The sequence below is a fragment of the Formica exsecta genome, unplaced genomic scaffold (assembly GCF_003651465.1).
Source record: "Formica exsecta isolate Colony F162 unplaced genomic scaffold, ASM365146v1 scaffold11, whole genome shotgun sequence".
NCBI lineage: Eukaryota > Metazoa > Arthropoda > Insecta > Hymenoptera > Formicidae > Formica > Formica exsecta.
In genome coordinates, this window is record NW_021848439.1 from 677,329 (window position 1) to 749,417 (window position 72,089).

Below are 72,089 nucleotides of genomic sequence, written 5' to 3' on the forward strand. Positions count from 1 at the left end.
TTATGTGTCACGATTGGCTATAATAAACAATAATTAAATTTCCGACACATGCTTCATACGAAGCTTTTAAAATGCTTAAAAGGGAGAAGAATATAAAGAAGAATGGTATGAAGAGTGCCTCTCTTTTTCCATTTGTTTTTTTCTTTTCTACGACAAGTGTATGAGAAAGCGTGCATACAGAGTTCAATGATCTCGACCGATCGCGCGACACAATCCAGCGATGTCTGCGCGCTTGTGTCGTAAATATATCTAAAAAAAAAAATCCTACACGCTGTCGCGAGACTTACCTCGCGTGATAGCGGACGCGATATGAATAGCGAGGTTAGAATTTTCGAAGCGTGGCGGCCAGAATTCGCGAGATCGCGGAGAGACCGTTAAAGCGCGATTAACGGGAATCGCTGGCGAGGGACTTACGAGACACGTGTCCTCAACCATTAAACCTATGCAGTATATGTGTACTTGCAACGTGTATCGCACCGAGAGAGAGAGAGAGATAGTTTCAAGATATTCCGCTCTCTTTCTCTCTCTCTCTCGGCATGAAACATATAGAATGATATTATGTGTCACGATTGGCTATAATAAACAATAATTAAATTTCCGACACATGCTTCATACGAAGCTTTTAAAATGCTTAAAAGGGAGAAGAATATAAAGAAGAATGGTATGAAGAGTGCCTCTCTTTTTCCATTTGTTTTTTTCTTTTCTACGACAAGTGTATGAGAAAGCGTGCATACAGAGTTCAATGATCTCGACCGATCGCGCGACACAATCCAGCGATGTCTGCGCGCTTGTGTCGTAAATATATCTAAAAAAAAAAATCCTACACGCTGTCGCGAGACTTACCTCGCGTGATAGCGGACGCGATATGAATAGCGAGGTTAGAATTTTCGAAGCGTGGCGGCCAGAATTCGCGAGATCGCGGAGAGACCGTTAAAGCGCGATTAACGGGAATCGCTGGCGAGGGACTTACATCATCGTGCAAGCGCGTAACCTTGGCTTTCATGGGGATCTCTTGTACGCGCCGGGTGCATTCTCTTCATTGCGCATTCCGCCGTTGTTGCTTCGAAGCCTATAAATCCACCAGGAACACTCACACTCGCGAATCGCAACCTGACGACGATTAGATAGGACACATTCGACGAGATACAAAGAATGGCGGTTGTCAAAACTTGCGAAAGATCGCGAAGATACGCGAGAGGGTTAAAGATCAACGTGTAACGTTGACGTTTGAGGTTAGAATCGACAGGTAGCAGTAGCGAGTAGTGTGGTGTGGCACGCGGCGCGCATGCGCCCCGCGCTCGGCAAAATTAGATGCGCGCAGTAGCGGATATATCACGTGCTCTCTCTCGCATCGGTTCAAATGCATTTTATAAATAGATTCGCATTAGTTATACGTATTTCAAATATCCTGAGAGAGAGAGAGAGAGTGAGAGAGATGTGAGATTATTTTCTTGCTTTGTCTGACGCAGATAGAAATCTGGATAATTTTGTTAATAGAAGACAGCGATTGCTTGACAGGCGAAAGACTTATAGGTTTCATTTCCGGTCTAGTGAAAATTCACAGAGAACGAAGAGTTTGAATGAAAATACTAAAAACTAATAAGAGTGAAATTGAAAAACTAGAATCCGCTTTAAGTAGAATTGTAAAACCTGATAAAAACGATGGATATTTAAAAAGAAAAAAATTTTTTATCCGACATACAAATCACAGAAGTGCACTATTATAAAAAAAAAAAAGGATAAAGCGATCAAATATTTATCTTTCTCTCGTCTGCTTCTCTCTCTCGTAACCCAACGTGTGCTTTAAAAAATTGTACAGACATCTAATAGGACTTAATAAACATAATAATCGTTCATTTATTTAAAAAATAAAATTAATTTTAAAGAGAGAATACATGAGGAGGGAGAAACGTTAGGATCAATAGCCCATGTACACGCGCTAACAAGGTACATAACTTATATGAAACACGTGAGAGAGAGAAAGAGAAAGAGAGAGCTGGTGAAAGATCGAATATAAATGAAAGTCCAAGTTATCAATGACACGCTGAATTCCAAAGAGCGCACTATACTTTTCGCCAATATCATCGTTATTCGAATTTCCAAACGTCAACCTGTCTACCTCCCTTCCCCCTCCCCCACCCCACCCCCCCACATTCCAGCGGATATCAAGGACAGTTTTAAACGCGCGATCGATCGATTCCATCGATGCTTCCTTGATTTCTTCGGATACATATGATAGGCTGTCGTCAACTCGCGAAACATCACCACGACCTATTTCTCGCAGTCCTATTTTTCGTGCGATCAAATTAACACCAGAATGGAGGAGGAATCGACCGGCATCGTCTCGGCAACCGAGATATTTCTAGTTTTTCTTTTAGTAAAGATACGTTATACATACGAGAAATTCTGAATGCAAATTATATATAAGAATATTTCGTGTTAAAAAATGCGTTGGAAATAAAAAATTTCTCTCTGTTTCTTTGCCTCTGAAATGTCGCTTGCATAAACTTGACTCGTGTTACATAACATTAACACTACAAAACGACTACAAACGAATGTATTATATAGAATTCGTAAACACAATCTTTCACGAAGGGCTTCGCGCAAAATTCTCGGCAAAATACTCCGCGGGAATCTACAGCGGGAATGAAGAGGAAAAAAAGATTGGTACGTCCTTGAGCCTCTTGTATTTAATTCTTTTGCCGCCTTCGTTAACGCTTTCGCTCTACTTCACCTTTCTGCCACACACACACACACACACCGATGTATATAAATATTTATCATCCGCGTTCCTAATCAACAGCAACAACTGTATATAGTTCGTCGATATTTTTCGTGCATTACGATTGTCCTCAGATTTTCGAACATCGCGCGAGGAACGTAAGCAAAATGATTATCTAATTATTGACTCGCTTCGTTATACGAGTGCGCACTTACTTTAAGATATGAAAAATCAATAATTAAAAACAGATAACTATTCAGAAATATTTCGAACAAGTATTGGGGTAAAATCTTGATGTCATAGTTCTGTCGTGTTTTATTAAAGTAAATATTAACTTTTAATAAAAATTCAGTTAAATTAATAATAAATTTTAGAAGTTTTATATTAAATTGCTTTCGATATAACTTTGATATAAGTTTAAAATTATATTTTTCTCAAAGTAAAGTTCACTTTTTATCTTCGACCCCGAAATAATTTTATATAATTACATTTTTATCTAATTCTGTTTTACAGAAAAGTCGACATTTTAAGTCTGCGCCTATATCAGTTAAATCATGTGAACTTTATCAGCTTCTTTCGTAATATTTATCACCGTTCGTAAATCGTGTATACGTGTTGGTTAGTATTTTAGATTAAATAAAACCTGCGCGCAAAAACAAGAGAAACAATTCGTCGTAAAGTTTGAACATTTTAGCGATCGTTCTTTAAGTTCTATCTCATTAATCATTTCTTTCGCTAAAAAAGAATACAGAACATCGAATATCAATTTGTGCGCAAACTGTCTCGTTTAAACATACATATTTTGCACGTGTATGTTTTACGCGATGGCGCCTCTTTTTCCCAGGACACCGTTTTCAATTTATTTACGAGACATCGAGTCGTATAGCTGCGCATAGGCGGACGTCATAAATGTATGCTGTGTAATTTAAGGGCAAACTATTCACAAGAGATCGAGAGTTTTAAGTATCAACATTATCCTGTATCGTGAAATATATTGCATTTGTTGTAAAAGAAAATGCAAGTGCCTTTTATTCTCGCATTCAAGAAAGTATTCTCCGAGAAGAAAATAAGATAAAAGCATCAATATTATCCGTTAAAAAAAAAGTTAATCGTATTTTTACATATATATAATATATATTTTAAATATTCGAAATTTAATCTCACAAGTTTTCGATGCAATTAATTTTAATCATAATTCGTTATCTTATAAAAAATCTGACGAAAAATAACGCTATCAATTGAATTTTTTTTCCATCGATATTTCTCTCGTCTGCTTCTCTCTCTCGTAACCCAACGTGTGCTTTAAAAAATTGTACAGACATCTAATAGGACTTAATAAACATAATAATCGTTCATTTATTTAAAAAATAAAATTAATTTTAAATTTTAAATTAAAGAATAGAAAAATCGAATATCTTTTTCTCGCTTCTTTCCTCCCGTAATTCAATGTGTGTTATAAGAAAATGTACAGCATCTATAATAATAGGCTTCAATAAATATAATAATATACTGTTTGTCTATTTGAGAGAAATTAAATTAATTTAAAAAGTTTTTTAAATTAAAGTGTTTTGAAAAAAAATTGTTTTAAAAATGTTCAGATGCTGGAAGGTCAATTTTGCAGATCGACCTTGATTCGTCACTGATTACGTATTACGATCCGTCTCGCGTCTCATTTCGAGATCGTATCTCGTGCGAGCGTCAAGTCATGCTTGTCCTACGAAATATGCAATCGAGTTGGGGAACCGGGTTCAACGAGAATCCACGACACGGCGGAATGAACGCGTCAGAAGAAGCATCCGTGTATCACGGGAGAGGAATCTCACTATCGAAGCGTTTAATTAAGTTTTACAAAAACAATCGTTGAATAGATCGCAAAGTGTTATCAACAAGTTTTCCTCGAATTTTCATATGTTCTTGAAAATATTTTCTGTGCAAGACGTGCATTCACTTTGAAATTTTCCTCTTTTTCTACACACGTCGTAGATTTTAAAAGATAGATCGTGGAAGAAGGTAGGTAAACGTGGACTAGGGGCGTCTGTATTTATGCGACGGCTTTAATAGTTTGGAATAGAGGTAGCGTAGTTTTAAAGACTTTGTACTTTTGAGGCACCTGTCGAGTTTTCAAAGTAGCCTCGAGGACATAGATGGATAAATTTAGCTCGCAAAGATATTAAAAATTTTTATCTCTTTGATACGCTTGAGACATATATATATATATCTTAAAACTAATCCACGTACAAATATGTTAAATTTTCTTGTTCATGTATATAACATATCGATATAATATTTCTTTTTTAAATTAACAAAGAAAATGACAATTAAAAGGTACAATTGTTTTAAAATGTCGATCTTTGCGCGGTAGTTTTGCATTCTAGGTAAATAATATTTCATTAAAAATATATCGCCATTGTTTGAGGAAAAGTGAATTCAAATTGATCAAAAAGTATGTAATGAATAATCAATACGGTACTGATCGAACATTCTGCATACCAAGAAACATGTGTCATACATATGGTAATATCGCTTCTTTATATAACGCGAATAATTTTTTAAGAAATATTCCTCAGCATTTTTTCTGATCATTATATCTAATTGATACGTACATAAGAATGCATATGAATCATTCAGTTAAGAGGATTATCGATAAATTGATTCTTTTTAGTTTTATAAAGTGCGATATACGGGGAGATCTAGTTTTTAAAAAACAGAGTTCGTATAAAATCAATACAGCGCATTTATATGCGTGTTATTTAAAAAAATTCAGAATACTGCAAAAACAAGGAAAAAATAAAATATATTCAATTCTAAAAAAAATAATTTTGTAACGCATTTCTGTTTATGTAATAAATATCTCTAAGCGCGCGCAATTATTTTTTTTCTTCCGAGAAATGTTTCTAATTAATAAAGGCAAACAAGTTATATCAGTTCTTTGATTTCTGACTGATGCAAACTCTGTTTAAGTATTATATGTATAACAGGGTATCTACTAAAATCATGTTAAAAAAAATTCCCTGAAAATTGTCTGATCTTCCAAGTAATTTTGTTCAAAATTCCAGATAAAAAGAATATTTCAAAAATTTTTTAGTGCCTTTATAAAATAAATTTTTTTATTGCATGCGTTTTCTAATATTTCTCACTCATACCAAAGAAAAACACAGTCTCTCAAGTTTCAAGTGCAATATTTGCATATGTAGTGAAAAAAAAAAATTGAATAGCTTTCTTAAGATAAACATTTTTCACTTGCATAAAATTTTCATTTTTTTATCACTAAAAATTACAATAAAGAATATGTACTACATATTCCACATTTTGTTGAGACATGTAATATATAAACAAAGATAAATATATATAATACACTTTAAACATGTAATTCACTTGGCTTGCCGACTGTTTACAATATGACAGTAAAATTATTAAAGAGAATTTTTTTTTTTTAATTTCCACGAGAATTCCCTAATTTTTTTAAGTACAAAAAAATCCGTGATAATTCTAGTTTTTCCATGTTTTTTCAGGAAATAGACCTGTATAATCTTATCAAAATTAATAATAGCATTGCGCACACGTTACAATAAAAGCAAAAGACAAAGAGGGAGAATGTGTGTGTGTGTGTGTGTGTAATTTTCTACTTTGTCCTTTTTGTAATTCTGTATTGTACAGTTACGAATTTTCCGGCGTTGCTGCATTCTTCGCTATATAATAGGCTTAAAATACAATGCAAATGGAGCCAAGAGGCTCGCGGTTCGTATACATAAAGTGTATTCTAAGCCGCGTCATCTTATATAACCCTCACGAAGCTAGAACTTCGCGCAGATTGCGTTGTCTCAGGCAAAAATATCTCGCATCTTTCCCGCTGGTCTATCTACAACCGTCATACACGATAAAATATATCTCGATATTTTACCTCGATAAATATATCGACAAATGCAAATACAAAAAAATCCGTGCTAATGAAATTCAGCCAATTCTATCTCGATTAAAAATAAACGTCACGATTTCTAACGCGCGTTTCAAATATAACAGTATTGATGATAATACATGTAGAAATGTGATATTTATTTTTATGAATATAAATAATGACCCACACTCTAAATAAATTTTAAGTATTGATTATCCCATAAAAAAATACATCCACGCAAACTGCCATAAAGATTTAAAAAAAAGCGTCATTTATCATCGAATAGTTGATGTGCGAATGTCCTGTTTCTAATTAACGTTTTTTTTTTCTCGGAGATATGATCTAGCACGACGCGTCAACTACAAATGCCAATAATACATAGCGACACATTTACGTAGAGACATTTTATATCTGGAGGAAAAAAATGTGGCAGTCACGTTCTCTCTTGTTCTCAAAGCATCCGTTCGCCGTTTGCACGTCTTTGTACGATGCAAGATACCGTGTAGAAAGGTCGTAATGATCCCATATCTTTATTCATATAAACATTCGAGCACTCGCGAGCGTAACGAGCATAAGACAAAAGTAACGCAAATTTCTGATATATGGTATATGAAATTATCGAAGAAAATTATTCCTCCGTTTTGTAAAACAAAATTTGTGAAAAGATCTAATATTTCGAACGAGTAAAAGATACGAAAATTATATCTCACGTCGATTTCTGATCGCGCTTTTTAACTTCAATTGCAAGACTCGTCGATAGTAAATTGATAAAACGATCATCGAAGTAAAAGCTCCTATTAAGCCGTACGGTTATATAATAAGAAGCTTTATTTCAAACTGAAACTTATATAAGTATAAAAAGCTTATATATATATTTGTAATATTCTTTGATCATAGAATAGTATTTCGATACTTTTATCAAACGAATGGAACTCCGGGAATTTGGATATGCCAAATTTTCAAGTAAAATTCGAATTATGTATTTGAATCGTTTTTATCGTTATTGCCGGAAAAAATATGCATCAACTGTGAAACCTCTTCGTGTAGAAAATATAGCAATTCTGCAAATCGAATCAATGCACACAACTGTATGACATAATTTCGTGTAAGATGGCTTCGTAAACTCGCGTATAAAATTTTTTACGGAAATCTTAACGGAATCATGACTACGAGGGACACGCAATCGAGAAAGACGCATTTCGAAATAAGTTAACGCAGAGGAACGATCGATTTATACCACCGTCATAACAAAACGTATTTACACCGTTCAAGAAACGTTTCTATCATTGTATTATGTGACTTTACTATTTAATTTTTTAAAGTGTAAAATAAAAAAAAACATTACGAATCATATTACGCTCGATTACTTGTAATTAAGAGAGAACTTATTATTTTAAAAAGCCTGTTCTTTCTTTAATTGCGATTAAAAAACGTAAAACGGATTCTTCTGTTTTCGCAATATTTTTGAGATTGCAATAATACAAAATATTTCACGAATAAATCTATTGATATTTTTCGCCGCATTTAAAGCTGATGCCAGATTATACGCGTATTCGCGATTTGTACAAAATTTATGATATTCGAATTTTCGTCACCGTAGCGGTTTTTTAACCAAATTAAAGAACGCGAATTCCCACAAATCAATTCATTCGCGTCGATTCGTGTATATTATTACGTCCAGATTTTGACCCACACTGAATTAATTTGAATATTCAGAAGCTTCAGAAGAAGATAATCACGCAAATAATCGCCGAAGCATTAAAACGAATCGCGCAGTGTGAAAAATTCACGCTAAATGACGAATTTCTGCGAATCGTCATTCGCATAGTTTGGCGCCCAGACTTTAAGAGTCTGAATAATTGTCGATTTTTCAACGTAGTAGATAACTCCCGACTAAAAGAGATGCAATTAAAACCGCGACGATGTGCATTTCGAGATAACTAGCGGCGCAATAAGCAATGGCTATATAAAGCCTATGATGTCTTGCTTCTTGTACGCTGTAACAGACTTCTGTAATCGGAAGCTCGCGAAACGCGTCTTTATTCTTGTATTGCGACTTTGAAATGAAGAAAACGCAGATGTGTGTATTTGTGTATGTGTGCATCCTGCATGAGCAGCAATAAATTTACGAATAAACGCCTCGTCTCGACAGAGCCCGGATACGTATAATATCCCCATATGATCGTGTGATCTGATCGGGGAATTACTATCTTCACCAAGAGATATTCGCACCAGATCCAGATCTTCGTCAGAACGAACGTTTGAAAAAAAGGGAATATTTTTCAGTCCCGTTCTCGAAGACATGCCATCTCGCATGGATATCTGCCTGGCACCTGCACGGTAAACGTTCCTGCACGCGTCCCTTCCCCATTTTTCTCGTTCTAACCATCCCCGATGTCAGACCTCGCTCGTGAACTTTCCTTCTTAACATACATATGCCGCGCTGTCGGTCGTATCGGCTTTCAATTCGAGTTCTCTATTCACCGTATATAATGCGACTCGTTTTCAGAATTTCGATAGAATCAAGAGAATGTACTCTCTAACGGGTGTATATATTTCTAAAAAAATTTTTGTTAAAACAAACTTTACGAAAAGAGAAAAGAACGCAAGATAAGTAAAAACAGCTCCTTGATATAAAATCGTAAGAAAATATTAATTAGAAAATAATATTATTATTTATTATTTATCTATTATTTATTATTATTATTAATATTAGATAAATAATATAATTAATATAATTAGAGAAAAATCAAAGAATACAATTGTAAAGGCATAATTGTTTATAAGTAGTTTTTTATCAAAAGAGCAAGAGCGCGTAAGACGTTTTGATTCACCTCGGTGGCCCTCTTCGATGAACCGGAAAATATTTCTCAGACGTTATCGCGCAATCTTTAACTATTTCTATTTTCGCGTTCGTGAAATATTTTATACTCGCGTGATTAAGAGACGCCGAGAACGGCGATTCTAATGATTAATATATGATACAATAGTAAAGACTTACCTATGCAGCTGTACAGGAGTGGACCTCGCAGGTAAGTGCTGATTATGCGAGACGGGTGGTTGGGCTTGACCCCTACCGGGGTTCGACGTCGCGCCGACGAGCGAGTGGCCGTGGGATCCATGGGGATGACCGTGGGGGTGGGGATGCGGGTGCGGAGGATGGGCGTGCGGGTGAGGGTGATGATGATGATGCAAATCTCCCCCAACTGGGCCCACAGGGCCCACCGGACCCCCCAGTCCGCTCACTACCTGAACTTGCTTGCCCACTGTCTCCATCACCCCTAGCGCATTGTGAACTGAAACAGACAGAAATCGGAGCTGTAGAATATAAATATTATCATTTTGAATCGCGAGATTACTCGACAATCGGAGGGAGGGCGGGCATTTTACGATTACGATAAATTAAAAACGTACGAAAAAATAAAGTTACAGAAAATCATGCTCGAACCTGTAAAATGAATATGAACGATGAACTGGGTGAAAAATTAATAAAATGAAAATTCACGGAGAAAATTTTTCATGCATTTTAACATAAATTTCACTAGTTTTCCTGCGTTTTTAATCATCTTGGGGAGCAACTTGGCGTCTATGTAAATATTATAGATAGCTATGTGGTAAAATTTTCATACATTTCCTTATAAATATAGACTGTACTTTTTTAACATTATCAATGAACAATTGAAAATATTGTTTTTATAAAATCTATACAGTATATATTATATTTTTATTACTACCTTGCATGTCCTTTATTAAAAAGAAATAAAACTTTTTCTCTTTAATGTTTTTTAAAATTAATATTAATTATCAATAAATTATTAAAATTTTAGATATACAAGATACTTTAATAAAATTTAACCAAATGCGTTTAATATTTTATTATAGTACATCTTAATAAATACAAGAATTTATATGAAATATTTTAAAATACTATATTGTTCCACGATTACCATGATTTTTAGGATAAATTTTAAGAGAAGATTCTCTGTGTTGTTAAAAAAGTTAGAAAATTTATAAAACGAAAATTATGAAAATTGTAGAGACTAATGGAAATTATGAATCCACATTTGCAAAACTTATTTTCCGATAATATGTACACTTGTGTGTACACTTACAGCTTTAATTACTATTCAAATGAAAATCGAGAATTTTGCAATAAAAGCCATTTGTAAAAAAATTCCTTCACATATTGCGTATTTTAAATACGATACTTGAATCAATCGAGAGTTGCCTTTTAACATCACAATCGCAGGAAGATTTGAATTAATCGGTAGACCATTATGACCACTATGACCATCAATAGCGGATCAATTATGACGATATATACACACACGTCACTAATATCGCTCAATTATCACCGACATAGTTTTTCATACATCCACTCGGCGTGAATAGATTGAATGCATCAATAGAGGGACCAGTCGTGACACTGCGGAAACGCACGCGGTCTGTTTACCGTACCTTTCCTTTCGCAATGGCACGGTGTATCAATCGTACAGGTACGGAGATTAAACGTACGCGTATCGCGCGTAAGTGTGCAATTACAGTTACATCTGAAACGGGAAGTTGATCGAATTTCTTGTCGATTCACTTCGTGTCTTTGTAACGGCAAAGTGTGCTTTATAAGGTGAAGAATTGAAGATAGTTTTAGAAAAATAATTAAGTATAAAGAAATATAGGATACATCCACATATTTCAAGCTTTATCGCGAAATACGAGAGACACGAAGATTTATAATCGTTGTAAATTGTGAAATTGAAAAGTTACGACGAAAATTCGTGAAAATTTAATTATCCCGACACACGCGTGCAAGTTTCATCGTGTGAAGACTTTTAAGTTGCCGAAGAGATCGATTTACATCGTTGTTACAGACATCGCGAGACACCTCGTATAACGCCGGCATGAGTTGCACATTTATAGAAATTCTTACACGGCTAGCATAAATAAACTTAGGGGTACATGGTAATACATATATTCATGTCGGACGGCAGGAGATATGGTGGACGAATAAGTGCTGCATACAGATAAAGCGTAATACAACACAAACGTGTGCAGTTTCCACGCGATGCATGAATTTATGCGCATGTTTCCGTCAAAATGTATCGAGTAATATAATATTCGCAGAACAATGCTTTTCAAATCCCGCAAGAGAATCTTTTCTCTATTATCAATTATTTGAATGTGTGTGTGTGTGTGTGTGTGTGTGTGTGTGTGTGTGTGGAGAGAAAGAGAGAGAGAGAAAGAGAGAGAGAGAGAGAGAGAGAGAGAGCGCGCGCAAGCTTGCAAATTTAGAATATTTAATATATTTAACAAATTAAACCTTATTTTTTTGCTAATAGAATTATGTACCTGATAATACGCCAATACATTCTTATGAATATTTAATATTCTTCTTCCTTTGCTTTTATGGCCACATCCGATCTAATAAGATTGATATATTCCGGCCAAAGACTGGTTAAGAGTAACAAATAGAAAAAATTCCTCTATAGGAGAGGAAGAAATTCAAAAATAAAGTCCAAAGGATACACGCATAACGTGTCTAAATACGTCTGTTCCCGTCCGTGGACGGCAACGAACTGAATATTTAATATAAATATAAATATATAATATAATTGAGCAAAGCACTGGCTCAGTATTTATTTGCCGTGTTTATATATGTATATATAAACACAGACGCGATCCACTTAATACGTATATCCCAAATGTTTTTCGTTTCTTATACTTCTACAAAACATGACAAAATCGCGCTACTCAAAACACTTTGAAATATTTGCGGGGCCAATTGAGTTTATATTTTTTGTATTGAATATATAAACAACGACACACGCACGCACACACAGATATATATTTATATTATATTTAAAAAAAATTCCTCGAGTCCTAATAAAATTCCACGAGGGAGAATTTCCTGATCTTTTCAGGTACTAAAGAAATCTCTGAGAATTTCAGGTTTTCTATGTTTTTTTCCAGGGAATATATAGACCCCCTGTAGAAATAAAGTTGTAGACTTTAGTAGGATAGTTTATAGATCGTAGTGCGCTCGTTTCATAGCCGACAGCAAGATCATCGTCACGCGAACCCGCCGCAATTCCGCAAAGAAAGGAAAAGTCCGCGACGCGCGCGATGTGCAATAAACGTCGCGTTATAACGGCACTCTAATAATAATCGATGTGCGAGCGGGAGAAATGCAAGCGAGAGAAGGAATCGGGAGCAAATGAAATTCACGGGTGACGTAAGTTTCGCACGGACGGAAGCGAAATCGAGGTAAATGCAGACGTTCGAATCGAGCAACACGTTTTAAACACGCTAGACTCCTTCCTCGCTGTATTACGAGTGAAATTATGAGAAATACATTCGATCAGTCGGGGAAACTTAATCGTTTTATCATCGAGCTAAATTTAGGGTAATGTCGTTTGTATTTGTACGCAACTTGTATTGCGCTGCGAGAGAACTTTTTATTCGTAATATTTGTCATTCATTTAAAAAACGCGGAGAATTTCTTTTAATTTTCTTGGGAATTCTGGAGAATGTACTTCAAAGTTCTCTCTTAAAGTATTACGATTTAATTTATAAAATTCTTGTTTAAAATGAAAAAGATTATATCAATTTTACGTCTATAGTAAAGAGAGAGAGAGAGAGAGAGAGAGAGAGAATCTATTTAAGCAAAGTACGTCGAGAGACGTTCTCAAATGAACACTAAGCTTAAGCGGCAGAATTTCTTTCTTAAATATAAGAAATTAAACATAGAACTTCTAGAATTCTTTGGAGAAAAGAGAAAGTCGGAGTTCTATCAATTATACTGAAATTCTGAAAATGGAACAGGCTAGCAATACAAAAGCAATTACTCTTAAATATTAATTGCAAGCGCAAAATAAATATTGCGATAATAATAATTAAGAAAAAGAAGGAGAGAAGAGTGAGCGCGTAATAAAAATTCCAGAGAATATATCCTCTAGATTCGAGATCTTATTCGCAGCAAGCGTAAACGAGTCGGATGTGTGCGGATGACAAGTAATCTCTCTCCGGGAGAACATTATTACGTCACATCCACCGCGGTACAATCAGAACGCTCGCACATGATGAACCTTACGAATGACGTATATGTATGCGTATATATATATATATATATATATATGTGTGTGTGTGTGTGTGTGTGTGTGTGTGTGTGTTGGGTATGTTATGCATCTGCTTTCTGTGCAAAATTAAAAATAATGTCCGAACAATATTCCGCTATTAAAGCTGAACTGCTCGAGGTGCCGCGAGCAGAGCGATTCTTCAGTCACGCGACTCTTTATCTTTGAATCAACGTGTTATCGGTCGATAGATTGTAATTGCTCATTTGCGAAATGTCATCTATAAATCCACGTTCATTTGAAAAATCAATAGTACGGCTATGATATTTTCGACATCTGCATAAGTTTATCGCGCTCCTCGATCCTACAGTTATTCGGACAATGTGATTTGTGTCGTAAAGAATAAAAAAATTTCAGCGTGACAAATGTGAAAATGTAAAATGACAAATGTATGTGTGCACGTCGGCGACTTTCCACGGGTCACCGACAGATCTCTTCCGTCTTCGTTCCATATATTCCCATTTCGCTTTCTCTTTTTCTCCGCATCTTTTTCTCTCGCACGCATCCCTCTCCGTTTCCCCTATTTTGTTTCCACACTTTCCCCGCCGGTATCGTTCCATTCTAACTCGTCGCTTCTCATTCTTCTTGTCTCGGATCTCTCCGGTTGTCGCGACGCTTTTTATATTGGAATATGCGGGATCGATATCGGAGTCATATATAATACGCATCTAAAAAATGGGATAGATATGTGCGCGAAAAATAAGAGAGACATCTCCGTTAACCTGACACCCTTACCAAAAAAAAAAAAAAAAAAAAATCAAATTCGAACGTAATTATGAATGATAATTTTTATATCGTGTTAATCTGCCAGTGTAATCTTGAATTTATTGCTCCCACCAATTAACAGAAAATTGATATTAAAGATGAAACTGACTTACATTACGCTAGCATTATCGAAAAACAAATTATGAATAATAAACCAAAATTATGAATAATATACCAAAATTAATTACTAATTAATTGCTCCAAGATACTGCAAATAGATTTCAAAAATATTGTACGGCAAACTAGAATATCACCATATTTTTCGATTGTTTATTTTTTTTTTTTTTAAGTCAAACAATGAGCAATCATTTTAACATATCTCGAGCAAATAACTCGCAAATATTTTAAACTCAAAGAAAAACAATTAATTGCATTAAGTTGAAACATTTACGATTATTTTATAAAATTTATTTCGGAATTGTGATTTATTGTTTGCGAAATTTTAGATTAGAACAATAAATTAACACTTACGCCATACATCTGAATCTAATTTCTCTGGAGGTACCAGATTAAAGAACTTGTAGTACGTGATCTAACACTAAACATACATGCTAGTTATAGACAGATCGTCTAAAGATAGTTTATCATTGGCCGGCTCTAAACTCTTATGTCTCAAAATAATGCAAAGCGGATTAAATTGCCGAGTTATATTACGCAAGTTTATATTACCGTGCAAATATAAATAACCAAGTTTAATATATACAAATACCAAGTAATGTAAATTAATAAAATTATAAATTAGATGCATAACAAAAATATTTATTATGCATCTAATTAAAAATTATCCAAATTATGTTGTGTTTGGTATCATTTTAACCACAAAAATCTCATTAAACCGTTGAAATTGTTTTCAAAAGGATAAAATAAAAAATAAAAGGATTAGTTTTTAGTTTATAGAATGTTTACATTTGTGAATTGTGAATGGATAGAGGTATAGAGAGAGAGAGGAAGCAGATTATAAGAGACTTCTTTTTAATATGATAGTAGAGATATTAAAAGACCATATAAAATATTATAAAATAAAAATATTTAAAAAAAAACGAGGTTTGTTTTTTCGCAAAAAACCGTCTTTTATGAAAATAGAAAAACAATTTTTTTTTTATCTCTATTTGCTGCTCTTCTATGGTACTCACATGCGACACTTACCCGCAAAAACATGGTTAATTACACCCGCACATTAATCATCAAAATACGATTGCATTTTAGCGCATTTTATTTTACATTGCAAAATGAAAATTACCATTGTACAAAGCTATGATCTGCTCGACAAATCGCACGATCGAATTTACAAAATGCTATCTCGTTAACAACAATTATATATACACGCAAATTATATATATATATATATATGAAAATTGTATTGCTTATTTACAATTAATTGTAATTGTAACGATCGTAAGAAATGATTACGATCGTATTTTGATGGATAATACGATTCACGGGAGCTCTCTGTTCGCGTTGTTAAAGGAGTAACAACTTGTTACTCCTTTCGTTTGAGCCTCGCGAGAATGTCAACAAAGCGACCGCGTATAAACAATCGTGCTCTATATGCTGCAAAATTTCGGCACTGTCGTTTATACTCGCTCGCCTTGTTGTTATTCTTGCGACGAGACTCGAGCGGGAAAGTAAGCGCCGAATATATGTCGTGTATATATTTTTCATATTTTTTAAAAAAAGATGGATTATTACAACTAATTATAATAAGAAACAATAAAAAATTATCATATATATAAAGTACATGTGTATATACTATTCGTTTGCGTGTAACCGAAATTTTCGCCTTCTCCCGTCGCGATATAAAATAAAATTGTGTGTGAATAACGTTGGTAATGTTGTGGAAAGTGCCGTACGATCATCGTATTATCGTGATCAATGCGTGATAGTAATTAAACGTGTTTTCGCAAGTGAGTCTCGTGTGAGTGAAGGAGCAAGAAAAAGAAGATCCGGGAGAGACATCGGCTGATGATTGGTGAGCAATATATGTATATAATTTTCTTAATGTATTATCCGTAAACTTAATTGCTCACTTAGCTTCACGGAAAGCACTGTAATCACTTTACATATCATTTTGAGACATTAGAGTTTAGAATTGGCCAACCATTATAGACTACATTAGACGGTCGCTTGTCTGTGACTCACACATACGATAATATTAGAGATCGCACACTTTGAAATTTCCGTTAACCTGACACTTCCATCAAGAGAAATCAAATTCGGAGGTACGGCATAATTAAGTGCAAATTTATTTTGCTTTGATCTCAAATTTTGCGAGCGGTATATTATTAATAAATTAGAAGCTAGGATATTTCAGTAATCATTTCGGGAAATAATAATTTAGTATCAAGTTGATATTGCAAACTATTCAGTTTTTATATCGTTATATAAGATTCCGTGTCGGGACACAAAAAATAAATCTTTTTGAAATCTATTTATAATATCTTAAAGCGAGTAATTAAGAATTAATTCTGATACATCTGTTTTTTTCGCTATAAATGCTTTTCAAAAATGGAGTGATTAAGTCAGCACCCTTATCTTTATCAATTTTTTGCTAATTAGTAAAAGCAAAAAATTAACTAACATTAATTAGCGTTAATTTGATTATGTCATATATTCAAATTTGATCCGGATTGACGAAGGTGAGGAAGACATGCAATTTCGAGGATATCCGCGCAGCCACGACAGACTCGCGCGGAAACGAGGGAAAATAAATTAATTAAGGGCGCGACATCGCACTTATCGACACCGGATGCAAAATTATATCCAACGCAGCGAAGAGAAAGCCGTGAATGTGACGCACGACTGCGAAACTTCATTCGAGTACAAGGTGAAGAAAAAAAGAGCTCTGCTCTTGCCTCAGCAAAACTGTCGCTGCGAGAAAACGATCGAACTTCGCAACTGTATCTAAGCATCGAGGTAAAATTTATTCTATCAAATAAAAAGATCATAAAGCACAAAGATCAGATCTAAAATTAAAATTTAGTGTAATGTAGTCATTTTAATAATATGCTGTCTTTAATCGATTTTATAAAATCATATCATTTCTAAAATTCTAAAGTTTAAATTTAATTTAATTATTCCAATTAACACGTTAATTCTTCGCATTAATTAAATATAAATTTGAAATATGAAATGTAATACGTGGATGCCGCATTATGACTCAAACTTCTTAATCTCTAATTTTACAAAATTTATAATCGTCGTTCCAATATAGGCTTTCAATGACTGAAAGCTAACTCAAAATTCTAAAAATCGTCAACGATATTTTCATCTTACATATTCTAAAAATTACTGCCCGGCAATAGGCATATGTCCTTCGTTATATCCCCTGGTGCATTCTAACTTCTCGCTTCGACTTTCTCTAAAACCGTCCTGTCGGTCGGCCTGCCAGTCAGCGTCTGCGTCTCGTCTAACTGCACGAAGAAAGAGATGAAAAGAGAGAAAGAGAGAAAGAGAGAGAGAGACGAGCAAACTATGCGGTTTGTACACACAGGCGGCCATCTTTCCTCACGCTCGGAAAAGAAGAAGGACGGACTCGCCTGACGAAGTAGCTAACACAGTGCGGAGAATTTAAGCACACATATTCCAAGAACGCAACACAGGCCAACCGACAGGTCGTTACCTGAAAAGGATCAGACACACGTCCGGTTTCGCGCGCGCGGCCAAAAGTTTAAAGTTAGCGGGATATATTGCTCGTAGAAAAAAAATAAATAAATAAATAAATTTCTCCTCAATTTTACCACTGTTTCTTTCTTCAATTTTGGAAAGAAACTCTTTGCGAATAATTTAACGTTACTTCGTTAATACCATTATCAAGTGATATTTTAATCTTTTTTAGAGAACCGACGTTCATTAGTGTCCCAAATCGGCGAGAAACATGTATCGCTCGCGATAATTGTAGATAATTGAAAACAACGGTGCTCCTATTCTAGGTCATATTTCTTAATCTTCTACACGCACACACATTGTGATAAATATCGTTAAAGTACGGTATAAAATAACTGTAGAATAAATTACAAGATGTCTACTTAAATCGTGTAAAATAATTCCCCGAAAATTTCTTTAGATACTTTTGTACAAAATTCCAGGTAACAAAAATTTTGTTAAAGATTTTTTGGATGCAACTTTCTAAAATAAATTTCTTTATTGTGTGTACTATCTAATGCTTTCCACCATACAAAAGAAAAATAAAGCGCCATTTGTTTAAAATGCTAAATCTGAAAATATATTGAAAAAAAAAAGAATTTTTTTAATATTTCCCGAATCCCAATAAAAAAAATTCCATGAGAAATCCCTGATTTTTCCAAAATCACGAAAGAAATATGTGAATATTCCAGTTTTTTTCAATGGTAGAACCCTAAATGGTATTACTAATGACAGCTACTGATGTCGCCGAGGGCTGTAGACGTATTTATTTTTCAACATTTTCATATGTTAAACTGATCGAGCTGCAACTAAATTACTGTAATTACGGACTTTCTCGCCGACGCGTGTACACGTCACGCGTGTATTTCGCACGCACGCTACGCCCCCGACGGCGTTGCAGTCATTAATACCATGCTAGGCGAGCAAGTCGTCAAGAAACGAATTATATTCATCGCAATGTATAACGATCAATTAATTAATTTATTGCCAAATTCCCTCTGCCGTGTTTATCGAGATTTGTGGAAAAAGACGCGAAAAATTGTAAGATAAATATTTTGCGTGACATTTTCATTTCTTTATCATTTTTCATCACACAAAATTACAATAAATAATATATACTGCATATATAGAGATATAGATATATTTATTATATTATATATTATATGTAATACCATGCTAGGCGAGCAAGTCGTCAAGAAACGAATTATATTCATCGCAATGTATAACGATCAATTAATTAATTCATTGCCAAATTCCCTCTGCCGTGTTTATCGAGATTTGTGGAAAAACACGCGAAAAATTGCTATCATTATATATATATCTCATTCTTTTATTAAACCTCAATTGAAAAGTGCGTTTACGCCAGAAACCGACATAAATAAATCCCCAATGTCAAAAAATAAAAATAATTTTTTTTATACGGCAATATATTTTTGCAAGCAACTTTTATTATCTACGACGCGTCCCAAACCCGTAACATTACTTTTCACAACCCATACTTAAGATTCTAGATTCGACTCAAACTTCTAGATTACTCCAAAATTTCAAAGTTTAACCAAACTCTGACAGATTACAGATGTAATACATGCGCTTAATTGTGGTATTTTAGTGCAAATATACCGATGAAATAATTAAATTTATATTTGGATACCAAAAGTAGGCGAGAATGCACAGGTGATACTTATAATTTTATTCGCGACGATATAAAACGAGATGTTTATTTATAATATATTTTAAATATTTAATTTACAACTTTGGTTTATCAATGGAGAGATGGCCGATACTTACAATATAAGAACAAAATTATTAAAAAAAAAAAAAAAAAAAATTTAATTCTCAATAAAATTCTATGCATGAGAATTTCAGATTTTCCATGTTTTTCCAAAGAGTAGACACCCTGTTTCCGAGCAAACGCAAAGTACAAGCAATCCCGCGTTCGGTCACGCTGGTCGCCGGCGAGAGGAAAAATAAATTAAGAGAATAAGGAAAAGAAAACGACTCACCGGTAATGACGTCAGCCGTGGAAAGCGAACCGGATCCAAAGTTTCCCGCGGCAGGTCGATCCGCCGGCGCGGACGCGGCGATTCACCGGCCCGGCCTGGCCGGGCGTGAACGACGTCGACGACGATTCCTTCGTGCGGCAGTCACGACGCACACGCGCGCGCCCTGACACATATGTACGCACACGCGGGAACGCCGGCGGTGGCGCGTATCCTATTTAGAGAATTCAATCGACCGGTCGATCCGTAAGACGACTCGCACCACGTCACACCGCAGCATAATTCGCGTCTCGTGCGCGCGCGCGCGCGCGGAGGACACTCGTCGTCCCCTTGGCCCGCTTTCTTTCTCTTCCTCCTGCGCGTCTCCGTCTCGCACTTGCGTGTATTTACTTCACCCTTCGTCGTCTTCTTCTTTTCTTCGCCCCCTCCTCCCCTTCTCTTCTTTCCCTTTACCTTGCCTGTCGCACCCGCGCACTGTCACGCGTGCACGTGCACCGTCACGCGGCACCACACACGCGCGTAGACACCGCCCGGAGAAGAATCGCCCAAACTCACGTCTCTTCTTTCTCTTCCTTCTCCGTCTGTTCTTCGCGTCGCCGCTTCCGCTGCGATCTCTGTGAAAAGGATGGGATTTTGTGGAAAATGTGTCGAATTAACGCACTCGCAGAATCGGCAACGAACGCGCGCGGCTCTCTGGAACGCGAGGAGAACGCACGCAACTTCGCGCCTCGCGAGGCGCATGCGCGCGCGATAAAGCGCGGATAACTTTACTGAGGTGCGATCGAGCGCGAGAAACGATTCGACGTGACCGATTCGAAAAGCGAAGGAATCTTTTTGTGAACTTTTTTTCGCTCTTGTTTTATAAAATATTTTTTTAAGCACATTTGCTCTCTCTTATAAAATTTTATATTTATTTATCGTTTTTTTTTTCGCAAGATTTATTCAATTTAGATTAATTATACAAGTAATGCATATTCACGCGTATTTGTCTCATTTGCATCTCATTCCTATAATCCATCATGCCCGTATGTTGGCGATATATCTCATCGTTGTTTATCCTATTATATCATGTTTATTTTCATCCGAATAAGTTTGTAAATCGGAAATGGTAAATTTAGATGCTGACCACACGCGGACGCCAAATAATTACGAAGGGTTTCGGTTTCCTAGATTAGTACACCTCGATTACGCAATCTCACCCCGAGTATTTTGAATCACGTCGCGCTATCGTCGTCGGTTTCGTTTTACGGCGAAATAACCGCGACACGCGTTGTTTAATCGAAGAGCATTGCACCGACCCGACAGGCTCGTGTATATGTACGCGTCATTACATAGAAGACACACGCGCTGCACGTGTTCCGCGTGGAATGGAGGTACGATGCTATTAATATCGAAATACGTGCCAATATATGTATCACAAGAAACGATATCTCTTTCTTTCTCTCAATACAAATGTAGCAGATGTTCAGCCTTCGGTAAAGATAAATTACTGATTTTAATTTAGACAATTTAATATCCGAATATATATTAAAAGAACACAAATAGTAGAGACACGCGCGCGCGCAGTGATTTAATATAGGCGCGTTTAATTAAGAACACGATAATAATTGCGAGTTTCTCATGTTGCAATAAACAGTTGTTGGAAAATTTCATATTTATATGAAAAATTTATATGGAATATTTATTCAAATTAAATCGCGCTGTAAAAGTGAAAATCGGGCGTTGATATATTATATTCAAATCGGCAGATGTTTTTATTTCGTATACACCGGGTGTATGTTTTCTTCCTAACACATTCCGAAGATGGACAAAAATAAAGAATCTTACAACATATGGGATTTATTAGGCAAATTCAGAATTTCTCCGATTCCGGCAACCTTTCGATTCGGTCAACCTAGACGTAATCGTAAGACGAGAGACACGCCGTCGCCTTCTCAGTCGGCCGTTTGAGAGCCGACTGAGCCTATATCGGCGGTGACGGACGATTAGAAGAGGCGCGCTGTCCGCTCGACTTCCGGTTCAGCTGTTCGCACAAAGGTCCGCATATTTCTCCGATCCGCGTTTGTCGGCCTCCTCGCACCGTTGGTGCACCGTCGGCGGCGGGTTTTGTTGCGCCCGTCGTTCGTTTTCTCTCGGTACACTTCGTTCCGCTCTCGGTTATCCCTACCATTCCACCACCCTCTCTCTCTCTCTTTCTCTCTCACACACTCCTATATTCGTCCCACTCCGTTCCCCTCTGCTAGTAGCATTCAAGGTAGGCGCACCTCGCGCGCCCGAGAATTTCCTCATTGACCCGCGCACCTCCTGCGCTCTGTATTCCACCTGCGACTCGTCATCGCCGTTATTAATATCGTCCCCGTTGCCGCCGCGCCACGGCGGAGAGCTCGTTATCGTTCCCACGACGGAACCGCGCTATCAACGTTGCCTACGTTTTCATCGCCGGCGATCGAACCCCGCTAATTCCCCCTGACAAATTTGGTATTGGACAAGAGGTACTACCGAAATTAATGTGACTAATAAAATTTCCGAATAATCAGCGATCGGTAATCAATGATCGAGTAATTTATCATCGTCATTAACAAAAGGAATAGCTGGAGCTAAGATAATTGTCGATTTCTTAATCTTATGAAAATATGTATCTTTGTCCTGAGTGGACCGACAAATTAACAAATAGCTATGTTAAAAAAATATAGATATACTAAAAATATTTTTTTACTAAAACTACATTTAGTAAATATAAATGAGACATTTTAAATTAATCGCGTAGAGAAATTAAAATTGTTTTCAATACAATTATATCATTTATTTTACGCGCGATAATTGTATGAAATTACAATCCTATCATTCGATGGGTTTTGCGTCATCTTATGCTTTCTACGCAGAAGGGAAAAGAAAGAGAAAGAGGGAGAGACAAGGGAAACCCCGAAAAACATTCGCGAAAACACACACGTGGAAAATCGTGAAACAGCCAAAAGTCCGAGAAGGAAAACACCCTAGGGTCCCGTGATCGCGTGCTTCCGATAAGATCCCAACGAATAGTGATTCCTTCTCTTCTCCTCTCCTTCATCCGCCTTTTACGCGACTAAACGACGCGCCTCTCTCGATACCCTCTGCGTGCCGCCGCCTCCACGTTTCCTTCTTCTCGCCGTCGTTTCCATCCAAGTTGCCGAGTGTCCGACCTCAGTGGCCGAGAATTTCCTCTCTCCCAACACCAGCAGTAATCCCTCCTCCTGCGGAACAAAGTACGATTTCTCGTTAAGGCGTGTTTCACCGATGCCAATTGACGAAAAATAAATAGCGATTAGCGAGGAAGTAAATACTTCAGGAGATGAAATAGTTGCGATAACGTTAACACAGTCTTCTCGTCTCTCGTTTTAGGTTTAAATTTAAATTTTTATTCGGGAAAAAAGTGCGTTCCTTATAATTATATATTTCGATTTCATAACTTCTAAATTTTTTTCTCTCTCTCTCTCTCTCCCTCTGTTACGAGATCGTAAAAAAAGATGGTGAAATTATTCTAATCAGGAATTTTTTTTATATATTCTATTTTTAAATATATTTGTGGAATGCAAATGAGAAAGGGAGAGAGAAACGTTTAAAAATAAAAATCTTTAGCCTCTTGATACTCTGACGCATATTGTGCGTGAACGCGCGCATTTGCATATAATTAATGCGGAAATTTAGAAAGGTTCGCTGCAATCACGAAATGAATATTACACCAAGATTTCCATTGACTAATCGGTCCGTTTCTTTTCTCTGGAACGGCGAATACTTGCGGAAACTAATTACGTTACAGACTGAGCGGTGCACACGATAGTAACCGGTCACGCGATAACGAAACACTTGTAACTTCACAGAGCATTCTGCGTTTCGGTCTCTCTATTTTCCGCGTAATCGACGGCAATTATGAGCCGTGTATTTCCACGTACGCTAACTATAAATGAAGACGAATTAACATGCAAATGAGTGATCGAACGTGAACCGATGTAGGAGGAAAAAAAAAACAGAGATGCGCGTTGTTGCTACCATCGATTCAGTACCATCATTACATGCTCATTATCTGCAAAGTTGAAAATACGCGATGTGGTAGAAAGAAATTACGATTGCGTCAGGTTTAGGATAAGTGTTCGATAATGGCGGGGTATTGACCCCCCCCTGAACACGTTTTATAGATCCAGACAATGTGTGTGTAGAAATATAAGACGCGTATAAAACACAAATAGGTAGAAATGACATGTACAAAAGTGTAATAATATATTGTCCGTGAACACATGAAGAAAAAAATTTTCTAATTTTACACTGTTGCTGAAAATTTTACACATTTTATATCACCTCCCTTCAAAGAGAGAGATAAATAAACAAGATTGCTTTTGATTTTTCAAGAATAAAAGTACGAGACAGTTGCCAGAAAATTCTCTCCCCTCGATAGAATTATTAATACGTCAAATTTATTTATAGCTATTATCATCAATATTAATTCAATTTCTCTCCCTCTCTCACTCCCCTACGAGACTTAAATCCTTATCCTTGATACTTCAAATTACAGTTTTGGCAAATAGAACGTTCTCGTGAGAAGCTGCTGTAACCAAGATATCGTTAATAATAATTATTCAGAAATTTCGCGCGTGGGGATAAATTAATATTTACAAGTAAAATTTGCAAAAATCTCGGATACAGCGTTCGTTACGTCGTACGCATAAAGAAACGTAAAATATATATTTTGCAGGAAATCCGCAGCAGCCGACAGAGATACGGCAATTATGTCGGGATACGTGTACCAAGCACGCAATGGGGGCGCGATCGATCCTCGCGCAGTGCGGAAAAATACTGCGGGAGAAAGCATCTGACACGCGTTTTGAATTGCGCCGTCGGTGCCGTGTTGAAGGGACCCGGGTCGATTCGTCTCGCGAGCTTGAAATAGGCGACAACAACAAAAATGACAAATATCAGCTGTACGGGAGTAGTCTAGCTCTCTCGCGATCGATCCCCTCGTTACGCGGCGCAAAAATAACGGCATCTACGGTCATCGAAATTTTCCTAATGCCTATTCAAAAAAAAAAAAAATACAGGGTGTCTACTTAAATCTTGTAAAAAAAATTCTCTGAAAGTACCTTGATCTTTCAGATATTTTTGTTCACAATTCCAGGTAAAGAGAATATTTTAAAGATTTTTTCATGCAACTATGTAAAATAATTTTTTTTATTGCATGCATTTTCTAATGTTTTTCACGCATACAAAGGAAACACACAGAGCATATTAAGTTTCAAGTACTAGATCTGCAAATGTACTGAAAAAAAAAACTGGATAACTGTCGTAAGGTAAACATTTTTCACTTGCAAAAAATTTTCACTTTTTTATCACTAAAAATTAAAATAAAAAGTATGTGCACGTTTTGTTAAGATATTGAATATATAAAGAGATAGATATATACATATATTTATAATATATTTTAAACACATAATTCACATAATTTGGTTTATGAACGGATTGCCGACTGCTTACAATATAAGAGAAAAATTATTAAAGAGAAAATCTAAAAAAAATTTTTTTTTTTTTTGAGTCCGCATAAAATTCTATGGTAATTTTCTGATTTTTCTAGGTACAAAAGAAATCTCTGAGAATTTCAGGTTTCCCAGGGAATAGACACCCTGGAATGACTAATCTGCTCTAAAATAAAAATTCTATCGCGTTGAGAATAAAGTAATATCGCGTTTAATAATTCTATTAAAATAAAATTTTTCTAAAGATAAGAAAAAGAATCGACTCGAAATCAAGGAATCTCAAAATGCGTGAAGATATATATAGAAATATTTTGTATGCATGGTATGAAGAATGAACGGTTTTTTTCTCTCTCGATAGCTATCGTTGATCATGTACATGTTGAAAATTTTCTTGAAATCTAATCGTACGGTTCGTATCATTATGACTCGTGCGCTACAAGCTGAGTCATCGTGCACTGTACACATTAATGGTACACTTGGTCGTCCACCTTGAGGATGTTTCCTTTAAGGTACATTACGCATCCAGCTCTCTCACTATCTATTATAATTCAGCAGTAATACATATGTATCTCAAGCTTGTTTATTTAAAGGTTGTGAGGAATAAAAAAAAATTTTGGTTCTCGCTGAGTATTTAATAATATCGAATGCAACTGTCGAACCCTCCCTCCTACTCGATGAAATCTTTGAGAATTTTAATATTTCGGTATCACCTGTTCAATGGCGATTATAAAAAATTTCTCAATTGTGTAATATATTTATAAAACGCAACTTTTTTTTATTTTTTAAAGAATCAGAGAAAATCTTTCGAGACATCTATACATTTTGTTATCTTTTAAGAGAGCATAGAAATATATATATCACAGATACGATATGCTAAAAGAGATTTATATGTATATATTGCTACTAATTTTGCTGCTATCAAAGATAAAAGACGATTGCTAAAACTAGTATCGAAGACGAAGTGCACCTCAATAATAGCGGTTCACATATAAGCAGCTCTTTCTCTCTCTCTCTCTCTCTCTCTCTCTCTCTCTCTTTCTACGTGTATATTACTGAGCGGAAAGCTCTTTCGTAGTGACGCGGCCAGACTGGAGGACATCTTATTGGCCGGCTAACGTAAACACGCGTATGAGCAACACCCCTTGTCTCCTTACATCATGGAGTCCAGATATCTCTTTCGATCCGCGCTCTCCCCCCGTTACCCCGCTGCTCGCAGCCGCCGTACACATCCCCACTCTCGTCTCTAGCTTCACCCATTCACCGTTGGTGCGCAGCGTCTCGCATCTCCTTCCCACCCTGACTGCGACCGCGTTCCCCTCCCTCCCCCACCGACTCCAATCGCTCCCCGAGCCCGGCGAAGACTACTCCACAGCCGCGGCTCTCCTCCCTGCTGCTGCACAAACAACACGCCACACGCATGCGAGTTCCACTTCTCGGCGTTGCTGCACGGAGAGAGAGAGAGAGAGAGAGAGAGAGAGAGAGCTCTCATTCCCTCTGACGAGAAGCGCAGAGGTGGTTACCAGCGGCCGTGTAACCCTTGACTCGCTTGGCGGGTCCATCGTGCTCCGTATATTCTGTGAAAATCTTGGTCTCCTTGATTCAGAACTGAATACATTCGTAGCAGATGTAGTTTACGATATAATTGTCTTTAATTTTTTTATAATTTTTATCGTGTAGATGTACCGAGGATTTATTCTCTCTGATAAGGTCTATGTATCTATCACAAAAATATAAACAAAATATATCGATCTACCAAAGAAATATTGGAATATCGAGGATATCTTTCATCTCTTTTCGAAGCAACAAACGTATTGTATTTAAATACATTTACATCAGAAAAAAAAAACATCTAGTAGTATATAATATTTTTGACAGATATTATCATCAGCACATTTTTAAATAAAAAAAAATATAATAAAGATACAAATTAATAGAATTGATCAAATTTGCATAAAAGATATTTCCAAACAATTCGACATTGACTGTACATGCCATCACATCCTTGACAAAAGCCTTGACTTTTCGGTGAAGCAAAGCGCGCGCGCGCGCATTGGCAGATTTCGTAAGCGAGAGCCATTCGCTCGCTCTCGCCTCCTTTTTCTGATAGCTCTTTTCGCATATCTTTGCTTCATGCGTGCACACTTTCGCTAAATTGTTCCTCTTTTTTCTCCCGCTATCGATTATGGCGCACGCGCGTGGACAGCGCGACGGCGAAAGTAGAGGCTATTTCGTATCGCGAGCTTCGTAACAATCAAACCGTCTCGTTAATCGTGAATTTTCTCTCTTTAATCCTTCAACACACTTATGCTTGTTTTCGCAGATTTTCAATCTGTGGAAGTTTACGCTCATTCGTGTAATAACTCTGATAAATAATTGAAGAAAACGAGATGATTGTCTCTGTAAGGATAAATAATGATGCTCCAAGTGAAAAAAAAAAAAGAAAATGTACAAAAATGTTCCCATGAACAATTCAAATGATTTCATAGCAACAATTATGAATTATTAAAAGAACTTGAAGCGAAAAAAAAACTAATTACTCGATAATTACGTTCTAATGAATTAATTTATACGATAAATTATTAATTATATAATTTGTCTATATTATTATTATGTTATTAAAATAACAGACTTGATAATTATATTATATCGCTTAATTATAAAAATTAATTCAAATTGGACATCTGTAAGGAAATCTTCATAAAAAAATATTAGAATGAAAGAAAAAGAATCGTATAATATTTCGCGATTTTTCAAACATTCTAGTCGCAGGACGTATATATACAATAGAATGTAGCGAGTTGCGGATTGTTGCGCAATATTGCGTTCTGTAAACGCAGGCCCTGGCTTTTCAGGTCGACCATCGCGTCGAGCATCACATGAATCCGGCAAATTATTTTTCGATCTCGAGGAACGATCGCGTCTAAATGTCATTTAAACGCCGGCGATCTACACTGGTGGCTTTCCGCGTGTTCGCTGTATTTTTAAAATCGTTGCGTCATATAAAACAACGCGGCTGCGGAGAGAAAGTTCAAAAACGCCCTGTCAAAGGATATTTTAGGATCGTTATACCGATAGAGAACGCGGTTTACGCTCCGTTTGAAAACGATGACGACAATGACGACGATGACGACGACGACGCCGATCGCGCTCAGTAAGCCTTTTCCGAGCAGAGGAAAAATATGGGAGGGCCCTACCGAGATTCGATCATCCTAGAACTTTTCTCTCAGCGAGTAAACACTCTGCCATCGAGCCTCGTTGTTGCATACTACCTTACTCTCTCTATTCATATTCTTCCTCGACGCCTACAGTAATATCGACTTTCTCAAAGCTCGAGATGAAGGCAAATATCTCGCGGGGAAAGCGAGCGTAGGAAGAGTTAAAATTATCGTATTATCTCGAAGGGCGAGGGCGCGGGAAGATGCGTTCTCGCGCTACTTTAAACCCGGAACGGACGACGATTTTTGCCGTCGTCGTGCGCGTGATAGCCATGCCGTTATCGATTAAAACGCCCCACCTGCTGGAGGTTATAAAAACCGAAAGGGCCGTTCTCTCTCCCGCTTGCGTACTTTACTCGGCATGCATATATGCGCACGTGTGTGTGTGTGTTGGTATGATTCAAACCTCGTAAATCAGCGTCGCGTCCCCGTCCCCCCTCCGGTCGGTCGGTCGGTCGGTTGGTTGGTGACCTCGCGCGACGACTCCGACACACGACCAGCAATTATTCATTCCGCGAGCTTCCGAATCTTGTTACGTCTCGGATATGACAGCGATATTCTACCTTCGCGACTCTCGTATTCCCCACCTTCCCCGTCGGCCGCAGAGAGCCGACTGACATTCAATTTTAACCGGTTATAACCTGACATTCGTAGAATCGCGCACAAGTCTATTTACTCTATTATTAAGCTGTCGTCTAACAGTTTTACGTTCGCGACGAAGATCTTCGATGTTGCATTAGAAAGAGACGTTTTCTCGCGATTTTTCTTTAGAATCTAAAATTTTTCTCAAACACGAAAAGTCTATCGCGCAAAGAAATTCCGCTCCACATTTTCGTTATTTATTTCTCTCTCTCTCTCTCTCTCTCTGTAAAATCAACATCTCGCCGGTTATACGGCCGATAAAACCACCCTGTATACGCATATCCTCGCCGACAAACGGACGACAGACAATGTTCGGCCGACGCTCGGCGCTCGCTGATGCGCCAAGTCAAAATAAACGACGTTCTCTGTCTTCATTACCGCTCCCAGAAGCGGCGGGAACCGCTGTTGCGACGCCCCACCCGCCGCTTCTCCTCGTCTTCTTCGACTCTCGACAGGCATTGTCAAAGTCTAGAGCATAAAGCCCGTTTTAGACGATTTGTAATACGCGACAAAATTCCAGACAAAAATCTATTTATACTTTTATGTACCGTATATTCTCTGTGCATGTGTGTGTGTGTGTGTGTGTATGTATGTATTTCGATTTTTCAAATATTTTCTTTATTGCGCGGGGGGTACATAAAATTAACATCGAGTTGCGCATATGTATATCCGATTTTTTATGTCCAAGTATAATAAGACGAAAGATACAAGGGAGAATATAAAAAAAAAAAAAAAAAAATTAAAATGACGATTAAACTTTATCCTAAAAAAAATATTGACAAACTCAATTTTAAGTTAATTTACAAAAACAATGAAAGTCATAAAGAAACAGCCAGCCAGATAAAATTCTCGACGCCAATTTATAGTCAATATGGATATATCCGTTTCCTTTTTGAACACATTATTACTTTCTCTTTTTCTTACTTTTAATAATGAACAATCTTCCAATTTCTCGACGTATATTTATAGAAATAATAAAATTTTTTCCCGAGAATTGTCAGTTTTGTGAATTTCACAGACAATATTTTTTTCACTTTCTTATCTTAAAAGCAGATTATCTCGATACTGATTCGTCGATATCACATTTAATCATTAGAAGAAAATAGATTGATGCTAAAAATAAATAAAAATATACATCAACGTCTACGCGATTCTTCGACGTGTTTTTTTCCGCGACACTAGTCTACATCCGTTTGCAGATTTTGACGGATAAGGGGACAAGCGAAGGCCATTTTAACGAGCGGCGCATAAAAGAGGGGGAGGAGGGGAAGCCGTGATGCTCTCGGCCAACTTTGTAAACCCGCGTGTTTTTTGCCACGCCACCGCCGTCGCCGTCGCCGCTCGTGAACGGCGATTTTTTCAAAAGTACACGTCGCTCCTCTCTCGCGTCGCCAAATATATTTCAACCGGGTTATTATTATCTCGCGAAACCCAGAACGGTCGATAGCTCCGTCGTGGCCGCCGTGACTCAAAGTCGAAGCGACCCGAGAGCAGTCGAACCGAACCGAACTCGAGAGAACGTACACGCGGGGTCGTGTCATTCTTCCTTCGACGCGTGAAAAAGACGACCCGAGAGATGCATGCCGGGCTGGTCGTGATGAAAAATGTAAAGCCCCTCGCGATCGCGACGTTAAATCGCACGCGACACGAACAGAAGCACAAAGTCGGTCTACGGGCAACTCTTTCAACTTGACGACGCGACGTATTGATTGTGAAAAGCTTAGAATGACACATTTAGAACCTAAGAAAAATTGACCTTGGGATTAATTAAATATACGCGCAACATATGTATATCTAAAAATTGGAAACTATAAGAGAAAAATACCGCCAATGACTTGAAGAAATTATCCGTGTCATATATTTTTTGCTGCAAGGTTTTAATACGCTGTTGGAAAAAAAAAAAAAAAAAAAAAAAAAAAAAAAAAAAAAAAAAAAAAAAAAAAAAAAAAAAAAAAAAAAAAAAAAAAAAAAAAAAAAAAAAAAAAAAAAAAAAAAAAAAAAAAAAAAAAAAAAAAAAAAAAAAAAAAAAAAAAAAAAAAAAAAAAAAAAAAAAAAAAAAAAAAAAAAAAAAAAAAAAAAAAAAAAAAAAAAAAAAAAAAAAAAAAAAAAAAAAAAAAAAAAAAAAAAAAAAAAAAAAAAAAAAAAAAAAAAAAAAAAAAAAAAAAAAAAAAAAAAAAAAAAAAAAAAAAAAAAAAAAAAAAAAAAAAAAAAAAAAAAAAAAAAAAAAAAAAAAAAAAAAAAAAAAAAAAAAAAAAAAAAAAAAAAAAAAAAAAAAAAAAAAAAAAAAAAAAAAAAAAAAAAAAAAAAAAAAAAAAAAAAAAAAAAAAAAAAAAATACACTCTTTTCTCCGCTTATTTTTCGATTTCTTATAAGATACGTCCCGGAGTATGCTTTCGCGAAATCTGGCCATGTTGCGTACAACTTTAGCATTCGTTATCACGGCTATATCACGGCGAGAAATATCGGACGCGATATCGATTTCAGACGACGACGCGATGTCGTCGTCGTAGCGGCTCTGAATAAGTCAACGAACTATAGCCTTCATTCCGCTACGATAGGCTGTCCGTGTTATTTTCGACCAGGCCTACTTCCGGTACATTTTCCGGACCAGTCTGCGGTTTATAGTTTACGTTGCGAAGCAAGATCACTGGGGGAGCGTGATTTAGATATATTCTTGATCTCATTTCGTTTGATTCTCTCATCTATTTCTTTATAAAATCTTTTATAAAATTTTATGAAAGCAACTGGGATCTAAATTCAATCAACTGTCTCAAATCGATTAACATAAGCATGAGTAAGGTACGCAAGAGGCATATGTATATATGTATACATGATATATTACTTCGAGGTCATATTATAGAAGGTTAATTTTGCATGAGTAATACGGGCTGAAATATAACTCCAAGTTAATGAATTCGTCACTAGAGTGGCGATATTAATATAATACGATGTATCTTGTAACTCTAATTAAAAGAACGCGCGAAAGTTATGTTCATTAACGAAATTGTTGTAATATACAGTCAAGAATATTGGAATAGCATGTCGGAGTAAGAATAAATGAAAGAAAAATGCACAATAAAAAATTATGATTCCAATATTTCCAGACTGCAACAACTTGTACTTTATACGATGCGAATGATAGAATTAAGAGATTACAGAACTGGAACAAGAAGAGAACTCATAACAAAGCACGTTGCAATTTCTTTCAAAGTCGTTAATAATATAATAATAATAATAATAATAATAATCTTGTACAGATTTGCAAAAGCCACGAAACAGAAATAACGCTCGTCTAGCAAACTCGAAAGTATATATGTAATAGAATTCTGCACGTATCGTGTAACAAGAAACAAGATTATATGCATGAGAAAGTCTAGAAAGGCCTTATCTTTTTGAGTTACAAGCGATCGAGGATAAATGGATATTCGCGCGACTAAATTTTCACGGACGCATGTAGAAGAGATAAAGGTCGATATTCTTCATATAATTTAATTTCAAGCGTACTCGAATAGAACTTTAATATAACGTTTAATTACTGACAGATTTAATATTGAAACTTAGAGAAAGAAGGCTGTAAGGAAAGATAATGAGATGCAATCGAATTTGCAGAGCTGTATAATCATAATTATGTGATAATATTTAATTATAAGTATGAACCTTTTCATCTTGAGCGTTTATTAATTTTCAGAATTTCTCAGACGTGAAAACCGGCCCTTCCTTCCATCGGCCTCGCAAATGGACTTAACGCGTACGTACATCACCAGATCGATGCCTGCATGCCTGTGACGATGCTATAGGCGGTGCTACAAGTGCGTGCACACGTGTGTGTATACGTCAGCGTGCTTGAACATGGAACGGGGCCAAGCTAGCCGGTCACGTTTAAAGAAAACCCGACGACTCAGGAGGTGATAATCTGTCGGTTGCTAATATTTCGCTTTCTTGTACGAGCGAGATGAGAAAAGCTGGCGTCTCTACATCTCCTTTATCCGATTCCTTTCGTAAAACGCTTTGTCCTACTACCTACTTTTGGCAGAAACTTTGAAACTTTGATTGTCCTAGTCCGTGACACTTCGCGTTGTATTTAAAATTATCGGTACGGTCTCGATAATTGTTGTTGGAAACTAAAGATTCGCGACTTGTGTATTCATCGTCGCGCCTAAATGCCAAATGCAATAATAACATGCGTGTGTGCGTGCGAACGCGTGATAATTTCGCCTCGACTTTGGTTTGAGAAAGCAGCCGGCGTAACGATCCGTAAAATTTTCGCCTGGTCGAGAAAAATAAGAAATAAGACGGAAGAAAAGATCGCGAGCGATTTGATGATTCGTCCTCGTTCGCGATATCCCTTGCGAAAAATTGATAACAATTCGACGAAGAGAGAGCGTTAGAGTTGTCATTATCGCTCCCAATTAACACAGTGTCGATTATTTGCCGAAACAGCGCTCTTATCCACGACGATGCGATGCTTATATAAGTATGTGTGTATGTGTGTTTTTTTTTAAAAAACTTTACCATCTGAGTCACGCATGACGATGCAAAAATCTGATAAACGAGAACGTCATATCTTCCGATATATATATTTTCCTCCGAACACAGGAAACCGCTAATGGCCTGGCTTGGGAATAAAGCAACGTCGCAAAGTAACAGGTCCGATGAGATTGATGCGAAAATCTACGCAAAAGCGGATTTACTACAAGATAGCTTGGAACAGCAGCTTTTATCTCTCTCTCTCTTCGGCAAAATACCAAATTGCATTTCCAAATCTGCGATGTCAGCTTATACAACGAACCAACTAAATCCGTATGACTCATGAACTTGAGAAGTTTCTGATCGTTGCAAATAGTTCAATTATAAAGTTACGTATATATATTATATATAAAAAAAGATATACTATAATATATTTAAAATAATATAAAAATATTTTATATAAAATAATAGGGAATTTTATCACGTTTTCCCCCCTCCTCACATTTTCCTTCTCACATTAGGAAGAATTTCCGCATAAAATTGATTACTCGCCCACCATCAACGCCGAGATTATTAGGATATTATTAAGAATCAATACACACATATTTTCGCATTGAATTGCGGATATATCGCGAAAAATTATGCCGTTGCGTCGACCGCGTCTGAGCGAAACGCCGTTGTAATGCTTTCGGATGTGCGGCATTGCCAAGTATAAAATACTCGCGGCGAACGGAGGGATAGATCTGGCAACGCGAGAAGGAACGTCGCTGGCTGGTCGCGTTCAGTTTTCGTGATACGCGTCTGCTTTAACCCTTTCGAGACTCTCCTGGTACACATCCGGCCAAGGAAATGTATAGTAGAATATTGGTAATTTTTCGTAAAACGCGCGTACTCTTTCGTAATACAATGCGAATTTAATCAATAGTATGTCGAAAAAAAAAAGGTGGTTTGTAATTATAATCCATGTATATATGCTTTTGTATTTATATAACATATTCTTTATATCATAATTCTGCGATGAACAAAAAGCTTTCCAGAGGAAATCCATTGTACAAATAATTTTATTGAAAAAAGTTGCAGTTGTAATATTATTTCGTCGATATATAAATATAAGCGTGTTTTTAAACGAGAGAGAGAGAGAAAAAATGCATTTTGCTTTTTAATTATTGCTCAAAATAAAAATGTCGAAGCGAGGTCTGTTTTGAAAACACAACTTTTGCAAAGTCGACATAAAATATTTCGCGATAAATTAATTTTTTTCGCTGCTTTTAACCACGCGAACAATAGAGCCGTAACAATTTCTGGAGAGGTAAATTTTTACGACCTTATCCGCCACATCGGGATATTGAAGTCACCGAAATTGTAACGGTCCTGTCCGGAAATGCGTGCGCGAACGGAAAGGAAGTTGTTTGTCCTTTCGGAACGGAAAAAAAAAAAGGCGAGCGAGCAGACAGACGCGAACAGACAGAGGCGCGTCACACACGAATTACGTAATCGTCCTCCTATCAAAAGACTGGCCTCGCGACGCAGAGAAAGAGAGGCAAAGATTACACGAAGTTTATATGTATGATAAAAGTGATGCTCACACGCGGTGACTCTCAGCACGCGAAGTCTTGCAAAATATTCTCCAGCTTCTGATAACGTCGCGTATGGTGAACGAAATCGATAATATATTCAACGCAGAGAAGAGAGCCATATATATTTTTTATAACTTTAAACATCAAAACAGTAAATCGTATTTATTTATCTTTATGGGAAGCATGATAAGACCTGAAAGATTTCAAGAAATAATATATCCAAAGTCGACTTTTATATAAAATTATAAGGGATCGTCTATGTTACACATACAAATTATATAAATAATCGGAAACAAGGTAGAAAAAAAAAATTCAAACAGTAAATTGAATGTTATTGAATGCGAAACTGTGTGTGTTTACTGTATTCGAAGTATAATATAGTAAAAAATTTGATAACCCGCTCGCGATATATGGACAACCTTTCGTACTGAAAAAGTTTTGAAACGAGTCGATTCACCAAGCACACGACATTTTCACGTAAATCGACAGCCGTGCACATTCTCGATCAAAGTACTCGGCAGATAACCGATAAGATACTCGTCGATCGTCGCACAGACTTACGTAACGGTGGGCGTGTGCTCGAAATTAAATGCTCGGAGTATTCTCGAGAACGATCGGTCATAAATTCTTTTCTATTTATCTCTTTCTAGATGGAAAATATGTATATTTTTTGTAACGTAAGATAATCAGACTAATTGGAGATACACATTAAAAAAAGCACATTATATGAGAATTGTTACAGATATATCGAACATTACTTTTTGTCTAACGATAAGAGAAAAATGAACAGTATACGAAATGTATTAAATTATTTATACGATATGTAATATATTAGTAACACAATTCTTAATATTTTATTCAAACAAAAAGAATATATAACTGTTGTGTAAATGTAAATAACATTCAAATAATTGTGGCTTAGGCAATTATGGTAAATACTCATTTTATCTAATATTCGTCGTATGAAATTTTCTCCTTTATTATCGGACGAAGAATAATCTTGTTTTGACGTTATATAATTTTCACTTGACGTACAAAATAAATCTATAACATATATATGCGCGATATATTAAATATTCGGAAATCTGAACGTCGTAGCAAGATGGTCGAATATGTTGGACGCATATTCAGGAATATCGTGGACTATGGTGAAGCCTTCCTAATACAGCACGAGAGCCTCGGAGGCCAAGAATGTTCCGCGCGCCGCAACGGCGGCGGCCATCTCGTAAGGTCGTTTCGAGCTGGCCGACGTGTATATAGGGTGTATCAAATGTCGCGCACTTTCTCTCGGCTTGGCGGACTGGCTAAAGACCGAACTAGAAGTAGAATGTCGCTTGCTTCAATGTCGGGGCATTAATATATGCGAGAACGTGACGCGACGAGGTGATACGTCGATTGACTCTAATAAAAATACGTTTCGAATACACAACCACTTGTGTGGAATTTCGACAGACACACTCGGTGCTTATAATAAGGATTCACTTGCGAACGATGGCGTCATTTTGAAAAAAAAAATTGAAAAGAGCAATATATTATGTAAACAAAAATCAGTCTACAAAAAAAGGAAATATCTTCTTTTATGCAATAAATAATTTTAATATCAATATTAATATTGCGTGCGCTTGAAATATATTTTGTAACTTGGGCGAACCTTTTTTCAATCATTTTGATTAGCTATAATTCCTTTTTTCAATGATTCTGACTGAGCTATAATTCCTCAATTATTTCGCGTAAATTTTAATTTTGTAAAGAAGTTTACATCTTACTTATTAAAAAATTTTATATTAAACATTGAAACCTTTGCGATTGGTGCTTTGCAAAACTTTCCAACCGATTGATTTGTCAAAGAATTTATGATTAAGAAAATAAGCTTCTATTTTAATGGGAAAATAAAAATTTTTTAAAATCGAAATATATGTATTGTGTGATACATTCACAAGATGATAATCGCGATTTAATATCTCGGTTGCCGTCGGCGACGACTCGACGACGGCGGTATCGACCTCCTCGGGCAATGATTCGATAAGATGGAACACTTTGGTGTAGTAACATCGCTCGTTATAACGTTCAGAATTTGCCGCGCGCGAACTAATATCGGCGAAACCATCACCCAAGTCTCAAGTTTACTGCGTACACGATTGCGATCACGAGATTCGAGAAGTGCGTACTGACGTGTCGCGAAGAAGCATAATCGCACTTTCGGTATTTGCGACAAAACATGTACTACATAGACTAATTAAGCGTCTTAAACTTGTACACGATCAAATAGAATTTTCGTTAAAATTCTATTAAAGTTAACTAAAGTTTTTGTTTTTAATCGCACTCTCTTCGTTTTGAAATCCTCTTTCAGAGTGTTTACTCAAATCTTATAAAAAAAATTCCCTAATCTTCCAGATATTTTTGTTCAAAATTTCAGGTAAAGATAATACTTTGAAGATCTTTTTTTGGTGCAATTTAAAAATAAATTTGTTATTGCTTACGTTTTCTGATACTTTTCATTCCAACGAAAGAAAAAGAGTCTCTTAAGTTTCAAGTGCTAGATTTGTAAATATACTGAAAAAAAACATTGAATAATTTTCGTAAGATGAACATTTTTCACTTGCATAACATTTTCATTTTTTTATCACTAAAAGCTAGAATAAAGAATATGTATTGCATATTTAATTTTTATTTATTCTGTTAAGACATTGAATATGTATCAGAAAAACAGAGAATGTAACAAAGATAGAGATATATATTTATAATATATTTTAAACACATAATTCACAAAACAATATAAGAGCAAAATTATTAAAGACAGAATTTTTAAAACAATTCCCCGAGACCTAATAAAATTCCATTAAAATGAAATAAAACCTGATTTTTCCAAGCACAAAGGAAAGGCTTTCCATGTTTTTCCAGGAAGTAGACATCCTGTTTCACATTAATCGAATAATGAACATTTATTCATTAGAGAGCTTCATTTTATACTCAAAGCATATTAAAAAAAGATACAACTAAACATACTTGAAGAATATATTGAAACCTTTCTATTCGCGAAACGCAAAAAGCGCCAAAAACAAATTATTAAAAAAAAAAAAATTCTCGAAACAAGAGAATAAAGCATGTGTATATCCCATATTAAAATTTCCGATAATTTGTTTATATCTCGATTATTCTCCGACCACGATCGGTTCTGACTCGTGCCACTTTCACTTTCAATCCATCGAGTAATGAACTACAGGTCGAAATAACGAATGATTGATAACTCCGTGGACTGCATAACGATAACGAACGATTCGCAAGGAACAATGCAATCGAACCAATGTCGCGAAAGCCGATGTGAACGAGCCGTATGGTAGCGTATATACTTGGCAGAGAACGCCAGCGTTTAAATTAGCAGCAGCGTGCAAGAAAATCATAAAGCCATCGGCGGCTCGTCTGTGCTATAAGTTATAAAAGATCGGTCGAAAAGAGAGCGATGAGAGATTGCGACAAGCACTGGTACGAAACCTTACGCAATTCACATTCTTGAAAATTAAAATTGAAATCGAAGACTGGACTAAGAAAAAGAGAAATTAATCACGGATTTCGCTGGATTTTACAACCCAAACGGAATTTTCAAAGGTTAAAGTTAAGAATTGAAATATTCATGGAAACGATTAAAATAATTTTAAAAAACACGCCATTTAAAAAAATCACGTTCTTAAAAATTCTGGTTGTATAGTTTGACGAGCAAAATTCAACTTTGTTTTATAGATATCTAATCAAACTGCGCGTTTTTATTTCTCGAAGGGCGACTCTTTGGAATCGTCACACTCTTTTAATTATCACTTTCATATTTTCACTCGCGTTGTTTAATAAATATTCTAATCGAGAATGCATGTTGCACAAATCAGTATCGAAGGATCGCACTCTGTAGGATTTCACCGACGACGAGTCTCACAGATTGTAAAATTCAATATTTTAAACACCTTGAACGTGGCAAATATCAAAATCCGATATCAGATATAAAACAACTATATGGACACACGAGTAATTTTTATCTTTTTATAAAGAAGAAAAAAATATTTAATTTTATATTACAATATTAAATTTATATCTCGCACACCTTCGACACTATCGGTGCAATCACGTATAAATTTTAAGATCCATATCTTTCCAGAACGAATTTGATCTGCACAAACACATTTTATTTGTCACTCGCAATTGGACGATGTTACGTAAAAATGAGAATTACCCCCAAATGAAAAAAAAAAAAAAAAAAAAAAAAAAAAATCTCAAACGTACGATTTCACATATTACTCAATCATCATTATAACTCATCTTTCTTTTCAAACTCGTAAATTAATTTTTGGCACATCTTTTTCTATAAAGAACACTGTTCCATCATATGTATAATCACGATATTAGGTAATGATACAGATTCCTCCCGGAAAGATACAGGTAAATCTTCACCGTCGGCTTCAGCGACGAGACGTCGCGTCGCTTCCGGTGCGTTAATTTCCGCGAATCCAGGAGAGAGAGAGAGAGAAGCGAGTCGGAGCTATCGCGTTTCGTTGAAAGAGAGAAAGAGCTCCTGTTTCTTTTTTTTCCTCTTTTTAAAAATGAATATTTGCCCCCGGAGGGATACAGCGGGAGGAAATGAACGCACAATACCGCTCTTTTAGTCGAAAGATCACCGAGCGACTCGCCTCCCCTTCCTGTTCCCGCCGACGAGAGTCGGAGCACAATAAAACGCATGATATATACGTACGCGGAGCGAATCCGACGGGCCCGCTGTCTTCAAGTTCACACACGGAGCGGCGCCGAGAGAGATATATCCCCTATTAATAGGTCCGTTATTTTCGGGATCTCTCGAAACGCCGGCTATGTACTTGGGCGCTTGGCACTGCTGGACTCTTGGAGCACAAATATGAGCGAGGAGACGTCGAAAGCTCGATCACACGCAGGAATATATCACTGTGAAGATCGAGGGAGAGCGGTGACGAGACGATGGCGAGTCCGTCGACGGCGAGGAGACACGTAGTAGATGATGGCAGACGGGCGACGGGCACGCAGCGACGAGGGTTCGAGGAGCGAGAGAGATCCGAGAACGCGGGAACGAAACCGGGCACCAGGCTTCATGCACGTGTGTAAAAAAGAAAGAAAGAAAAAGAAAAAAAGGAAAACGGGCGTGATGGTGGAGCACTCGGTCGGTAATCGCGCATCCTAGTAAACACACGGACGGGGACGATGCCAACGCGAAACGACGGCGAGAGATATTGCCGCGGGCGAAACAAACAGCACATACGATATGAATCGGCGATACGATGATGAACACGCGAACGGACAAACGTTCGGTCGTGACAAACGCGATCGCGTACTGCGACGCGGCGCGACGCGACGCGATGCGACGCGACGCAGCGCATAGCGTTGTCGCCGCGTGCGTTCTCTCCGAAAGATCGCGACGACGAGGTTAGAAGAAAACCCGTATTCTCACTGTATTCACTGCGTACACTGTGTACCCGTAGTATACCAACGTTTCGTATTTTCGAACGCAGGTGCAAGAGTTTCACGTTATCGTCCTCATCATCATTATCATCGTCATCGTCGATTTCTTCCTCTTTTTTTTCTCCTTTCGTTCCTCTTAATCCTTATTCCGCTTTATCCTGAACGGAAAATAAAAGTAGGATAAATAGGAAGAGAGAGAGAGAGAGAGAGAGAAAGAGAAAGAAAGAAAGAGAGAGAGAGAGAAGCAACTGGGCGGAGGAAAAGGGAGAATGAGAGAAGGAGAGAGAGAGAGAGAGCGAATGTATTCGTGGCGGGTAGTTGATGTCGCTATGTGTGGGTGCGTATGGATGTGCGTGAGAAAGAAAATGAGAGATTACGCACACTCGCGTGATTACTTAAAAGAGAGGGAACGAGAACCGGAGGAGCGAGCGGGAGAGAGAGATATAGGCGAGAATAAAAGAGAGATAGAGAGAGAGGGAGGGAGATGGAAAGAAAAGCAACGGATAAACGTGCGAGAGAGAGAGAGAGAGAGAAAGACGGATAAACGCAAGGACAAAGAGAGAAGCCCTTTTTCTTTCTTAGGTCTCTCTCTTTCTCTCTCTCCGTGCTTAATTTCGTCGTGGACGAGACGTTACGTGACGCGAAGCGATCACGAGAGAATGTTACCGACGGCGACGATGACTGTGACGATGACAAGGACGACGGCGATGAATATCCCTCGTCGTTCGCGCACATTAATCTTCCCGAGAGGCTTACCCGCGGCGAACTTATTCCCTCGGTATATCGTATTCCCTAGCGATGTGACATTCGCCGATAGTTGCACCGGCGTTAGCGAGCAACAACCACCACGACGACGACGACGACGACGACGGCGGCGGCGGCGGCGGCGGCTGCTGCTGCTGCTGCTGCTGCGACGGCGGTGGTGGCGGCGGCGGCGGCGGCGACGACGGCGGCGACAGCGACAACGGGCCACCGCGATTAAAAAACACTCGCGTTCTCGCGCACTCGCGACCCGACGACGACACGGTGTCTCGCTGCTGCGGCACGAAAATCGGCGCGGCCGGTCCACACGGTGTTTTCAGGGCCGCCAGGTTAACGTCACGAAATCCACCGCACACAACCATAGATCCAAACGGCGGACGGACGGACGTAAGGACGGACGGCAGGCTGGCAGGCAGGCAAGGCGGAATTACGGGTGAGGCGGCGGGCGGGGCGCGGGGGGGCAAAGGGAAGGGAGGAGAGAGGAGGGAGAGCGTTCGAGGCGGGCAGCGGGGTGAGGGTAACGGGCCGCCGGGCGAGAGCGGACGAGGGGTCGCGCGCGATGTGGATCGGAGTGGGAGGGAGGGAGAGAGAGAGAGAGTGGAGTGGGACAGAGTCCCGAGAACGAACGACCGACCGAACGAGCGACGTAGCAGCTTCGCGCGCGCGATCATGGACTAGGTGGGGGGAGACTGCGCTAGCTCAGGATCGACTCTCGCGACGGAGGGGCCCTCTTTCGTCCTCGTCTCTGCACCTGATTTTCGCCGAGAAAATTTATTTTCGAATCTACCTCTTGAATCGATCGATGACGATGTCTTTCAAGATTCGTCACGATCGAATCGCTATCGCGAATTTTCATAGATCGTAAGATTTATCATAGGATCGTTCTCTTTGGTATCGGCAGACACGAGTAAAGCGCTCTCTCCGCTATATCGTGAAAGATCCCCCGACTTAAAGCGGATAGATCGAAATGCGTGAGCGGACAAGAACGAATGTCTTGCCGTCTGGCGTTAAATTCTCTGTTATGTTATTCGAGTGTTTAAGGATTGATGACGAAGAAAAGTACGATCCTAGAGCGATGTTTTCTTCAAACCGTATAGAATCTCGTACCATTTGTCGAAATTCCGTCGAAACGCACGCTCGCACGTCCTTTGGACTTGTACTTTCACTCGGGCCTTCCATTTTCTGTTATTTTCGGTCCGCCGAACGCGCTCGTTCCTCTCGCACGTAATAAAACGCGCACAAAGGGGCCGCCTCTCTCATCCATCTCGCATCTTGATTTCCACGCCGCGCCGAGGAAGAAAGAGATTCGAGAGATTCGTCCGTTTTGTAATTTTCAAGCGTCTCGGGTGTGCAACGCTTTTCAAAAGGAGAATCGTTCGTTTGCAGGTATATCGCGAATTTTATCGAGATATATCCTCGTCTCGCTCGCCGGACGCGTCTAACAATCAACGTGAAACAGACAATCCGTGCGAATAATGCGCCGAGGAAGCGACGCGTTCGATACAAACGAGACACTCCGCTCCGTCTGCGCTGTTTCTCTTTCATAAACGTGTCAATTCAATTGCGTCTGCTTCTTGACGAATTTAAAACGGCACGATAATAAAGTTTCACAATATATGTACGTCTTTCTACAAGACTTATATAAACATACTTTGTAACCTGGCCGATTTTAACAAATCATTGAGATGACTCATTTTTACTTATATATACTACTACTACTATATATAAATTCCAGACGGATTAAAAAATATCTGTCAATTTAGACAATTATTATATATATGCGCCATATAATTTATTTCGACATTATTTTTAGATCTAAGATATTCATTTTAGAGATCGAAGACACGCTTGAATTTTGACGAGGGTTACATATTCAGACGTAAATCAAATACAATCCGCGATATTCCGATGAGGGATTACATTGATAGGCAAAGCTCTCGTAATTTCCCGTCGATCGACGGGGTTTTGGCGTGACGTCGGGCATGCAAAATGGCCGCGTACGGCACTGCGTCGAGAGCACAAGCGAACAAGCAGGCCGGCCACCTAGCGGGGGAGAGAGGAAGGGGAAGGAGAGAAGCTCCAGCGGTGGGGATAGACTCGTAGAGGGAGCGAGGGAGGGGGGGAGAGAGGTGTACTGTTGATCCCGGCCGCGCGGAGAGAAGAAAGTTGGAGCGAGATCGAACGAGCGCACGGAAGCGAGACGGTACGACACGCCGGGCTTCGCGGCAACGCCGTCGAGCGCGCGGCAACGTTGGCCAGGAGGGCCCTCACGGACGCCAGGCAATCCACCAACACTCACGAGTGTACGGAGAACGGCGGATCAGAGAAGGAAAGAATCCCGTTTTGCCGCGCTGGAGAAGATGGAAGAGACGGGGAGAGAGCGAGCGAGCGAGCGAGCGCGCGTTGGCGAGAGAAAGAGTGATATGAATAAGCGAGGGGAAGGCGGGGCAGAGAGGACGAACGTGTGGAGCGAACGAAAGAGAAGGTTAGGTTATAGAAAACGGAGGGAGAGAGAGAGAGAGAGATAGCAGGCTACGAAGTTTTCCGCCCGATCTCTCGAGATTTCAGAAAAGCGTTTGGTGCATTCGAAATGCACACATTTATATATGCGTCGATCGCGTGGTTTTATTCGTCCGACGCACTTTCCTACGCACCCTGGGACACACGGATTTCTGTCGCCGTCTTCGTGGCTATCGCGACGAAACAGCTTCGTCTCGGGATTACGATAATTTCCTCCACGTCGCGAGACGAGCTGCTATTGAATCGTACGAGAGACGTTTCCGCTTCTGCGAATCGCGTAAATTACTTTTGCGCGTCGAATCGTCCTCTCGTTTGCGGCAAAGACCGAAAAGAAACTTGTTAGAAATCGATAGAAATTTCAGGGAATATAGAATATTTGCATTATATACGCTTGTTGACGAAAATTAGATCTCTGTTTTCCGATGCTCTCTATTTCACATCGTCAATGAACGAAAATTCAGTTCGCGATCGTATCGCCAACATCTTGGAATTCGAACACTTTCGTCTAACTTATAGCAGTCTGAGAGTCCCGACAAATCCCGGTCATTAATACGCAATGAGCGCGACGTCGTATACGTCGCGAGTACGTATCGCGAGTTCTACAGCCTTTTTACGACCCCGCGCGATCGGACAATGAATAAGTTAAACAAAACAAGTTAGTAGGTCAGACGCCCCGCGCACTCATGTCGACCGCGTCCGAAAGTTTCGCGCGATAGAGCGGATAAACACGCGGCTCGTTTGAGCGAGCAAAGATGGAGTCGGTCGATCTCGATAACGCGCGAGAAAAATTCAGATTGGCCATGCCATGAGAGAGAAAGAGAGAAAGAGAGAGAGAGAGAGAGAGAGATTCCGATTTCCCCGGAGGAATCTGCGTAAGGAGATTGATTCATTTCTTTGCGCGCGTTCTCACACGGAACTTGATAAGCGAACGTGATAAGAGCGTATACGTGTTAATGCGTCATGTGTACAAATGTTTCATTTATTGCGTGCGAAATTGAAGCATACATGTATATATTATTTATATATATATATATATATATGTGCGCATAGTATGTACTTTGGAGGCAGTGGAATTGGCGCAGCTTTCGTTTGTATATAAACACGCGATTCCGTTACTTCCTATAGATATTTGGAAAGGGAATTTTGAACTCGCGCCGTTTTATCGATTAAACGCCGACGTGTACTTTAATGTCGGCGCACATTGCACAGCGCGAATGCTTCAATGTCACGCACGGGGAATTATTCTCGTAACTGTGCAACTTTTGCGAAAAGGGCTTCAGACACTTCGAAACTGGGGGACATTCTTTTTGAAAAATTACGCAGAGAAAAAAGGGAGCGAGGATATTCCCGCATACATCTTTGAACGTTTTTGGCATTATTTTTTTTTAATGTCATCGCTTTTAATGCTTTTATCGCGTACATTTACGTGTGTTTTACATTTTGAAATAATTTAAAAAGAAATAGACTAGTATAATAAGTAAATAAATTGCGATTATCTCTATTATTTATACAATAAGCTAGAAATTTCGTTATAACTTTACAATATTTTGTTGAAATTAAGCGAAACAAATTGGCAACAAATAAATTTACCAGGTATATAATTCAATTGATGCTGTGTGCATAATACTATAATAATATATTCTCTCTCTCTCTCTTTTGTTTTATATATATGTCTAAAATTTTATAATGAATAATATATAATAGAATATATTATACAATATAATATATTAGTATTGTACAATTTTCCCCCTGGAAAACATAAACTTTGTAATGATCGAATAATTCGTAGCTGAAAAGAAACGAGAGAAACTATACAGACATATAGTATTGTGCGTACATCTCGGCACAAATATCGCAGCCAGACATTTCTTGCACACATGTTTCCCACACATACACACACACACATACATACATACATACGTAATGTTTTATTTCGAAACGTTGCGTCGTTCGCGTAAAACACTCTGTCGCCCGAAGAATCGTAGGAAGTGACTTTCCCAGACGCGGACACAATGCGGTAACGATTGCGGCAAAGTGAGAGCGACGTTCCACCGACGTTATATATCGTTCGATCTGAGACGATCTGAAAACTTTACTCTATCGCGAACAAACGAGCGTACACTTTTTCGCCGTACACTCGTAACGTTACGTATAACGAAACAGACAAAGAGCGAGACGACGAAATACTGTTGGACAGATTACATCTTCCCCGCGCGGTAATTCGCGGAGGTAACATATTGGGCCGAGGATGTGTTTGTTTGCGATTCTCTCTCGATGTATGCATCCGGTGACTCGTCTCGATCTCGCTCATTCCGAGAGACTCGCGCCACTTTAAATACTCACACCGGCGCACGAGAATGGATCAAGGACGTGGATTTTGCGCTACTCTTGCGCGCGGATGCAGCATCATTCCCGGCTTTGTAACCAACGAGATGTCTTAACGACCGTCAAACTCGGGGCTTCTTGAAGGACAAGACAAAGTTGAGAGGAGAGGGCCGCGCCCTAAACGCTCGTTTATCTGGACGCCTACTGCGTCTCGAGTCTGGCAAGAATATTAAGTCCCTATACGTTTTGTACATTCAATATTGTTTACACGCGGTCGAGAGAATTCTTTGACGTGGCTGGCATAGACGCATCCGGTATCTCGTTATTAACATCCTCGATTTGTGAGGGAATCCGCATCGTACACGTATTAGAGCGCCAAGAATTTTTAAAACGTGACCGGATCTGTGCGCGATGGCGTAAAATGCGGGTATTTTAAAACGCATCTCAAGTTTTAGCCGAACGTTTATCTTGAAACGCGCGGTGAACGAATACGGGCTCCAGAGTCAGACCGTAAAAGAGCCTCGTACCGTTCTTCGCCCGACTCGGTTCAGCCTGGCTCACTTTGGATCGGCTCGCGCGAGTCGAGGTACGGCGGCGTTCCCGAACCTCTAGTCGAATGGAAGATCGATGGGTCGCCTTTCCTAGTATCAAGAAGCAATAGCGGAGAAGAGGAACTATAAAACAATAGCACTGATTACTGGATGGCGCAAGGGTGTGGCAGCGCCATTGAGTCGTTACACGCAGGAATGGAGAGCCAGTAGGGGGATAATGCGAGAGAGAAAGAGAGGAAGAGTGAGAGAGAGAGAGAGAGAATGCGCGTCTGTGTACGATGTGTGTTTGTGTGCGCGCATGGGCGTGCGAGCGAGCGCGAGCGAGAAGGAAGGGCGGTGGGAAGGAGAGGGAGAGAGTAAGAGAGAGAGGGAGAAGACGGGCAGGAGACAGAGACGGTCGGAGACTGGTAGAAGTGGTGGCACGGCGGGGAGGTACGACGCGCGGACGGGGACAAGGATGAACCACCTTAAAGGGGATAGCGTGGATCATAAATAATCAATATTATACCTGCGACCGATATAGAAAAATTTCAGGATTGTATTCAACCGCGTCGTCGAATCCGGCGAAAAATTGGGCCTACATCTTTGACGATCTCGTCGATTCGGCGACCGAAATTCTACGCGTACGCGTACAATTTGACGTGCAAAAAAAGCATTTTCTGCGGAAGGAGTATACGATTCCGGCGATTGATCTATTTTTTATGGACGTAAAACGCGCGCAAGTCTAGTGCAGGCGGTAAACCGACGGATTTAATAACCGCAATTCGCAATTTATACGATTCGAAATTGCATACGCAGTTTGCGATAGCGATATCTCCATCCCGGGAGAGAGAGAGAGAGAGAAAGAACGGATACAACACCTGCTATTTTTATTAAATTGCTGTATGCAGACGCATGTAACCTAATAACAACAAGCTACGATCATAGATTTAAAAATAGGAGGTCAATGAAAAAACGATTTGTAATCACTCATTTTTTTTATATATAATTGTAATTCGAATTTACGATTAATACCGAACGATGCAAGTTTTTTTTCGATTATTCACGAAATTTAAATATTTTAGAAATTATATAAAGAGAATTTAAATTTAAATGTTTTCGAGATTAAATATTTTTGAAATCTCGTAAAAGTTTTTATAACAAAGGAGAGAAGAACGAAAGAGCAAACATATGAAAAGTGTTCTTTTTTTTTTATAGCTTGTATTATTGTTGTCAGAGGAGAATATTCAACACTGCTGTTATTTCTAAGATAATACATTTTTTCTAAATAATGTTTTTGAGATTTCTTCGAAACGCTCGATCTCTCAATTATTACTACGTTCGCAGTTTGACACGTGCGCAATTCTATTTGGAATCGTGGATCTCGCGTCTAAAATGCTGCCGTGCGAAAATTTTCATGGTCGATCACGTAGAATAATAAAGCGCGAAAAATAAAGTCGATAAAATGTTGTGATAAACAACGGACGCTCCTCGCATTACGCGCCGCGACGAATAACATTTACATATTGAAAATATCAAAGTGCGTGAAACGCGCTCGTTTCATTTTCTTCTGTTGTTAGAAGTAGGAGGCAATGTATCATAAACTCGTGCTCGCACGACGAATGCGTTTTATGTGTCGCCCAGTCTACTAGCAATATAGCGTTTCCCGTTAGCGATGTAACGTTTCCCGTTCGGAATATTACTTTCCGCATTTACGATCGCGCATTAGACGAGGAGATACGCATCGACAAGATGCCTTGAGAAAAATGGAGCATTTTTTATTGAATAAATAAAATATGTAAAAGAGAATACAACAATCGGATGGGAGATATGCATCTATTAATATTGCCGTTGCATAACTTTTGCGTATAGTTTCTAACGTCACGTGACGAGAAACGCAATAATCGTTTACAAAAAGAATAATTCATTCCCGGACCGAAAGAAGAATACGCATCACGGTATGATTCATTTAAAGGTCAATTTTGGCCTTTTGGAACAATTTTCGAATCAATGACACCAGTCGGCAATTTCGCAAATTCCGTCGTTAAAAGTGCAAGGACCGTGCGATGCGAAAGTGACACGAGCTGGCGGTCGTTTCCATTATTCGCGAAATCGATCCTCGACGTCGTCGTCATTGGCGTCGAGATACCGCTAGAAAATACGACGACGATCTTTTTTACGGCGATGGTGCTTATCAAGGCGTGACTTGTGCGCGGACGCGCGTGCTATACCTGCATGCGTCGAGCGATTCTTTTCTTATTTAGCTGTGCTGTGCGAAGAAAGATTGCGGCGGCGTGAGCGAGTATGCATGAGAAACCGATAATTTTTTTCGAAATATTTGCAACGATCGGAGAATTGTCGACGAGAAAATTTTTGGGTTATCCTAGACGAGAGACGAATTTTTCAACGTCGTTTTCTCACTCGGATAATGGATAGGAAACAGATTTAATATGTGTATCGATTTTTTTTTTGTATTTATGTACTAGGAAATAAAAGTAGAGACAGTTTTTGAAAAATGATGCAATAGATTTGCATCTGCAATCGAATAACTTTTGGAATAAAAATGTTTGTCACGATATATAAACTTTCTCTCTCTTCCATAAATTTAAATTGCTCGATTCCTGCGAGAAATTATTTATCGGCAATTTTTATTAAATCATATTGGCAGTTGCTTTAATCAATCAATTTAATCAATCAGTTTTAATCGAATCATAAAACGCATATCACGTGGAAAATTTTAAAGTTATACGATGCAGAGATCTCTGACTGATATATTCTTTTTGGAAGGCTATTTTGGGTAATAATTTTAGCACTTTATAGTTTTCGAGAAAGAGATGAAAAGAATATAATATAATTAATGTCGAATAAAATTTTCTATAATATGGAAAAAAATATTACAGATAGAAAACAGCAAAAAATTAGAATGTGTGTGCTTAAATCCCATAAAAAAATTTCTTTTGTATCGATTTCTTTGATGAATCTCCTTTATTCGATTTCGATGCCATCGTGCTGCTGTCCTCGATATATCTTCGTCATTTAATGAACGGCCATTGCATCTGGCGACAGTTAAACATCATTCGTCGCATATGTGCGTTACGAACATTAGCAGCTGAATAGTTAGTTCCATTAGTTAGTTGCGTCATTTCCACAAGAGCATTGGCATCGTCATCGTTAAAGGTAGCTGCTGCGAGTTCGCGGAAATCCATTTTCGGAGCCATCTGCCAGAAATTGTCGCACTCAAACTTTGATTGTTACTTCGCGTGCACAGAATCTCCTTTCATCATCGTAACCACATCCGCATACGAAATTCAATGATTTGCGTTATAATCGGTATCGAACATACTCCGAGTCGACGATTCAGAAAAGACTAAAAATGCATTTCGGAAAGAAAATTAAGGCTAAATATATAAGCATATCTTTTTCTCATACTGAATACTAACAAAAACTTTATTTAACATTCACGAGGTATGCAGCTTTCATTATGCATTTGCAAAGTATACACCGCAAAAATGTGGAAAAATATGTAAATAAGAATTTTTTGATGAAAATTTCACACAACGTTAGAATTTTAATAAATTTCATTCTCGGTGTAATAATTACAAAAGTTGCGATTTCATTATCACGAGTAAGCATAGGAATTATTTTTACATTTGTGTAAAATATTTTTACATAAATAAAGAGGTTTTGAACTCTTCAAAAAAATAAAATTCTTGGAAAAGTCGTGATCTAAGCAGGTTTCTAAGTATCGTGCAGCGCAAACTTGACATTCTGGTTTTTAAGCAGAAAAGACTCTAACCATCGATAAGATCGCATGATCCGAAGCTTGACCGGAGAGGTTTGTCTCCGGCACAACATGCATTTGCAATGCGCGTGTTTTCGCTTCAACTAAGATCAGATAGAATAGAAATTTATATAAAGATATATAAAACGCGGACTCTCGCCGTTGTTGCTGCCCTCTTGTGAGTTAAGTTGTTAAGAATCGTACTCTCCCATTTTCACTAGACTGCATTGACGATTATTGGAGGATTTTGTTGGCGCCAACGAGATAGCCAATGATTTTGCGTTTTTTTTTTAAGCGTATAAATAAGTCTTAAGACTCTTATATCCTCATTGCAGCTATATTGCGCTTTATATATGTATATACACGTGATTGATAAAAAAAAAAACAGAAAAAAATATTATATATAATTTTTGGCAGAGCAACAAAAAAAAAAACAGGTTTTACTTTATTAATATTAACTTCAATGAGATATATCTTATTCATACGTTTGTAGGTAATTATACCTCCCCCTTTTCGGACTTTAAATATTTTATATATATTTATTTATATTTTACAAAAAAGTTTTTTTAATATCTCTTATATTACTATACTAAATATCTTCTTTGAAAAATTAAAAATTACGTTTTTTCTTTTTATGAGAATATATTTATCGTTTTATCGATTTTGATTGGTTTACTAGAATCTGATAAACCAAACATTCGGCTTAAAACATTTATGGCAGCTACATTCTTGGCTTCCTGAATCGTTTGACCAAATCCTAAAAAAAAAATATATATATATAATATATAAAAGGAATAGATAAATATTGAATGTATAAATTAAATGAAATGTATTAAATAAAATAACGCGATCCATTATCACTTACCTGAACCTAAAAACTCTTTATTAGAATACATTGCTACATGATATGCGACTAAAAGCGTATTTTGTCCCGCTTGCCCGATAAGCCTCGGTTTGGCGAGCGATCTTTTTTGTTTCCGTAGGACTTCGTTTAAAATTTCGAGTGGTTCAGCTGGATTCCAGATTTCTGTTAAATCTTTCTCAACTAGTATTACAATTAGAAAATCCTTAACAAAATTTGTCGCATGATTCGCATCTACACTTTCTGCGAGTGCCGCAACAAGTGCAAGAAACGTGTCAGCTAAAGTTTTCTCTGCTACTGGATGTTCCTAAAATATCAATTGAGAAATGATAAATTAAAAATGATTTATTTTTTACTTGTTACACAGATTTATCAAATACATAATTTTTGTTAACAGACATATCAAGCATTGAATTAATATGGAGAAAATTCATATTTATTGGATATTTACTTACTTCAGTTAAAATAATATCTTTTGTACCAATATGAAAAGCTGCTTTGGCGAGATTTTCTTCAGAAAGAAGATAATCATGTAATGAACTGGAATATAATTTTATTTTATTATTCAATGTACGCACGAAATTTATCTTTAATTTAAATCTGTATAATACATACATTATGACATTCTCAGGTGCACGAGGTAAAGCTTTGGTTAAATAATTTTGTACAATTTCTGAAGTAAGCTTTTCGCCTTTCATAATAAGATCCGTGTTATCCTGTATATCAAGCTTAGGATCTTCTATTTCCATTTCTCTCTGTCGTTGCTCTTCTCGAATGACATATGATCTATGAGTGAAAGCTTGCTCCAATTTTTCAAAATTGAAATCTTCGGATAATCTCTTATTAAATGCATAAATCTCTGCAGATCTATTCCAATCTAGAAAGGTGTTACGCTTTGGTTTTTGTTCAGGTAACTTCCTCTTGCGACTAGTTATTTGGAATTGCGTTGCAGCCACCCATCTTTTAATACATCTCTGGCCTGTACATAAAATTATATAGATAAATTTTATATGACAAAATATCACAATTCTATTCATTACTCAATAAGATCGTGCAACGATGTAATGTGTTGTAAGAAGTAAGTCTAACCTTCGTAATTTAAAGAGCGCACTCCTTTACTTAGAATAATAGTTTTAACACACGAACGTAAGACGTTCATATTAAAATGATAATTTTGTTATGCAAATTGTTTTTAAAAAATTGTTCAACAACTATCAGTAGATTGTCAGTATCTCCAGATATTTTCAGTCGAATAATTTACAACTCAACACAGCAGCCTATTAATTTAGGTTATAAACACACGAACTTGGCAGCACGATTTCGCCTGACAATGAGCTTTTCTATCAAAAGTACGCGGCAAATTTACTTTTCTTTCATTTTTTATTCGATTTTTCAATCTATATGAATTCCCGCGTGATTAGTAATATTTTTTAACAGAATTTTATATTTACAATAAAATAAATTTAAAAAAAATACACAGCTCCAAACGATAGGAACGAAAATTCAAATTCATTTATCATACCTCGTTATATGACTATCTACGATCGATAACTCACACCATCTTGGAGTAACGATTTCTGAAGATACCCGTTAGGTAGCGCTGACGCGATTTTCTCCACAATCTCGCGCGAGTTTTTTTTTTTTTTTTATTTCTCTTGGACGATCTCTCTGGACTCTGGACCACAAAAGAGCGGTCGGATCGGGATGCTGCATAAACGCGGCAACTGTGTTGGCAGTAATTGACAGCTGCCGAAAAGCGGCGGCGGTCGGGCGTGAGTGCGCGGTCGCGAGGGGCGCGCGATTGGGGTGAAAAATCGGCGCGAATGTATGTACGTGATATCAACGCGAGAGTTTCGAATCGCAGGGAGCGATAACTACGGAGACAATCATCGGCCGTCCTCATCTGATCCTATCGGCGTCTCGACGGTTTGCCCTGCTGTGCACGAGGGAGAAAGAGAGATATCTTTTTAAAGGCCCGGGCGTGTTTACAGTTCCACGTGTATCTCTCTCTCGAGATTTGTTTCTTTGGCCTTCCTTCCAAGTTTGTGTATTACTTGACGTACGTAAGGAAAGAGATCTCACGATCTACGCTGGTAGCGAAAACAATTTTGTGCTTATTGTTAGTTGTAAAAGAATCGATCTTCGAATCGGATTTAAATTTAAAATTGCAAAGTTTAAATTGGATTCTCATCGCATTTTTCATGGTTTACAACCGAATTTTATATAGAGAAAAATGGGGTGAAATGGAAGAAACTTCCGTTAGTAAGGACGTGTCCAGATGCTGGTGTTTGGATTTTTGAAAGTAGACAAGTTAACTTTCCATTGATTAAACATATGAAGTTAAAAATAAGTAATGTAATTATTTATTATTAACTATTTGACTTTAAATCTGATTAAAAGCTTTTAAGAATATTGAAATTTTTGCAATTATACAATTTTGCAAATTGTACAAAAAACAACGTTTTTTATGTTTGCTTTATATTTTTTTGAACTTCTATATATTGTTAATGGATTATATTAATTGTAAAAATAAAGTGTATGTGTGTGTGTTTTTATAGGAAAAGAGAAGATACTACAATAGGAAAAAAGGAAACTTTTTCGTTCTGTTTAAAATCTAATCATCATAAGAGGAGAAAGATTATAATAGACAGTGCAGCTCTCTAAGAAGAACACGTCTGTTGCTTTTGATGATAGTAAAAGCGGTGCAAGTGAGACGAAAATTTGCTGGAGAACGTGAGCCCTCGTTCGTAAGAACTTTGGTTTCTGTTCTGACTCCCAGATATGTGCCCGACGGCGCGAGGACATGCCCCTTTCTGTCAACGCGTTGAACGACTTTTGGTAAGCCACGTTTTATTCGCAATCAAGAACAGGTGGATGGACAAACGACTTTGGTCGTTTTAAGCCCATCAATCATAAATTCTGTTTGCTTATGCCTATTTTAACATTCCTGAAAAATCATTTGACTAATCATTTGACTAAGGTAAATTTATATAAACGTCAAAATGAACGTATTATTCTGTCATCTTTAAAAAATCTGGAAATATGCATCTACTTTAATTTAAATGTCAAAAATGCAATTGATTATCGCTTTCAAAAATATTAAAATGAAGCTAATTAGAATTCTCATTAGGTTTTTGAAGAAGTTGCTAAAGGTACAGAAAAGTACAATTAAAATATAACTTATAAAATATAAAAATATAAACTTATAAAACATATAAACATATAAAGATATAAAAATATAACTTTAGTCAAGTGTTTCGATTGAATATATGAAACAGAACTTCACATTATTAGAGAGAACTTCAAGTCATTCTCTTTGCTCTTGTGTCTTTTAAATTTTACTTCATATTTAGATAATGCTTATGGGGTCTTGAAACGTGAACCGTTAGGACCGTTAAAGCACGGTGCCGTCAATATTTACTTTAAGCTATATTAAATCTTGTTTTAATATTTCTTTTTCTTTTGTAACATGGAAAAATTTAGAAGGATAATTAACTCCCGATCAAAATTAATTGACATCATAGGAATCTATTCTTGTGTATATTTTATTCCGATAGAAGAGATATAGTACTCGTAAGCGCGACGCACACGAGTATCAACGCCACAAGATCTTGCGATCGAATCAAATTTGATGATGCCGATGAGATTGTATCAGGTGTCACATGACGTTTGTAAAGAGAGAAAAAAAGGAGAGTAAAACAGAGCGAAATATGTAAATTTCATTCGAGTAGAGGGACAAGATGAGTGCGGATTCTTGCGAGAGACGCTAGGAAGGATAAAGTGGGAGAAGAGGGGAAAACGAGAGGAGAGGAGGAAAAAAAAGCGCTATGGAGTGATGAACGAAAGAGGTGCGGAGGGAGGATATCGTGATGAAGCGGGCGCGGGGACAGGAGAGACAAAGAGAGAAAGAGAAAGAGAGAGCTCGCGCGATGTATAAGGTATAGGCTTTAGTTTGGGCAGCCCTCTTGGAATGCGGCGGTCGCTTACAGCTTACACCACGCTGCGTATATATACGTACATACACGTATATTCAATGCCGCGTATAGGTACCTACATACGGGTTTCAACACCGCGTCAAGAGTATCACGCACCCCGACTATCATACTTTCGTCCGCACCCACGCGTTCGCGCTCAGCTGTATCGGGCAAATCTTCAAATCTTTGTAATCCTTTAACACTTCGCGAACTAAATAAACGAAGAAAAAACGGTGCAAGTAGGCAAGTTCCGTAAAGTTAGTACCTCATTCTTAAAATTGCCTGGGAAAAAGTCGATATATAATCTCACAAATATAAATATATATAATTATATAAAAAATGTCTATATAAGTTTTCTTTTTTTTTTCTTTGTATAATTCCTGTCCGTATATACAGTAATAATTAGAAGAATAATTAAAAACTAATTAGAAGAGAAAGAATGGTTTTTGCATTGTTTTTCTAGAAAAAAATAAAATTTGAAGAAATAAGGAAAAAAAGCATATATAATCATGTATAAATTTAAATAATTATATATGGGCAATTTTTTTTTCATTTTTTCCAAAATTTATTAAAAAAATAATGCAGAAATTATTCTTTTAATTATTTTTTAATTATTTTAATTATTTTTCTTGTATATACGGACAGATTATATAAGAATAAGAAAAAGAAAATATATTAGAAATATGGACAAATTTTATACATAATTATATATATTTTATTTGATTATATATAGACTTTTTTCTTCTCAGGATATAGAATAGAATTTCGGTGTAATCATGATAGAGTTGCGGCTCTTATGTGACGATTAAATGTAAGAAAATAGAGATTCTTAGAGAGGGATGGAATTTGTTTTCACTGTAAAAAAAAACTATAATCGCAATTTTCTTATTTCAATCAAAATCGATTTGAATATTAATATTTTTTAATAAAACTTTTAAGATGCTATCTAGAAATCTTAAAAAAAGATACCAGATGTCTGAAAAAAATTATACAACCCGTCATGAATGAAAAACTTGACGTTTTATTCGGAATTTAGCTCTTCGAGAAATCTAACGATAATCTTTCACACTTGTGAAGGATAGAATAAAAAAGAAAGAATTCTCGAAATATTTTAATTTAGAATTTTCCAAGTTTCTAGAGCTGAAGTTTTTTTTCAGAATTTAACCTTTTTTAAGTGTTAAATAGTGTGCTCTATCTAATGATTATTTTCAACACTTGGAGCGATTAAACCAAACTTAAAGAAAGTTCTTTTCGCGCGTTAGCAGATTGAAATTTTTTTAAAGTGTATATTATACAATGAGGATCCAAAAAAGGATATATCTGAAATATTTTTTCTTAATAAAATGACATTTTTAATAAAAATTTATTGACATATAGATTATACGTCATTTGAAGATGCTTTATACAAAATTAGCTTACCATTTCTTTGAATTTTTACTTATACCCTTTTTACTGTTTATACACTTTTTAATTCTATTTTTATAGAATATTTTTAGAACACAAATTGTATTTTTGAAATAGAAATTCTATTTTTTACATTGATATATAAATAGTGAAGGAAAATTTATTTAACTAAAATTAGCACGCTCTGCAATACATGATGCGATCGGTCCCCTCAAGGGACCGGTAATCATCAGCGAATTGATCGAGACGAGTCGGACGAGCTGTCAGGTGTCGCCTCGAAGGCATCGCTGTATCGTCATACATTTTAACCACTTCCCTGATTTGCCGAGCGTATATTCACAGGAGATATCAGGAGATTCTTACCTGATTGATATGTAATAATATGGTATAAAAAAAGTTAATGAAAGCAAGTATATTTCCAAGAAAATACGCACATTTTATTTTAATTATTATTACTAAAAGTTAACAAAGACAGATAGAATAATAACCAAATCTAACATTTGACGTTTTTTTTGTAAAAAGCTAGGCGGGGAATTGATTAATAATATTCTGTAATTTTTTTAACGTCAAATATATATTTTTTTAATTTTGCACTTTATTTGTAAAATTCAAGAATCTTGAATTTTAATCCAAATTACAGATTTGTATGTGAATTTTATCTTTAGTAAGTTTTGAAATTATGCTTTATGATTGTATATTGCAAAAGGATTAAGCTGATTGAAAAGTTAAAGAAGGTTAAAATACAATAAAAAAAAAAAGAATTATAATACATACAAATATACAGTACATAAAATGCATATCAACACATACACATACAGAATAACATATTATATATAATATGTAGTCATTTTTTTATCTTTTTATATATTTTTATTTGTGTTATAGCACAATATTTTGTTGTTTATATTCTATTGTATTGTTTCGTAGAGAGCACTATCTATGAAAGTTTATCATCTTATAATGACATATTTCTTTTTTAAACAAATATGGCATATTAGTTTGAGAATTATTTAACATCCAGTTTGTCTTTTAATAATATGGTATAAAAAAAGTTAATGAAAGCAAGTATATTTCCAAGAAAATACGCACATTTTATTTTAATTATTATTACTAAAAGTTAACAAAGACAGATAGAATAATAACCAAATCTAACATTTGACGTTTTTTTTTTGTAAAAAGCTAGGCGGGGAATTGATTAATAATATTCTGTAATTTTTTTAACGTCAAATATATATTTTTTTAATTTTGCACTTTATTTGTAAAATTCAAGAATCTTGAATTTTAATCCAAATTACAGATTTGTATGTGAATTTTATCTTTAGTAAGTTTTGAAATTATGCTTTATGATTGTATATTGCAAAAGGATTAAGCTGATTGAAAAGTTAAAGAAGGTTAAAATACAATAAAAAAAAAAAGAATTATAATACATACAAATATACAGTACATAAAATGCATATCAACACATACACATACAGAATAACATATTATATATAATATGTAGTCATTTTTTTATCTTTTTATATATTTTTATTTGTGTTATAGCACAATATTTTGTTGTTTATATTCTATTGTATTGTTTCGTAGAGAGCACTATCTATGAAAGTTTATCATCTTATAATGACATATTTCTTTTTTAAACAAATATGGCATATTAGTTTGAGAATTATTTAACATCCAGTTTGTCTTTTTGCAAAATCACTTAACGGTTGACCTTGATTTTCTTTTGGCAAATGATAGGCTTATGCCGGACACAACTATACACGCTCGCTCGCTCCCAGATATGTGTGTACATATATATCCGGCAGATCAGTTAGAAAGATGTGTATGTGTGTGTGTGTGTGACCAGTCGAGCTCAGTTAAAAGTACACTTCAGGACACAAAGTCAGTTTTGGCGGGACCATTTACTTTAAATCAGCTACTCAGCTACCTCGTACATTATTAAATAAGTCATTGAAATGAGAATATATATATATATTGAGCCGTGTAATCTATATATTTATGTGCAATCTATTGGTCTTTTAAAAAACGTGAGCGATACATATTAAAATTTTACAAAAATTGTTTCCCGTCTTGTGTACAATGTAAAGTAAACGATGTCCGCAACTTCCACCTTTTTTATTTTTGTCTAAATTTTGAGGACAATACCGTTCTTAAGACAGTTCTTTTCCACTTTCATTAATTATTGATTAGAAAAAGATCTTTTCTTTTCACAATTTACACATGATATTTATCAACAAAAAATTGCTGGAAAAAAGAAGTACCGGCTTTATATGGACACAACTATACACGCTCGCTCGCTCCCAGATATGTGTGTACATATATATCCGGCCGATCAGTTAGAAAGATGTGTATGTGTGTGTGTGTGTGTGTGACCAGTCGAGCTCAGTTAAAAGTACACTTCAGGACACAAAGTCAGTTTTGGCGGGACCATTTACTTTAAATCAGCTACTTCAGAGCCTCGTACATTATTAAATAAGTCATTGAAATGAGAATATATATATATATTGAGCCGTGTAATCTATATATTTATGTGCAATCTATTGGTCTTTTAAAAAACGTGAGCGATACATATTAAAATTTTACAAAAATTGTTTCCCGTCTTGTGTACAATGTAAAGTAAACGATGTCCGCAACTTCCACCTTTTTTATTTTTGTCTAAATTTTGAGGACAATACCGTTCTTAAGACAGTTCTTTTCCACTTTCATTAATTATTGATTAGAAAAAGATCTTTTCTTTTCACAATTTACACATGATATTTATCAACAAAAAATTGCTGGAAAAAAGAAGTACCGGCTTTATATGACTGCCCCGTCATTCCAAGTTGGAGAACTGTCGTACTGATGAGATTCGGCGAATATTACATCGATAAAGATTCCCCGAAAGAGCAGCCGGGCACGTCAAGGGGCACGACGACGGGGTCCCCCTTCTTGAAACGCACGCTTAAGGAAGCACTTTGTGAGAGCCTTGGCAGAGTAATTGCATATGAGAGTTCGTCAAAGCGAGCAACACGAGCACAAACATGATGCGCGGGGCGAGAATTCCGGGCCCCCGTATATTGAAACAACATTTTTCATCGGGGACTCTTGATCCCCAAAACACTCTTTTCGAGTGAGAGATGCATCCACGATGATGCATTTGCGAAACGGCTTTTACACGCCCGTTTATCTGACCCGGTAAATCCGTCTGGGTTATCGCAATCCAGGTCAAATATATTCTTGTTATTTATTTCTTTTGTCCTGTATTCTTACGGGAATATATAATCGGTAGGAGTTTTCCATACGCGCGTAAAAACAGGCTGTAGTATCTTTTGAGAAAATAAAGCAGAAATATAATGTAAGAGGTATTTAGTCAGTCATATGTACGTATAAAAAGAAATAAGCTTCTCTAATTTTATTTATCGAAATACGTATTGCAGAAAATATAAGCAATCTATATAATTTCTAAAATATCTCTGCTCATTTTATAAATTTTTATAAGAGGTTTCACGTACAATAATTTCTGATTTACGAAATTAGCTTTCCAACTTTCTCTTCCTTTTCGCTTTTTGATCTGCTTCTTGCTTCTTTTGCACTTTCCTTTTTTCTCCGTATTAAAATGCATTTGAATAAATAATAAAATTTTGGCAATTGAGTATGGTTTTTATTATCGGTTTTGTTTGATATTCTTTTCGTATTGTATGAATAAAGCCGGAATAGTTGTTTTCCTCAACGTGATAAGCATCTCAGCGGTTAATTACCCACCCACAATTATCCGGCTGCTCGTTAATGACCTTCGCGCTCGAGAAAGTTTCTCATAATTACTTTCTTTTATAGATTATCCCTGGTTAGATAGTTTTCTCGTGTGAATTGTGTGCTGCAGTTTCTGCATTATCTCGTGCGACGTGTTTGTACAACATTTCCTTTCATTCGCCGAGTTTGGAAATGCATTTCACAATGTTCTTTCCTTCCGTAGCAACGAACAAACGTCACTCGTTACTCCCAATATTGGTAAACGACGAAATTTATCGTTATAGTAGATAACTAGGTCTGGTTAAACATGAAATATTATATTGATAGAATGGAATAATATAAAACAAAATAACAGAAGCACGAGTAAAAATTGAAACGATAACATTCAAGAATATTGATATACATATAATGTAATCAGAGTTGGTAAAAAAATCATGTTTTTTTTTTTTTAAGGAAACAAAACATTAAGTATTCTTTTTAAAACGTATTTTTGATACTATAAGTATATTTTAAACAGCATTGAAAAGAATCATGTTTAAGACAAAAAAAAAAAACACATTTAAAACTATATTATATATTCTACATATAATACTTTATATGATACGCGCTATTTAATAATATATACTCTATATATACATTATTCTATATATCAAAATATAGAACAGAGTGTCTACTCCATGGAAAAGTATGGAAAACCTAGAATTTTTAGAGATTTCTTTTATACCTAGAAAAATCAGGAAATTCTTATGGAATTTTATTGGAAACTCGGGGAATTTTCAAAAAAATTCTTTCTTTGACAATTTTGTTCTCATATTATAATTAATTGGCAAGCCAAATGAATTATGCATTTAATATATATTATAAATATCCATCTACCTCGGTTTATATATATATTCAATGTCTTAACAAAATATTGAATATGTAGTATATATTCTTTATTGTAATTTTTAGTGATAACAAATGATTGTTGCATATAATATGCAGATTTTTCGGCGGTGCTAGCTCCAGGGGATACCATGAATATGGAACGGTCGACGATGGACGGTGGGCAACAGCCGCTCTTTCTAAGCGGCACTTCCGGCTGGGCCGGAAGTATCTCCGGTCCTCAACAGTCAACCGTGCAGACCGCTGGCGCTCCGTCGGAGCACTATGGGGGACCGCTCAGTCTGAGTATCTGCATATCAGATTCAGGTCACGAGATACTTCGTCCGAAGCCACGACGGTAAGCGCATTCCTCTTTGTTTCAAAGCCGCACGAGGCTGTCCTATCCGCGTGCGCGCTCTCGCGATAAATCGACACCGATCTTAATGAAGATCTGATAAATGGTCATCGGTCCATCCGGCAATCCGCTAAGGTGCGATAAGTATTAATCGGGTGAAAATCGTCTACGAAATTAGATACTGGATATTCTCTTTATTTATCATTATTATATTATCATTTATTAACTGTTGCTGGTTTACAAAAACTAAAAATACCACAATTGCATATAATATTATGCAATATAATATTAACTCCAAAAATTAATCTTCTGCCTTTCGCTATTTCATAAAAGCTTCTTTAGTTAACAAACACTTACGACTTGCATTATGTAATAATCTCTTTTTATTTTCAAATAGTAAAAGAAAATGTACACTTTTGAGGTCTTTTCTGCATTAAAGATAGCTCTCAGAGAGATTCAAAAGATTCAAAAGAGAGACTTAAATGTTTCGGACTCTTTCGAATATTTTTCAATGGTTGCAAGAAGAGGAAAAAATCTTTTTTTGTTATTTGCATCGTACTCTACCGCCATAAAACACATAGAAAGATAAGAAAATCTGGAAAAGGATGCCTCGAGCACAAAGGATGTCCGCTAGAATTCATAGAAATATCGTTGAAAAGCCGGAGAATTTAAAGCCGAGACTCTCGTAGACATCTCGGTTAACCTTTCGGGTCCTCGCACCTGCGGGCTGCGGGAATTCCTGAGTTTATTCGCGTGCCTCTACCGTTAAAGCGAAAAGGCAAAGTTAGTTGATACTCGTTGTTGTTCGTCTACAACGTCTTTGCGAGATAATTTTAAATCTAAACCTACGAGTTCTCTAACGTAGCATCATACCCGACCCCACTTTCATCTCGGACTTTCATCTGACATACTTCAGCATCATATCGTATATTTTGGAGAAAGAGAATTAGAAATACTTGGTTCAATCTTTTTTTCTTCCTTCTCTCTCTCTCTCTCTCTTTTTCTTTTCTCTTCTCGTTAATCTCATAATATATTCGTATTTATCAATTTTTTGTCAGATTTTTTTATAGGAAATTGATCGTAAAAAAACATCAGGTTTCTTTTCCTGAGAAAATATGATTAAATAATTTATATATAATCAATTTAAAATTACTATTTTATGGATAATTATATATACTCTCTCTCTCTTTCTCTCTCACTCAAAAAAATGTCTTGCTGATATAGGTAGATTTCTAGGTGTCACAACAAAAATTTATCGCTATTTTTTGTATCTGTTAGAATATTGTCTGTTACATATAGAATTTATAGCAGCAATATTCTAATAATATCTTCTAGAAAATTTAGGTCCCATTGCCAAATGTTAATCACTGCATTGGATAAATATGAGTTTCGATACTACAGCTAGAACACTCTTTGTGAGAAATATAACTGCCAATTATAACTGCAGCATCGAAAAATTGAGAGAAATTGTTTAAAAGAGCTAGATAGATTGGGCGCGTTATACAAATATGTTAGATGTGAGGATTATATATTTATTTGTTTCTTGCCGCTAATTTTTTCTGTGTACCATAGCCAAACTTTATAACAAGTATGATTGGCCTTACATGGATAGGCGCCACAGAAAAACATTCTTTCTAAATTTCACAAACAGTTCAGATATAAATTCTGTCTCTGTCACTTAGATTGATTAAATGCGAAACATATGCGATATCACAGTATTTGCTAATCATTTATGTACCTCAGTTAATTTTGCGCACCCAGAAAATTTTTGCTGTAGTTGCAATACCACTTTTTTGAGTGCTGATAAAATTAAAAAATGTATTAGAATTTATGATGAGAATAGGTGATATATAATTATGTTTTATATGGGATTACTTTATACATTTTTATATTGATTACGAGCTCACATGTATTCGCGATTGATGTAAAAATAACGGTAATTGCAGTGAATATATAGCACACACACACATTCTCTGTCAATGTATTTTATACCGTATAATCGAAAAAAATGCTGACTTAAGTGACATTTAAGTCAGCATTTTTTCGACAATTTGAAAATCTAGCGACAATTACAACGCGAGAACCGAAACATCGAGAACTGATTTCTGCTTCTAATAATATTCGCGGACTTTATTTTGCGCGTGCAACGAGACATCACCATACTTTCGTAAATCCGATATTGTCAATTACAACGCCCACTTTTTTGCGCGCCGAATCGGTCGTTCCGATCGAGGATCGTTAAAATTTACGAGGCACGTAATTACAACCGATCCGATTAACGATCCCGGGGGCAACGTTCGTCCCGTATGACATAGCTTATCTTTCCCTGTTATTTAGTTTCATCGACATCACTTTCGATCCCAGTCACGGGACCGAAAAATCTGCTGGGCATGCAGATAAGACACGGTCGAAATTTAAGAACTCGTCTCTATATCCTGCCAACTTTATACGCGAAAACTTCTCCGGGAAATTTACCTTTTTCTTTTTTATTATACCGTTCATCTGCAGAAGACATAGTGTTGCGAAAGAAGCTGGATGCCACACGATGGGGGATGGAACTAGGTATAAATAAGGCGTTTCGCCGGGACAAGAATTTTATACGTTCTCAGAGATCTTTGATTATGCTGGCGACTACCTATTGTAATCATGCTCCACGCGAAACTTTTACTCTCGCTATGCGCATCTCATTTCATTCAACACTCAATCGTTCGATTCATTTTCTCGGCGAATTAGGATGAAATAGAAATTAGTCTGGTACATCATCCATAATAGACGCACGCGCACGATCGTGCGAAAAGAGAGCTCGCTTTTAATTAGTTATCCGAAAGTCGGAAACTCTGGCGGGAAAACGTGGCGATGCATCTGGGAACGCGGTTCGCGATTAAAGATGCGCGTGAGGGGAAACCTGGTCGATGCATGCAGATATTCAGGTTAACATGGCTCTTTCCGCTTCATCTTCCTCTGCTCTTTCATAGCATTAATCTTAACTAGCTTTTACTATTAGCATTTATTATCTTCCTGCGCGTAGGATTCTGCATCGGTGTGTCGCTGATAATTGAGCCAGAAATAAAGCATCCGTATAGGCATAGAAATCAAATAGAATGAATAAATACTTTGCGAGTTATCTTTTTACGTTTCGTTCAGATAGAGCATAGCTTTCATATATATTTTGCATATTTTCCACAGCGGTAACCATCTTTTAATATCTTTGATACTCACATCAAAACATCTACGAGATGTATTTTTGTCACTTACTCTTTTTTTTTATCATGATAAAAACATAATCGAATTAAATCTGATTTACGTTTAATGACATTGTCATTTTTCTCTATTACTATATAATATATAAAAGAGTGTCTACTCCCTAGAAAAACATAGAAAACCTGGAATTTTCAGAATTCTTTTGTATGTACCTAGAAAAATTAGAGAGTTCTCATGGAATTTATATATATAAAATTCCCTGATAACTCCCAATAACATTTTATGTTCTCAGACTTTTTCTATCATATCACCGTGCAGCTTAAAAAAAAATATATATATATATATATTTTTTTTTTTGTTGCACGATGATGTGATAGAAAAAGTCTGAGAGACTCGGACTATAGAGCGGAAAGAATTCCGATTTTGTGAAATGTTTTAATATCTCGTGCATTCACTTCCATTCGCGAGAACCGTTAGCCATCGAACGCGGCAGGTTTCTTACGTATCGGGATTTATTATTAGTCATGCTCCTACGCATTGCAATCGAGATTGTCGGCGATTATTATTAAAACCCGAACGTGGAGCGCTATTAAATTTTGATCCCCGCCGAATCAAGTCTCTTACGCGAGTAATTAATCGTACGGACATTTTATGTGGAGCAAAGTAAAATACTTGTACTCGAAATATATTAGGTCTACCGGAAAGTTCTGTCCGTTTTTGGAATAAAACAAAATACAAATTTTTATTACCGTCAATAAACTTTATTAAATAATGTAATTGCCATTATTCGGAGAAGTATTGTCAGCAACTGGATAATTTAAATACAGCAGTCCAAGAAAAGAGGCCGGCGATGTACAATAGGAAGAACATCATACTGCATCATGATAATGCCAGGCCACATGCTGCTTTGGATACTCGTCAAAAAATTGCAGAACTAGGCTGGAAAATTCTGTCGCATCCACCATATTCCCCGGACTTAGCACCCACCGACTATCACTTGTTTTTGTCCTTACAAAATTTTTTGAGGGGCAAAAAATTCAAAAATGAAGAAGATATCAAACAAGCACTGGTTCAATTTTTCGCATCAAAAGATAAAACATTTTTCGAAAATGGGATATACAAATTGCCCTCACGCTGGCAAGAAATCATTAATAATAATGGCAATTACATTATTTAATAAAGTTTATTGACGGTAATAAAAATTTGTATTTTGTTTTATTCCAAAAACGGACAGAACTTTCCGGTAGACCTAATATAATATCTCAGAATAATGGCAATTACATTATTTAATAAAGTTTATTGACGGTAATAAAAATTTGTATTTTGTTTTATTCCAAAAACGGACAGAACTTTCCGGTAGACCTGATAATTCGCAACATTATCACATTCTTTTTTGCGTACGTTATCATAGCGGTCTCTCTCTCTCTCTCTCTCTCCCTCTCGCGTTTGCTCTTTTTCTCCCATTCATGCACTCTTTGTTTCGCTCTCTCTCTCACAAGTGTGAAACAAATTAACTCTATACTGTCCGATTTTTATAAAGGTGAATCACACAAAAACTCTCTTTATATGCGGTTAGAGTGGCGTTGCAAGACTTCCGTTTGGTGCTCCGTGTAAAATGTATGTATATATGTGTCACATTCGCACGGGAAGAAACGAAAAAAATTATATATCATGCACATTCTAGAGAGGAGGAGTTGCGATTCCCCCTTCTTTAACGTCGAATAACGACGGACGTTATTCGACCGACGATAAACGCCTCGTATAAGGAATGCGAGAGAGCTCCTCAGAGAATATTCGGCGGGCGGAGATTATTCGGGCGCAGACACGCTTCGGTAAATAATTTAATATCCTCGTGCACACCGTCGCCTCCGCCGCCGCCCTTGACACCGGAGTTTCGCCCTCGTGAGCACGGACAATATCTGCCTTGAACTCTTCCTTCTGCCGAGTCCGTCCGAGACACATATGTTGCAGATTTCGTCTGGCCATTCTTAAAAATTTTATTCATTCAACAAATGTTATTCTACGATCAGCTGCGTAATTTTTTCTACATTTCGGCTTCCTCGACAAGAACGTATTTTAGCCCGAAATTATATACGATTTGTTCGAATTATAATGCATGCTTTTACACCGAGATTATTTTTGTAATTTTTTTCGCGCGCTTTAAGCAGATGCATCTCTTACGTTTTTTTCTTTTTTTTTATTATCATTAGTTTTATAGCTTGGAACTTAATGATTGTCAACATGCGCTAAAAAATAGGTAGCGGGTTATCTCGAGTAAAGCCGTCTTTCGCGTTAATTTACGGTAACTCGAGTTCAAGGCAGTCATTAGTTTTATGAACTCACTTCTATTAAAGCTTATAGTGTAATTTATATAATATTAAACGAAAATATATACGCACGTAAAAAAGTTGCCATGTATGACGAATATTATCCAAGAGACAGTTATTTTAAATAGAAATACTCATAAAATTTTGCTCAAAATTTGGGAAAAGCACTTTTTATTCTTATATGTCTGTGTTTGTAGCTTTTAAAGACGTTTGATTGTCAATCAAACGTTTATATAATATTAAACAAAAATATGTACGTATAGAAAAAATCTCACGTGTGAATATTATTTGATTAAAATATATAAATAAATTTTATATAAATTTCTATCGATTTATCGCTGCAATAATAACAGAAAATATTGCGTTTGGTTGCGACGCGTACATTCAACTTACCCATTCGGGATTATCATTTTTGATATGTGAATCGTCTCGTAAGTATTTATGATAGCTGGGCACCGTTGCATCAAAGGCGGGAGTCTCTCTCTCTCTCTCTTTCTCTCGAACGAACGAATAAACGAGCGTGCGCTATAATGATCCACGCGGAAATAATTCCGCGACGCATACATTTCCCAGACGCGTATATTAGCCGCCGTATAATTCTAATGGCGACGCTTTTAACGCTGACCTACTTCGCTTCCTGTTTTCTGCGAGAGACACCCCGCGTTTACCTGCGCGAGTTTAATTACTACGAGGAACCTCTCCTGGGAATCTTCCTCACGCCGTGCCGCGGTAAAAGAGTACCGGAAGGAATCAACAACGGCGCGGGGTATTCAACCTTCTCCGCGTCGATCGTGTGGACAGATTTCGCGATACGAAAGGTTACGATACCGGTATGAGACGCAGACGTGAGATGTTATTTAAACTCCTTTATACTACTTGCTGTCTATCTGGAAGTCGGAATCATCTTTGAAAAACTGTTACATTTGATACACTATCTTTAATTCAGCCCCGTCTCTAATTATCAATTGGCATGTAAAATGTTTTACACGTCTGAGAAAAATAGTTCATATTCAATCAAATATAAAAATATATAATTATATATAAAATATGTCTATATGTATTTTTTCTTCTATATCATTTCTGTCCGTATATACAAAAAAAAAATTAGAAGAATAATTTCTGCATTTTTTTTTTTTTAGAGAAAGAATGATATTTGAAAAAATGCGAAAATATTGCCCACCTAAATCATATATAAATGTATAAAATTACATATGTAATATTATATATTTATAATCTACTTGCAATTTTACTTTGTCTTTAAAAAAAAAAAAAAAAACGAATTTTTCTAATTATTTTTTTATTATTATTCTTATTATCATTCTTATTATCTTTCTTACATAAACGGACAGAAAGTATAAAAGCGAAAATGAACATATATTCCATATGTATTCATTTATGTAATTATATATATTTATGTATGATTAATATAGACTTTTCTCTTTCTTGGAGAGAAACTTTATCATCCTCACTAATAGGAAATACTAATAGAAAAAAAATAAAAAGAAGGCTAAATATTCTTAATCATTTGAATTGCCGGATAATAGAATGATTTATCTTTCTGCTATTAAATTACCGTTTATTGAAATTAAACTAACACCAGAAATTGTATAATTTCTTTTTTATTATAATTTATTAAATTTTGCAAATATATTTCAAAAATTTCCCGATGTTGCAATTTCAATTAATAAAGAAAAATGTATAATTATAAAATTTTAAAATGAATTTCGATTTACATATTTTGAGAATTTTTTCATATTGCAAACTTAATGAAGGGGGGAATATATTTTAGAAAATATAATAAAGATCCATACAAAATATTGACGAATTACTCACAAGTTAGCAAAAAAAAAAAAAAAGAGAATTATGAGGGGAGCAGAGAGTTAAAACTTATAAATCCAATTCATAGTTTCTTAGGGACATTTTAAATATGAAATTGTATCTGAAAAATGTGAGAATGTCACGAATTTCGAACTTGATCCAGAGTTTCGAACGCGTCATACACATATAAGGTGAGAAAAAAACGACGATACGATATCAAAAGCGATGTCAGAGTCCGTCACGGACGCTGATCGGAACGATGTGATTTGAGTACACGGCCATAGGAAGTGGGATGGTCGCCGGAAGTTCTCCCCCGAAACATATGGTGGAGGTTTTCTCTTTCTCTCTCTATGCAAAGACACATACTCGTTTGTGTTCTCCCGTTTCCTGCGCGGCTGGCCGGTGAAAAGAGCATGGCAGCAGTTTACAAGTGGCGGCCGTCCACTTATGCACGCCGCGACCGCGCGTGATAAGCTCTCGTTACGCCGATGGTGATAAAACTAGATTACGCGCGAGATCCGCGCTCGCGCGCGTTTAAACTCCCGTGCGGTGCGTTCAGTTTTGTAAAATCCAAAATGTTATCTAGAATATATATATATAATTTTGATGTCATATCGGTATCATACAAGTGGTCTTACATAATTATGCATGGTGTCTATTTCCTGGAAAAGTATGGAAATCCTGGAATGTTCAGAGATTTCTTTTGTATCTAAAAAAAGTCAGGGAAATCTCATGGAATTTTATTGGGAATTTAGGGAATTTAAAAAAAAATTCTCTGTTTGATAATTTTATATTGTAAGCAATCAGCAAATCAAGTGAATTATAGTGTTCAAAATATATTATAAATTAATATCAATCTTTCTATTTATATATATTTAATGTTCTAACAAAATATTGAATATGCAGTACATATTATCTTTATTGAAATTTTTAGTGACAAAAATTTATGCAAGTGGAAAGTGTTTATCTTACGAAAGCTATCTAGTTGTTTTTTTTTTTCAATATGTTTGCAAATCTAGCATTTGAAACTTAAATGGCCCTGTGTTTTTTCTTCATATGATTGAAAAATATTAGTAAACTCATACAATAAAAAAATTATTTTAGAAAATTGCATCAAAAATCCTTAAAATATTCTCTTTACCTGAAATTTTAAACAAAAATATCAGAAAGATCAGGGAATTTTTTTTATAAGATTTGAGTAGATACTCTGTTATGAATTGTATAATTATATTGCCGCGATGCAGTCGAAATAGCCAATTAATTCAGATAACCTCGGAGTCGGCCTCGAGTCTCCGACGTTGGACAATAGTGAGCGCGAATATTTCCAAGCGTCACATTTCCACGTCTTTTTTTTTCAACAAACGCCGCACGAGAGGCCTCTCTTTTTCCCGTGATATCATAGTTACGCGCGACGGAACAAAGAGCGGCGGGCGGGGGATACGGTACGGTGAAGGTAGGAAAGTGATACGGATATCTCTTCTTTTCTCCCTGACGCTGCTATAGGGAAGCACGCGTTTCACCTGTTTCGCCGATGCACAGGAAGCCGTAGACGCATCGTCGTCGTCTCAGTCGCGTGTTTACATTGAGAGCAGTATGATGACTGCTGTGTCAATGTAGCGGAAAAAAAAAGAGTAACGTTGTAATCACGGTTCGTTCGCCTCGATATCGCTACCGGTTTTTTTGTTTTTTTTTCTTTGTAAAAAAGTTTAGCGATAATTTCCGCGAGATCAGTTTTACGTCACTGTAAGGTGTTATTGAGAACAATTAAATTTGTATGTGAGTGTTGTCGGCTACAGGCGAAGTGAGTCTTGCAATTATTAACAGATATAGCGATGATCTGTTCGGTTGATGAAACGTCTTTATTGCTGCGTCGCGATGAATCAGCGAGATGATTCCATGGTGAGTTTCTGTGTAAAACTGGAGCAATGAACGCGTTATCATCGGATGTGAAACCAACATCCTGTGGTTCCATGAGGAAAAGCTGTAGTAAAGTCTAATGGATTGCTCCAGTTTCTAGTGAACTGAACAGCAATTGAGGAGAATAAGGATAATCGCGGCGAGCAAAGATTTGAATAATAAAACATAAATCTGTGATATCTCTCGATCGGATTTTACAAAATGATATCGACAAATTGGAACAAAAAGAAGATTAAACAATGAGTTGAGGAAAAAGCATTTATCCGCATTTTGCGAATATTCGTTATTTTATAGAGTTTCTACTCTCTGGGAAAACATAAAAGACCTGGAATTGTCAGGGATTTCTTCTAGAAAAATCAGAAAATTTCCATGAAATTTTACTGACTTAAGGAATTTGAAAAAAAAAATTTTCTTTGATAATTTAGCTTTTATATTGTAAACAGTCGGCAATTCGCCAATAAGTCAAGTTGAGAATTATGTATTTAAAATATATTATAAATATATACTTATCTCTCTATTGATATATATTCAATGTCTTAACAAAATATTGAAATTTTTCTTTCACATAAGTGAAAAGCATTAAAAAAAGCATACAATAAAAAAAACTTATTTTAGAAAGTTGCACCAAAAAATCTTCAAAATCTTCAAAATATTTTCTTCACCTGGAATTTTAAATAAAAATATCTCGAAGA

At 36.6% G+C, this 72,089-nt stretch overlaps 4 protein-coding genes and 1 long non-coding RNA gene across 5 annotated transcripts in view; 2 read left to right on the forward strand and 3 right to left on the reverse strand.

Moving 5' to 3' along the window:
- The window catches only part of LOC115235498 (histidine-rich glycoprotein-like), a 21,374-nt gene extending 9,212 nt beyond the window's left edge, over positions 1-12,162 (reverse strand). Inside the window, exons 1-2 of the mRNA XM_029807346.1 lie at positions 11,964-12,162; positions 9,619-9,913 (exon numbers count right to left, since the gene is read on the reverse strand). Coding sequence (XP_029663206.1) covers positions 9,619-9,893 — 275 coding nt within the window. The 5' untranslated portion in view covers positions 9,894-9,913; positions 11,964-12,162. The remainder of the gene's footprint in view (positions 1-9,618; positions 9,914-11,963) is intronic.
- An 8,530-nt stretch (positions 12,163-20,692) lies between these two features.
- LOC115235506 (protein phosphatase 1 regulatory subunit 37-like) lies at positions 20,693-42,211 on the reverse strand. Its single transcript, XM_029807356.1, has 3 exons — positions 41,952-42,211; positions 41,785-41,912; positions 20,693-23,384 (listed from the first exon to the last, which is right to left on the reverse strand). The coding sequence occupies exons 1-2, from the start codon at positions 42,150-42,152 to the stop codon at positions 41,796-41,798; spliced, it is 318 nt and encodes a 105-aa protein (XP_029663216.1). The 5' UTR covers positions 42,153-42,211; the 3' UTR covers positions 20,693-23,384; positions 41,785-41,795.
- Positions 42,212-51,568: 9,357 nt separating this feature from the next.
- On the reverse strand, positions 51,569-53,339 carry LOC115235840 (39S ribosomal protein L44, mitochondrial). The gene is made up of 5 exons (XM_029807887.1): positions 52,898-53,339; positions 52,424-52,787; positions 52,264-52,348; positions 51,812-52,115; positions 51,569-51,703 (listed from the first exon to the last, which is right to left on the reverse strand). The coding sequence occupies exons 1-5, from the start codon at positions 52,965-52,967 to the stop codon at positions 51,579-51,581; spliced, it is 948 nt and encodes a 315-aa protein (XP_029663747.1). The 5' UTR covers positions 52,968-53,339; the 3' UTR covers positions 51,569-51,578.
- Positions 53,340-53,479: 140 nt separating this feature from the next.
- LOC115235856 lies at positions 53,480-56,105 on the forward strand. Its single transcript, XR_003884099.1, has 3 exons — positions 53,480-53,867; positions 54,367-54,646; positions 55,366-56,105. It is a non-coding gene; the product is annotated as an uncharacterized LOC115235856 (long non-coding RNA).
- Positions 56,106-71,071: 14,966 nt separating this feature from the next.
- The window catches only part of LOC115235824 (ankyrin repeat and BTB/POZ domain-containing protein BTBD11), an 11,342-nt gene continuing 10,324 nt past the window's right edge, over positions 71,072-72,089 (forward strand). Inside the window, 1 exon segment of the mRNA XM_029807864.1 lies at positions 71,072-71,379. The gene's annotated coding sequence lies outside the window, so the exon portion shown is untranslated.

Bases quoted from the DNA above. Each gene is read 5' to 3' on its own strand.
- LOC115235506 (XM_029807356.1), bottom strand. From the start codon at position 42,152: ATGGTTGTGTGCGGTGGATTTCGTGACGTTAACCTGGCGGCCCTGAAA. The intron at 41,913-41,951 runs CCACCGCCGTCG...CAGCAGCCGCCG, and splicing joins CGCCGCCGCCGCCGCCGCCA to CCGCCGCCGCCGCCGTCGTC.
- LOC115235840 (XM_029807887.1), bottom strand. From the start codon at position 52,967: ATGAACGTCTTACGTTCGTGTGTTAAAACTATTATTCTAAGTAAAGGA. The intron at 52,349-52,423 runs GTATGTATTATA...ATTATATTCCAG, and splicing joins GCACCTGAGAATGTCATAAT to TTCATTACATGATTATCTTC. The intron at 51,704-51,811 runs GTAAGTGATAAT...TTTTTTTTTTAG, and splicing joins TAAAGAGTTTTTAGGTTCAG to GATTTGGTCAAACGATTCAG.